A 69758-nucleotide genomic window follows, 5' to 3' on the forward strand; every position below is an offset into this window, starting at 1 on the left:
CCTACCATTTTCTGAAGGACATCCCTCGCTATGTAATAGATTATGTAGTGCACAATTTTTCCCTTTACATACATCAAGGCTCCACGAATGTCATACTGCACACAAACCATGGATTTACAATCGTTGCTACAGTAAGACTTGATGAACGTGGTGACTCCTATTTTGGCACTGGCTTTTGGAATGAAATTGCAAAGTTTTATGTACTAAAAGCTGGCACTAAAATTGCACTACACATAGAAGGGCCTGGTCATGAGATATATGCTAACTTCCCCGACAAAATCATCCGTCCAGACTTTGTTCGAAGTACTTTTCAACTATCTGCATATGTTAACTTACCCAACAATGTCAAATGAATTGTGTAGTATTTAAGCAACCAATTGCTATTCCCTTATCTTACTATATTCCTACCTAATAACTTCTAGTTGCCAATACACTTTTCTATTGCCCTGTTTTAACTAAATATATATTCCATGTACTCCCATTTCTATCGGAAAGAGCCGCTAACAAGAAGACTCTACAGGTGGAGAACGGGGCTGCCAACAAGCGGAGGTGGGGCGAGCTAGAAGTGCAAGCGACTCCAGCAGGCCTAGACTTAATCAGCAGCCTCCCCGATGATATGTTGAGAGTCATCATCTCCCTCCTCTCAATCAAATATGGGGTGCAGACAACCCTCCTTTCCCGACGGTGGCGCCCCCTATGGAACTCCAGCCCTCTCGACCTCATCGACACCCACGAGCTCTACCTTGGCCCAACCAAAGGCCTTAGAATGGGCAAGTTCCATTCCAACGGCAAGGACCGAGCCAAGCTTGATGACTGGTTCCGATCCCCCACCCTAGATCAGCTCGAGGAGCTCACTTTTGATGATGGGCATATGCGGTCGCTGCCAACGTCCGCACTCCGCCTCGCGCCCACGCTGCGCATCGCCAAGTTCAGGAACTGCCATTTCCCGCCCCTTAATGATGCGTCCGCTCTTATTCTACCACGACTGAAGCACCTCGAGCTCATCGCCGTCTGCCTATCAAAGGGTGACATGGAGCGCCTGCTCCCTGGCTGTACTACACTTGAGTACCTTCATCTTCAGGTGATCAATGGGTTGAGTACCTTCCACATCACCTCCATGACTCTCCGGACTATTTTTGTGTGTTGCTGGTGCGGCAGGAAGGCATCACAAAAGGTGGACCACGGTATGGTCATCTAGGACACACCTGCACTTGAGAGATTACTTGTACTTAATCAAGAAGGTCCAACAAGAATCAATGTCATTTCTGCGCCGAAATTGACAGTGGTGGGCTACTCGTCTGACGAATACTCTGAACTTGTTATTGGATCCACACCCGTTCAGGTACAACAGCCACCTTCTACCTCTCCTTCTACAAATTAACATTATTTCTAATTTTCAAGATGTTTGTTCGTCTGTCATTCAGAAAATGATTCCGACAAGCTTGACCCCGAAACTGCGCATAGTGAAGGTCTTGGCACTAGAATCTATGGGCCCGACCTGGAGCAAGTTGTCAGTTTCCTGAGATGCTTTCCGTGCCTGGAGAAGCTATATATCAAGGTGATGTTCCTTTCCTGTTAAATGTCAGCCATAAGGGAGTTCAATTTGTGACACTTGTTTCCAAGTTTACAATGACAATGCACTACGATTTCTGAAGGTTCTTTTGGAGGATTTCAGTACATACATGCCCCCCCCCATATTGGTTGCTTGATCCATATGGTTACAATCAATAAGCATTTTTCCTTTGGATTCATCTGTACTAGTTTTCTTAGGGAACTTTTCATCCACTCCAACCTCTTGTGAAGAAGGCTACATTTTCTAGAATGTAATCAAATGCCCATGTTAATCATGTCAGATCAAAGATGGCATGTTAGTGCATTTTACAAATCCTGCAAACCAAATAGCTAGTCCTGTAGTAATGTTCAAAAGTCAAAACTGCATGTAGGCACTAACACGTTTTATTCTTTTGCAGATAAGGTTAGGCCCAGTGGTGGATAATGTGATACAATATAACAATCACGTCGAATGCCTAGATCTGCATCTCTCAGAAATTACTTTGAACTCCTACCGAGGGACCTTACCGGAGATTATATTCGCTAGGTTCTTTGTTCTCAGAGCAAGGGTGATGAAGGAAATGAGGTTTGCCCTACATTTATTTCACAAAAATGAATGGTCTGTTGATCAGCGTCGGCGCCTGCGGCAGAATGGAGTAGGCTCCAGAAATGCTGAATTTCATTTTGGAACTACAGATGACAGAGTAATCAGAACTCATCAGGTCAACCCCATACATGACTTCTCAGTGGCTGACCCCTTTTTGCAAAATTTGTGAGGTTTCGAAGCCAGACTTAGAAGCAGTGATATTAGTTTGAACCTCTCTGATATCCATGTTCAGCGCATCAGCGCGAGCGTTTGCAGCTCATGAGATGAATTCCATTTCTAATATCAGTTTGAACCTTGTAATCTTCGAATTTGAGCCATATAACTCTGGAATTTGAACCTTGTAACATTTCGAGCTTTTGTGGTACAATCGTTGAAATGGCATCGTATGAGACTCGTATATTGCTAGCACTATTTTGACCTTAATATGCAATGGTCTTAGATTTTATTAACCATTCTTAGATCAGTTTACCTTGTCGATCTCACAGCACATGATCTGTATAGCTAACTCGGCTGCAATATTCAACATTATTGCACACAGTTGGTTTCTTCCACCATGTGCATTGTAGAGCGCAGAATTAATTATCACACTTGAGTTTCCATCATCACCCTTCTGTGTAACTTTGACCTCATCACCCAAGGGTAAACTTATGACCGAAGTCATTCCACACACTTCATTTTTACAAAGCTTATTGCCAATAAACGCCCATGATTTGTCCCTCTTCTAGCCGATGCGTGGCCAAACTAGCCGGGCGGGAAGCTTGCATGGTAAACAGCACGGTAGCGCGGGAACAGGCTCTTCGAGCCCACGCCTAGGGTGCGGTATTGTCAAGCGTGCATTAGATTCTGGAATCCTCCGCTATGAACACCGTGACAAGACATGACGATTACAGGCCGGCCGGCCCCCATTTATTACAGCGGCCATTTAACCTACCCATGTGTCTCTTCAACCTTTCGATCGCGCCCCACCATTGCAAGAAGCACACCCACCACAAGAAATTCTTAGAGGGTATCCTGCATGGCTCCAATGGCGCTTCGAGCAGCTACCGACGACGAGTAGCAGTTCACTATGCGTGCTGTGGTGGACACCCACAGAAGGTTCATGGACCTCTTGGTGGTGTACACCAACCACCCGGTCTGAGCGGAGCACTCCATCCACATCATCGAGTTGTTGCTTGCCGAGGAGAAGTACAAGGTGGTCAGGTTCGACCTTGAGTAGACCCGCGCTCATGCCGGGTCTCGTCCCAAGGTTGCCATTGCCCAGATGTGTGTGCGCCACCACGTCCTCATCTACCACTACTGCCTGGCCACAAAGCCTTGCGAGCGTTTCGCCAGGTTTGTCAACAACCCCCACTACATGTTCGCTCGGTGGACATCACCAACGATGTAAAGGCACTCGAGAATTCGGGCATCGCCTGCCAGAATCTTGTCGACGTCCAGGGCCAATACAATATCAGGGGCAGCAAGGAGCATGAGAAGGACTCACTGGTTCACCTCGCCGAGGCCATCATCGACCCCTACTACAGAGACATGAAGGATTCGTGCAACAAGGACAAGCGTGCCTGGCACTTGGCCTGGATGGACAAACTCAATAAAGCTCACGTCATGTACGCGGCCAAGGAGGTGTACACGAGCTATGAAATGTATCGGCGGATCGTTGACGTGAGTGAGTCCCTCCTTCCCCAAAACGGCCAGGGATCCAGCCGTAAGCAGAGCAATGGCAAGCGTCATCGCAACAATAAGTAAATGATTAGATCCTCGTTTCTCCTACTTTAGTATGCATGTAATTGCTTACTTTGGTGTGTGCAAATGTTATGTGTGTAGTCACTTGTGTAATTGTATGCTTAATTTGGTTATGAAATGTTGTCTTTTTAAGTATATATGTTGATGCTCTGTAGACAGAGCGTAGATGGTGTGCGGACAAAGAAAATCACATCACACATGGACTAAACAATGGAACCCGTCGGTGATATTTTCATCAATCACTCACAATTCTATACCAGCAATCGTTTGCTCACAATACACACGCCTTATTAGCAGCAACCGTCTGTGTTCTTATCGGTCTTTAGACACGTTTCTGATTACAGACATGTTTGCCGCGTATCACACACATCTTGTTAAGTTGAGTCATTTCTGTTCTCATGTCTCAACACAAACAGTTCATCCGAGTGAACCGCATGCCGTATATCGCACACACCATTGATCTGGCTGACCGTTTCTTTTGTGTTGCCTATTCACAAACAGTTCATCCGAGTGAACCGTATGCTATGTATCACACACGCCTCCATCTGGCTGCCTGTTTCTTTTGTTCCTCCTCATCGCAAACAGTTCATTGAACGGAACCGTATGCCCTTCATCGCACATGCAACTAAAACCTGAACCGTGTTTGATGCATCCGTCATCGCAAATGTTTTACACGTTTTGGACGGTTTTCATATAGCACCGGTTGCGATTATGGCATCGCACACAATTTCTCGAAGGGTCTCTGATCGTAGTGTCGCGTTAGCAGCATCCTGCAGTAGTGTTTTACCATAGAAAAGTTTGAATACAGTAGATATAATGTAAAAATAAAATATGAATGGGTTTGCAATAGTACTTATTGTCGGGGAATCAGGAACGACACATATGGGATCCCTCGGAGTCCCTTCTACGGTTGGCGGGGCATGGAGCTGCGCAAAGAGCGGGTCTAGAAGATCAACGCGGGGGAATTTTTTCCCAAGTTCAGGCCGCAAATGATGCATAAAACCCTAGTCTTGCTCAGTGTATATTTAGTGTTCTTGAGCTCTTGAACTAGGTGCGGTGCATGCCTAGTCCAAAAAGTCTGAATCCTTCCTTAGTACACCTCGGGCCTCCTTTTATATGTCAAAGGGGTTGCCATAGTGGCACACGGGTGGAAAGTATGTACAGTGTACAAGTCTATCGCCTGACACCGTAGGACAAACGCATTTAATGTGCTGCCGACGTGCCCTCTTGCTTTATCGGGGACGACAAAGAAGCTCGTCCCGTCCATCGCCGCCTCGCCTTGCTCTGACACGCGTCCAAGCTAACGAGGCATGCAGCACCATGCTGGCTAGCTGGCTGCTGAGTTGGTGCAGTGGTAGGGTCTTCATGAAGATTGGCATGCCACCACGCAGGTGCTTGGCTAGTTGGCCCAGAAGCTGCATGCTGCCACGCAGACACTCGCCTAGTTGACGGGCTGGCCGCCACATCGAGACGGGCGTGGGGCAGCGAAACTCTGGCAAGTGTGGGCCTGGCTTCGGCCCCGCAGATGCCCCCAGCAAGGGCTTTGCCGGGATCTCATGGGCGTCCCTGGCAAGGGTCTTGCAGGGGTCTTTGGTCGTTCCCGACAAGATCTTGCCAGGGGTCTTCGTCTTCTGGTTCTCATCTAGGCTTGCAGGCCTTGGGTTTTCACAAAGATCTGCATGCCACTATGCAAAGCACCCCTGAGTTTTGGTCTTGACACTGTCAGTGGTGTCGGAGTTCGCAGGCTCAAGGGTGGTGGCTTTGCTAGTGCTGAGCAAGTTGCCCCGGCATGGCTCTTGCTGGGGCCACGTAGGCCGCCCCAGCAAGGGTCTTGCCGGGAAAGCTCACCTTGTCCCTTTGCTCTTCATGCTTCTGGTTCGAGTGCTGCCTTGGCAGCCTTGTACCTTTTCTTCCTCTGTTCCGCCAAGCATGGCTGCAGGTGCGGCTACGACTGCCCGTGCACACATAAAGGGGTACAGAAAGGCCCCTACTTTTGTACACCGACAAGAACCCCCGGGCCTGGGCCACAATAAGCGCAGGGCGTTGTTGGGCCAGGCCCAGAATGGTGCACGGGCACGCGTGGTAGAGTTTTACCTGTGGTAACTCCCTCGCCAGTTGCGCTTCCCCATGACCCGCATTGAGTGCGTGACGTGGGGGTTGTGTGTGGGACGGTTGCAACGCGCTTGCGTCACCTCATGGTGAACAGTAAAGAGGTGCCCCGCGTCTTCCCCATAAAAAAGAGGAAACCGCAGGGGCGCTGCTCATTTACCCTACGCGCCTTTTCCAATCTCGGGACCGCCGTTCCTTTCTTCCTCAAGCGCAAATCGAAGCTCTCGCCTCTGCTCGCCGCCGCCGTGCCCCCATTGCCCTTGATCCCTCACCCCCTCTCAGCCGCCATGGCGCCCAAGATGAGCAAGGGCAAGGGAGCAGCCAAGGACGCCAGGGGGAAGGAGGCGCCAGAGAGTGAGTTGGTGGAGGTGCGGACGCAGTGCACCCTCTTCACCTCGATAGTCGATGCGCTTACCCTCAAGGAGAAATTCAGGCCCCTGTGGGGGACAGAGACGTCGGGGCACCCCGCCACGCATATCATCCCCGCCTCCTTCACCGAGGCCGGTCCAAATCGGCACCCCTTCTTTGTTGACTATTCTCTTGCAGGCTTTGTCCCCCTTTCTTTGATTTCTTTAATGACATCATGCACACCTACGGCTTCCACCTTCTGGACCTCACGTCGAATGTCATGGCGTGCATGGCCTTCTTCGCCCATCTCTGTAAGGGCTTCGCCAGAGTGCACCCCAGCACAACGCTCTTCCGGCATTACTTCACCCCTCGCATCCAACCAAGGGGCGCCATCTCTGGCTGCATCACCTAGATCCTGAGGAACCAGAGCAGGGGCACATACCCGGAGGGTGCCCAGAAGGAGAGGTGGGAAGAGTGGCGGGGCCGATGGTGCTCGATTGTGGAGGAAGATCCGCAGGAATTCTGCCGGGTCCGTCAAAAGCCGTCGGTCCGCAGGAAGGACTAGGGCGATGTCGATGCCAACGACAAGAAGCTCACGGTCGCCACCATCAGGATCCATTGCCTCACCTCGGCTGGGCTCACTCTCGAGATGATCGGGGCCGATTTCATCCGTCACCGGATTGCCCCACTGCACAATAAGGGGAGGCCGGCCTGGGACTTCAGGAACACGGCTGACATCATGAGGCTCTGCCCCGGTCTGAATCACAACTTCACGGTGCTGCAGCACGCCCACCTCTGCCAGAGGCTTTTTCAACTCAAGGTTGACGAGGTCGGCTGGGCCGAGAGGACTGGCAAGGCCGAGAAGACCAGCAAGGCTGGCAAGGCCGGCAAGTCTCTGTCCGGGTTGTCGGTGGAGGTGGTCCCGCTGAACAACAACTCTTGCCAGACCACCATCATCGCCATGATGTCGGTCTTCAACGTGCACGGCCTCGACCCAACTTGCGCTAAGCCAGGAGCAGTGCTGGTGCAGGAATTCTTCGACAACTTGTCGGAGAGGTACGTTCATGACGAGCCACAGCTCATTCGTGACACCACCGAGGAGGAGCTAGAGTACATCACAGCCCGGGCGGAGGAGGCAGCGCTTGCCGAGGAGGCCGGCAGCCTCAACACTGTGGAGGACGAGGCCGACATGGCCGCAGAGGAGAGAAAGTTCGCCGAGTGAACGGAAGCTGCCGAGGGGTCCAGCAGCGCCGGCGATGGGGTCCCCTTGTTGAAGACGTGGTCGAGGAGTCAGCCGAACAGGAGACCGAGGCGGATGACCCCTCGGCCCCGGGGAGAAAACGTGTCCTGCGATGGGCTAGCTCCGGCGAGCCGGTCTGGCCCGGTAGGACCACGCAGCGGCAACAGGCCCAGGCGCAGCCCATGCACGAGACGAGGGTTGCAGCAGCGAAGAAGGTCGCGGCCGCCGCTTCTTCCTCATCCAAGCGGCGCAGGACGCCTTCGCCTTCCCCTCCCCCCGTGGACGCCTCCCCGGAGGCCGACTTCGACCTTGGGTCCTTCAGCCCAAAGAGGAAGAGGAGGCCAACAGAGGAGGACGAGTAAGCATCTCGCCCTTCATCATTTCTGACCCTCAACCTATGCCATCTTCCCTGACTTGATCTTATCCTTGTAGTGACACGGAGACGCTGACCTAGAGGGTGGCGAAGAGAGCCAAGGCTTCGACAGGTGTCCAGCCCCCGGCGAGTGCTCCGCGCATGCCGGCGTTGGTGGTGATCAGCCCGGACAACAGCCCTCGACGCAGCCCCCGCTTCAGCCCCTAGCGTGAGTTCATCATTCACTCCCCACTAATGGGCATTGGGGCGTGAATCCTTGGTGCTGACCTTGCCGGGTTTGTAGGAGGAGGGTGGCAACAGGAGGAGCCACTGAGGGCCACCCCCGACACGCCGCCCCCGTCAACCATGCCACCCAGAGGGGCATCATCGGCTAGGGCACCTTCCGCCGATCCCACGCGCATGGAGGAGGAGGAGGAGGAGGCAAGCATGGGCACCAGCGGCTCCGTCTCGACAACGAACATTGGCGGGGAGGGAACCGCTTCTGCTCAGCTCGGCACAGGTAAGCATCCTGCCTCCCGTCCCTTGCTATCTCTGCCATGCAATATCCTCTCTTGTTTCTTTGTTCTGAACTTTGATTATGGCCCTACTTCGTCCTCCTTTCTGGTTTCCAGACCCTCCTTCGATGTACTAGGTGGACATCGACACCGTCATCGAGGAGGTCACCAGGGATGCCGAAGCTGAGGCCACCAGGATCGCGGCTGATGAAGCCACCAAGTCTGCTGCCGAGGAGGCCGGCAAGGGGCCTACCGGGGAGGCCGGTAAGGCTGCTGCCGAGGAGGCCGCCAAGGAGCCTGCCGGGGAGGGGATGGCCGACGACCAACCTTCCTCCCCTGTAGCCCCCGCCTCGGGCAAGTACTTGAAGGTGGGTGATGATCTGTTTGTCAGCCTCAAGGGGACGGCAAGCACCAGAGTGCTAGCCGAAGGGGAGGTTTTCGACGATGAGGCCCTCGCCGCCACCGGGCTCCAGGTCGTTGATGAACCGAGCGCTAGCAGCGGTGGTTTCCAAGAGGAGTAGCTCCTCCGGGCCATGAGTGCCAACTTTCAGAAGCTCCAGGTGCTCCATCGTGCCCGCCAGGATAAGGTGAACTCCAGGATGGCGGCTATGGACACGGTGGAAGCATATTTCCAGGAGCGTGTTGCTCAGACGCAAGTCTGGTTCGGTGAGGCCCGAGAGGAACTGAGGACCGCCCAGGGTGAGTTGGATGAGCGCAAGCGAGAGCTCATCCTGAAGCAGGCCGACGTCGAGAAGGCCCAAGAGGCGGCGAAGGAATAGGCCACCAAGGAAGCAGCTGCCCGGCAATAGCAGCAAGCTCTGCTGGACACCTAGGAGGAAGACCTCGTTGGCCGCGAGCAGGCGCTTGCTGCCACGCTCCCTGGCAAGGACGAGGAAATCGGGAAGATCATCGCACAGCGGACCAAGGAGCTGGAGCAGAGGCACAAGGACGCACTCGATGCTCTGGCCCTGGACCATGCTTGCAAGGTGGAGAAGCTGGAGCTGGAGCGGGAGGAGCTGAAGAAGAAGGTCTTAGAGCTGAAGGAGGAGAGGGACACGGCCAACCTCACTCTGGTGGATTCGCAAGTCACCGTCTCCGACCATATCAAGCTGCTCTCCGAGGCCAAGAGCTCCATTGATAATCTAAAGCTGCAACTGGGCACCTTGGAGGGGACACTTTCATAGGTCACGGCCCAGGAGGAGACCCTGAACAAGGCCCTCGAGACCAAAAAGCGGCTGCGGAGTGATGACGCTCACCACACAGCTAGCCGTCATGGGCATGCCAGACGTCAGGTTCTCCCAGGAGGCGAACACAAGCCCCAATGCCAGGCTGACCTTGTTCTTCAAGCGCGTCCTCGACGCCCTGGAGTAGCTTTGCTCCAATCGAGCGACCTATCTGGCCAATGAGTCCCGAAGGCTTTGTCGGGGTGCCCTGACCAAGTGCTCACCAAGGTGTCGTTCTGGAACCCTAGCGTCGACTTCGCCAACGCACTTGAGAGCTTGCCGGAGGATGCGAACCTCGCGGCACTTAAAGAGCGCATCGAGCCCATCATCAGCTGCGTCGATGGAGTCAAGACGGTGGAGGGCCAACGCCGGGACTAGCCACCCCGTTTCTCTTTGTCGCTGCGAGTTCATGCACAAGAAAATTTATCTTAAGTTAGAACCGCGGCAATCACTGATGTAATATAACTCTTTAGTATTTTGAAATAGTGTGTGATATCTTCCTGTTTGATCTTTCTTTGTATGTACACACCCTACGCAAGTTGGATAGGTTTGCCGGCGCGTAAACCCGTGTTGTGACGCTTTGAGGAACGGATCCTTAGCAGCCTGTCGGGGGGCGCGTGCTGCCGGGCAAGCCACCTTGCCATTCTCGGCGCAGCCGCTTGAACTGTTGAGCGGACTCGAAATAGAACAAGGGCGTTGCCAATAGCCGAAGGGTTTCCTTGCATGCAGGTTTTCCATACAAGGAGCAGGATCTTTTGAGGAAGATAACCTTATGTAAAAAAAGAAATTGCTCAAGGTTTTGTGTGACTTAGCTTTTCGTCGCCACGTGGATGGTTGCTGCGGCTGCAGACGACACCACTCGCCTGGCTGATGGCACCAGAGCAATGGAGATGACTTTGACCTCCTCCGTTGTCAGCATCTGCCCTGTCGCCTGCCCGCACTAGCGCAGACAGACCAGCTTCAGACGAGCCGACCGCTGGGGCCACCTTCTTCTTCCAAGCCATGGCGATGAAGAAGAAGATGCGCTAGCTTCTAGGCCAAATTTCCACAGCTTGCGCCCCCTACCTGGCGCGCCAAAGATGTCGCGGAATCAGGAACAACACCTATGGGATCCCTCAGGGAGTCCCTTCTACAGTTGGCGGGGCGTGGGGCTGTGCAAAGAGCGGGTCTAGAAGATCAACGCGGGGGAATTTTTACCCAAGTTCAGGCCACTAACGATGCGTAAAACCCTAGTCCTGCTTTGTGTGTATTTAGTGTTCTTGAGCTCTTAAACTAGCTGCGGTGCATGCCTAGTCCAAAAAGTCTGAATCCTTCGTCAGTACGCCTCAGGCCTCCTTTTATGTCAAAGGGGTTGCCACAGTGGCACACAGGAGGTGGAAAGTATGTACAGTGTACAAGTCTATCGCCTGGCACCGTAGGACAAACGCATTTAATGCACTACCGACGTGCCCTCTTGCTTTATCGGGGACGGCAAAGAAGCTCATCCCGTTCGTCGCCGCCTCGCCTTGCTCTGACGCGCGTCCAAGCTGACGAGGCATGCAGCGCCACGCTGGTTGGCTAGCTGCTGAGCTGGTGCAGTGGCAGGGTCTTCACGAAGATCGGCATGCCACCACGCAGGTGCTTGGCTAGTTGGCCTAGAAGCTGCATGTTGCCACACAGGCGCTCGCCTAGTTGGTGGGTTGTTTGCCACGTCGGAATGGGCACGGCGCAGCGAAACTCTAGCAAGTGCGGGCCTGGCCTCGGCCCCGCAGATGCCCCGGCAAGGGCCTTGTCGGGATCTCGTGGGCGTCCCTGGCAAGGGTCTTGCTGGGGTCTTGCGCGCGTCCACGGCAAGGGTCTTGCCAGGGGTCTTCGGTCGTCCCCGGCAATATCTTTCCGGGGGTCTTCGTCTTCTGGTTCTCATCTAGGCTTGCAGGCCTTCAGTTTTCACAAAGATCTGCATGCCACTACGCAAGGCACCCCTGAGTTTTGGTCTTGACGCTGTTGATGGTGTCGGAGTTCTCAGGCTCAAGGATGGTGGCTTTCCTGGTGCTTAGCAAGTTGCCCCGGCATGGCTCTTGCCGGGGCCACGTAGGCCGCCCCGGCAAGGGTCTTGCCGGGGAAAGCTCACCTTGTCCCTTCGCTCTTCATGCTTCTGGTTCGAGCGCTGCCTTGGCAGCCTTGTACCTTTGCTTCCTCTACTCCGCCAAGCATGGCTGGAGGTGCCGCTATGACTGCCCGTGCACAAGTAAAGGGGTACAGAAAGGCCCCTACTTTTGTACACTGACACTTATAGTAGTGATTTTCTTTCTTATAGTAACGGATCTCACAAAGGTTTTGTTGAGTTTTGTGTGATTAAAGTTTTCAAGATTTGGGTGACTTTACGATGGATGAAGGAATAAGGATTAGCAAAAGGCTAAGCTTGGGGATGCCCGAGGCACCCCAAGATAATATTCAAGAAGTATCAAGCAACTAAGCTTGGGGATGCCCCAAGCGGCATCCCCTCTTTCTTCTAACAACCATCGGTATTTTACTTGAAACTATATTTTTGTTCGTCACGTATTATGAGTTTTACTTGGAGTGTCTTGTATGATATGAGTCTTTTCTTGTTTTGCTTTATGTTTTTAGTCATAAATCCTTGTTGGACACACCTATTTGAGAGAACCAAAATTATGCCATGACTTGTTTGAATTGCTCTCTATGCTTCACTTAAATCTTTATGAGCTATGGAATTGCTCTAGTGCTTCACTTATATCTTTTCGAGCATGGTGTGCTTTAGTATTTTTGAAGAAATACTCTCATGATTCACTTAGATTTATTTGAGAGTTAGTAAAAAAATTAGAAATTCTCTCTTGCTGCACTTAAATTATTTTGAGAGAAGAAAATTTTTATGCTCATGTTCTTCACTTAAATTTGTTTGAGCTATCAAAAGCAACATATGAAACCTATCCCAATGTAAGGACCAAACCTCAAAGGATTTGAGTCTCTATGCTTACCGTGTTAGTCCCTGGATCGAACTCGCTAGCACACACAATATAGATGAATACCAGAATAGCAAGTGCATCATTTATTACAACGTATGATCAAGAATGTATAAAATAAAACAATCTGCATAGCACTTGGCTAGCTTTATTCAATCAAACAGTGGAAAGTAGCAGAAAATAATGATGAGTCCCATCATAGCCCACTAGCGATGCTGAGTGTAGACTCGCGACCCTAACGGTACCTTACTCTTCGTCTGAATACCCTGCAATATGAGACGTTGCAGCCATTTAGGTCAATACTTTGAATGTATTGGCAAGTTACACAGGAGTAATAATAAAGCAGACCTACATGAATATGCATAGTATATCAAAAGGAAGGCTTGAGGGTTTATTTTTGCAGAAAGCTGATTTTGTCCTCATAACTACCTAATAGTCAAATTTTATTTAGTTCTTTTATTACTGCAATTATATACACAAGGTTGAGTGGGCAGCTCCAATTCCATCCTACCCATTATAAAGTTGCCCAACAAATTTATTAAGTGTCACATCTGTCAAGATCATCCAACAACTGTAATGGCATAGTGGCTCAAATTTGCCCATAACCGGGGGCACGGCTAATCATGATTAGTTTTAATACTCTGTAGAGTTTAGTATGTTTTACCCACTAGACCCAATCCGAACATTGAGACGAAGTCTTTTAGAAGAGGTTCCCTTAACCACTTGAGGACCACATCCCACCTACATATGCTACATCTGTTGACACTATCTGGGCCAGGGTTCCAACAACTGATCAACTAAGCCAGAGCCCATATAGCCAGTGGCCGCACATGGAAGCTACTAGTCACTAAGTCTGTCTGATCTTTTTGAACCTGGGCGGCATTCCACTTAGGGTGCGCTCTCATGAGCGCATGGCCTTAGAAAAGGTGCAAGACCCCATGAAGCCTTCCCTCAACACCAAGCAATGCCACTTTCGCCCAGAGGTGAGTTAAATCCTGAGTTACTACTCGATTTGTTAAATATATAATCCTCACATAACCTCAATGAATACTCGAACCAATCCCCGTTTACATAGCATAGCAACTACAACTGCCTCGATCTGCAATGACGGGAAGATAGCTCAACAGCATAGCAAAACAATATAGTAATCCTATACATGCATATATTCATAGTGTGATATAACTACATGCATAGAAAACAATAGGTAAAGGATGATCAACATGTAACTTGCCTTGGTTCTGGTTCAGAAAGTCACACTCCTGACAATAGTTCGTGTCGCACTCCGGACAATCTACATGTTTCACACAATTCAACAAATCAATCATCGGAACACAAATAGAGCCAAAATAAAACCAACAGCAAGAAAACCATTTTAAAATGCAAATAACAGTAGCATAAAAGCATGCACAAATCACCTAAATTGCACTACGATCACAAGCAAAAAAGAATCACTCGATTTCGATAAACGATTTGAAAGTTACGGCCTCCGGAAGGTTTATTTCAAATTTGAATGAATTCAAATTTAAACAATGCAAACATGTGAGATTTTGGTACTGTGATGAAGTGTTGATTTTTGTGAATGCATAGGAAAAAGAATTTCCTAAATCGGATATATAGACTAAAAGATATAGCTAGTGAAAGTTTAGGCTGAAATCTGAAAAAGAAAACAGAAAACAACATAAACCCCCTGGTCATGTAGTGACTCCTGTGTGTGCCCTGTAGCGACTTGCCACATGGCAGCGCATGATTGGCTCAGGTCGTGTTGTGCGTGCGTGTTCTCACCCGAACAGGGGACGGCGGCGGCGGTTCGGGCGTCGACGGCGGCGGCTCTCCGGTGGCTCCCCGGTGAAAGTGAGGGGACGGACAGGTGCGGTGACGAGTGGTGGACGTAGTGGTGGTGTTCAACGGCGACGGGGCTCCCTTGAGCGGCGGTGGCGAGCTCCTGAACTCCGGCGTGCTCCGGCAAAGTCGGGCGTCGGTGGCGGCGTCGTCCTGGTGCGCTGCAGGTTAACCCGAGGTGTCAAACGAGTGCGACGTCGAGAGGGAGATCGAGTGGAGCAGGCGGCGTGGCTCTACGGGCTCTTACGGCGGCGCAAACGAGTGGTGAAAGACGACGGCTGCGAGCTCCTCCGGTGAGATCCAAAACACCGGACAGAGGCGTGTGGACGATAGGTGATGGGGAAAAGGTTGCGGTAGGGTTCTTCAAGGGGTTTTGCCCGCATAGCGGGTCTCGGGCGTGCGCAGGGTCGACCACGGGCGCGGGGCGATCCGGCTCGGCCTCGGCTTGCGTGCGGTGTGTGGTGTCCGGCTCGGTGTGGAAGAAACAGGGGCGCGTGGGGGCCGTGGGTGAATGGCAGAGGTGGGTGCGTGCCGGTTCGGGCACCGGTTCAGGAAAAGTGGGCTGCGGCGTTGGGCCACGCTTAGCTGGGCCGTTGCGCTGCTGCGCTGGCTGGCCTGGGCCGCTGCCTTCTCTTTTTTTTTAAGGACGGCAGCAGAAAAAAATACACAGTATAAAATCTAAATAAAAATACCTAGACACACAGTAAAAATAGCCCTATCAATATAAACTACAGGAACACTAGTTCCAAAACTAATGCAATTTTGTAAAATCATTTTGATGCAATAGACCACTTAAATAGCAAAATAACACACAATTAAAATATTTTGGAGATTGAAAAAATTACCAGAACATATCAGATGAACTGGAAATAATATTCTGGACATTATGAACATTTTTAAAATAGGGGAGAAGTCATGTTATCTCCACTCCAATAAATTGCCTTTGTTCCATAATGAAAAGAATATTTCAGAAAAGCAAATAATGCATGGAAAATATGAGATGCATATGAATGATTTGTTAACATCAAATTTAGGAAAAATTGGGATGTTACACCCAAAGTGATAGATATCCAAGGAGGATATAATAAAAACTTTGATGAAGATCATTGGACAAAATAAACTTGATTCCTTGTAATAGTTTTGAGATATGATGATATAATATGTGAGTCATGTTGATGAGTGATTATGCTTTAGTAAGAATATTGGTGTTAAGGTTTGTGATTCTCTATGCAAGCACAAAAGTCAATAGTTATGCAATGAAATTACATCCTACTTGTGGTGCATTATTTGGTGTTAGTTATGCTTAATGCTCGGTTATGAGATTTTTTGTTTCTTGGTTGTTTGCTTCTCAATCTTTTGCTAGCTTTTATTTTGCACTAAGTGTGATCACTACTTGTGCATCCAAAATCCTTTAGACCAGTTTTGCCACATGAGGCCACTATACCTATCTATATGCGGTTTTCTTTTGCCGTTCTAAGCAAATTTGTATGTGCCATCTCTAAATTTCAAAATAAACTTCTCTTTTGTGTGCTCGTACTGCTCATGAAACGGTAGGGGTGGCTAATATATTTCCATGCTAGATGTGTTATTCTCAAGAAGAGTGTTTGTTCACTTGTCATTGCACGAGAGTATGGCAAAAGTATTAGGGATGCCCAGTCCCGAAATGAAAAATGAATTTACCATATAAAAGTCCAATTGTCCATGCTATAAAAGAAAGAATATGTGATGAACATGTTAGGCAGCATTCCACATCAAAAAAATTGTTTTCATCATTTACCTACTCGAGGACGAGCAGGAATTAAACTTGGGGATGCTGATACGTCTTCAACGTATGTATAATTTTTGATTGGTCCATGTTGTTATATTATCATTCTTTGATGTTTTATAATCATTTTATAACCATTTTATATCATTTTTTGGTACCAACATATTGACATAGTGCCCAGTGTCAGTTGCTGTTTTTTTGCTTGTTTTTACATCGCAGAAAATCAATATCAAATAGAGTCCAAATGCAGCGAAATTTTCTCTGGATTTTTTACGGACCAGAAGACACACAATGTTCTCTCTCTCTCTCTCTCTCTTGATTCTCAATACAATGGTCTCTTGGAGATCTATTTGATGTAACTCTTTTTCCAGTGTGTTTGTTGGGATCCGATAAACTTTGAGTTTATGATCAGATCTTTGTTTTTATCCATGGAAGTTATTTGAGTCTTTTGATCTCTTATATGCATGATTACTTATAGCCTTGTATTTCTTCTTTGAATCTTTGGTTTAGTTAGGCCAACTAAATCGGTTTTTCTTGCCATGGGAAGAGGTGCTTTGTGATAGTTTCGATCTTACGGTGCTTGATCCCAGTGACAGAAGGAGAACCGACATGTATGTATCGTTGCTATTAAGGATAACAAGATGGGGTCTATTTCTACATAAATAGATCTTGTCTACATCTTGTCATCATTCGTATTGCATTACTCCGTTTCTCCATGAACTTAATACACTAGATGCATGCTGGATAGCGGCCGATGTGTGGAGTAATAGTAGTAGATGCAGGCAGGAGTCGGTCTACTAATCTTGGACGTGATGCATATATAATGATCATTGTCTGGATATCGTCATGATTATTTGAACTTCTATCAATTGCCCAACAGTAATTTGTTTACACACCGTTGCTATTTTTCTCGAGAGAAGCCACTAGTGAAATCTACGGTCCCCGGGTCTCTTCTTTATTATATTTACCTTCAATATCTATTTTTATTTGCTTTTATTTTCATATCTATTAATCCAAAAACCCAAAAATACCTTGCTGCAATTTTTATTTATTTAATTTATCTCGCGTTCCCACGAGATCTATTTATCCAATCTACTACAATTTTACCTATCTTTTTACCCATGAGGGATTGACAACCCCTCTCTTATGTTGGGTTGCAAGTATTTGTTCTTTGTGTGCAGGAGCCGTTTACGTGGTGTTGCGTGGTTCTCTTAATGGTTCGATAACCTTGGTCTCATCATTGAGGGAAATACCTACCGTAGTTGTGCTGCATCATCCCTTTCTCTTTGGGGTAATACCGACGTAGTTCTAGCCGCATCAGTACCTTCTCTACCGAGCCAAAACGTCGGACGCCCGGTCCCTGTCAGACATCCCGTGTCTGCCGAGGCCTCAGACGTCCGACAGCTATTGCCCCCAAGTGGCTCCAACGGCCACTTATTGAGGGATACTATAAATACCTCTTACCTATCCCGTGAAAGTTTTGACCATTCACTTAGAACATCATCAAGAACACTTTTCACTCTCTCTCTCTCTCACACGCACACACACACTCCACCAAATCTTAGATCCCCAAGGAATTTGAGAACATTTGAGAGAAGTTGTCCACTCAAGTGATAGATCCACTCCTTCCCCCTCTTGGCACCAAAGCAATCCGTGATTTGAGCAAGTCTTGAGCTTTTCCCCCTTTGTTCTTGTTACTCTTGGAGGTTGGAGACTCCTAGGCCATAGGAGTCTTTTGGAGAGGAATCGACCATTGTGATTTCCCCTGGAAAGTTTGTGAGGGTTTGGAGACCACCCCAAGGTCTACCACTAGTGGTTGAGAAACGCCTTCGTGGTGTTGTCTCAAAGTGAGAATAGGGTGAGCCTTCGTGGTGTTGGTGTGCCTTCGTGGTAACATCCACCTCTCTAACGGTGATGTAGCTTCCCTCCAAGGAAGTGAAAATCGGCATACATCCTCGTCTCTCGGAGTTGCGGTTATCCCTAACCCTAACTTCCTACTTGTGGTTACTTGTCTCTTAGTCTTTACTTATATCATATTGTGTTTGCTTACTTACAATCTTGTGTTACTTGTTTACCTTGCTTAGCTCTTAGCATCATACTTGCAATTGTTAGGCTCACCTTCATATTCTGCATTATTGCCTAAAATTGCTAAGTAACAATTAAAATTTGTAATTGTACCTATTCACCCCCCCCCCCTCCCTCTAGGTCCATCTCGATCCTTTCAGGTGGTGGCAAATATAGGCACTTTGGACTAGATGGGTGGGACGAATGAGTGGTGAACATCCTTTGAACTTCGTGTTGTTCATAATGCAGATCGAGACAGAGAACTTGAAGGGCAAGGAGGTGGTGGCGCTCGGAGACAAGGGCAAGGAGGTGGTGGCGCTCGGAGACAAGGGCAAGGAGGTGGTGCCGGCCTTAGACAAGGGGCAAGGAGTTGGTGTCTCCCTTAGACGATGACGTGGTGGTGGAGGAGCCCCCCAGCGGCAAGCGGAGGAACTATGGTCATTACCATGAGGAGGTAGGACCAACCCACTTCTGCAAGGTGATCCTTGCACCGAAGCTCGAGTGGCTGCTGATGCCTCTGGGCTTCACGAAGCACTTCCCCATCCTCCCTTGGGGGTTCAAGCTCAAAACGAGCACCGGCTGCACCTGTAGGGTGATGGTCCGGGTGATCAACGACAGGGTCACCTTGATCAGGGTTGGGCCCCTTCGCCACTGTTCACCAGATCAAGATCGGCTACATGGTCATGTTCAAGCTGCTGACTCCCGACACCCTGAAGGTGATCGTCTTCAACAAAGACGGTGTTGACGTGATGACCACAATGCAACAAGCACGACCACGCCTTCGTTGTGAGTGTCTAGAAAGCTCTTTGTTGCCTGCATTGTTGTGTTTATCATTGAACAGTTTTACTTATGTTCTGCTTGTTAAAGACTGGTTGTTTAAGATTCGTACTAAGTTAAACTGGTTAGCATGCTATCTATTTTGGTTATGTCCTGCCTACCGTGCTAATAACCTCGCCACCTCCACGAGGAGATTACTAGAGAACATGTGTTGTATGTAACCAAACAACTTGACTTGCGTTTCCGCCTAAACAAGCCCGCAACCAAACAACTTGCCTTACGTTTCGTCGCACTCAGGCTAGAGGGTATGCAGGCAACAAAACAATGTGTAGATGTTGTTTTTTAGCCTGTTTTTTATCAACCAAGCCCAACTGGAACAGGCAAAAAAAATGTGAGCAACGAAACACACCCTAAGAGACTCAACTACAGCACCATAGTGTTGATCCAAGCACCCCAACCCCTCCTGCCGCCAGAGTGGCATGCGGAGGAGAAGGGGGCCCGTGGCCTCGTCGGCAGGAGCGGTGGCGGCTGCCTAGGGTTTGAGAGGGAGGCCGCTGGGTCTAGTTACTATTCTCTGCATCTCTCATAGCAGTAATCTCAGGTTTTCTTTAATCTCGAGCTCTGTTGGACCAAAACTTTTCTGGAACATAAGCCATCTCAGGTGAGTTCTTCAGCCATACATGACGAGATTAAAGTATAAGAGATGTGATATATGTATATATGAGGCATAAAGCCCATTTGAGCGAAGAAAACCCATCAAAAATGAAACTGAGGATTAGCAAAAGGTGCAAAGGTACGTGGAGGAAAAGCAAGAAAAAAGAGAGGCTATCCAAACTTGTAATTTGGCGCTTCATAATGCAATCAGTTATGTTGTGTCGTCATCAAAACAGAAATGAGCCAAATAACAGTAGCTATACATTTAATACACAGACCGAGGAACTATAAGGTAACTCGAGGAAAAAATAGCACCAAACATATGACCACAAGCTAGTTCGAAAAGGGCGTAACAACATATGTTTACAACGTAGACAGAACAACAAGGGCAGAGACAGGTAGACAGCAGCAGACTTCATAAAGTAATCAACAATTTATACAGCTTGAAATTTCTTCCACAATAATGCACCCTTATGGTGGAAGCTTGATAGCCTCTTCACCGCCTCCATTCTGTTTTGACTCCTCTATCTGCAGATAGTAGGACGAAAAAAGTGGAATTTAAGTAACGAAAAGCGAAACAGAATGTTTAGGTTTCAGAAATCAACAATTTATACAGTTTGAAATTTCTTCCAAACATGTAGTTCCAACTAATAAGCTGCAAAATCTAAAGTAATCAGATGCATACAGATAGCCATTCCAACATCAGCAACCATACATATGAAGATAGCTAATGCGTTGAGTAGCCATTGCCACCCCTTTATGATGACATATAGTATCACTTTTTAGCGCATCATTGGTGTTGGCTACCAAGGGATTTATGTCGTAGTTTGGGTGGCGGTTTTATAACTGGTTATGTAATGTTTGATTTTGCTCTTGATTAACTAATTGTCGCTATTGTTGTCACATATGGCGCAAAATACTGTAATGACTAATAATTTGTGTATGTGAATTGTAGGATGCAGAGGGTGGGGAGTATTCGCTGACATTATCTAGAAAAGGTATCTATCACTTCTAAGAGCATCCCTATTTTGAACTGATTTTTGTGTATGCGTAAATTATGTTTTTCAGGGGAATTCAAATGGGGAATAAAACGTACTGTTTGCAGCAGAAGGAAGAGACTGACGGCGAGTGAAGGCATTCTTGTCCACTGGTAGATCAGAGTCTAATCTGGGTGGTCCTCGCAATTTCGCCTTTAACGATTCTGTTGGAGCCATATAGCTTGGCTTCCTTGATGGAACTGGAGTATTCTTGGTTCCACTCTCAGGGTATTCTGAATTAGAGAACGAAGACCTTCTCTTGGTTTTAAGGCTTCCATTAGGCAAAGGTTCTTCCTTGGACCTAGTCTCTTCTTTTCTTTCTATAATATCATATCCGTTATCAAGGTTCTGCAGTGGCATGACTTCATCTGCTTGAGCGACAGTAGTGGGTTCATTAACTTTGTCACCTAAGAATGATGCTTCTAGATCATATTTTATGTCAGGTGCCAACTTATCTATATTTGAATTTTCCAAAAGATTGCCACTGTGACAATCTTGAGTTTCAAGAGGAAACAGAGCCTCGCTTGTACTCTCTAGAGCTTTCTCGCATTCACTGTCTTGATGGTCAGAGATACCATTCAGTATGCTGGATTTTTTTGAGGGTTCAGCCATGGAACCAAGAATCTTCAGCTCATCAGCTATGGAATTAGGTACCTTTGACACATCAGCCTTGGTAGATATCTTAGAGGCTTCAGCCATGGAGTTAGCTGCCTTCTTAAGGTTCCTTTTAACCTTCTCAAGTTCAGATAACTGGCTATCTGGTACTGAATCAGCAGGTGAGCCATTGAATTTCCGTGTGTTTCTTTTCCATTTTTCAGGTTCAACGGTATTTGTCTGAGTCTCAACAGTGGCAGCAGAAGACTTCCGAACATTGCGCTTTAACTTTGCTGAGTGAGTTTCCATGGCATAACTGGCCCTCCTTACTTGCGGTTTCCCGTCAGCAACTATTTTTGGTTTGAAAACAGGCTTCCAGATGCAGCTTATTGTCCATCTCTCCAGCCAGTTGTGGGCTGAATTGGGGTTCGCCTCGTCATACTGAACGTGAAGAGCTTGTACCAAAACTGGTGAAGACAGAAGCTATAAATATGCAAAAATGAGTTAGAACAACCCTGAAATATAAATAGAAACTAAGCTTGCTGTGATGACATGCATTTCTTAGATAAGAATGAGCAGTGTCAACCTTTCGAACATATGGATGTGAAGATAGCTTCTCCTTCCATGCATCAGACGACTTGTCACCCTAATAACAACAAATGTTTAGATTCTTCTGCCATAGTAGCTACCAAACAGTAAAAAATACACAAGGGGAATACAGAGTTTACGTTTTAGACTTTGAGGAATCACCTTCCGAGGAAAAGAGAGAGGAAGCATAAAAAAATACAATTACATGTTCAACACATACAATTTGTGCTGTAGTTCTGCAGAATAGTTCCATGACTTATTTTCAGTGATGGGCAACTTTTTAATTTTAAATTCCCGAAGAAAGAAAATGCATGTCTAGTGAGCAATTTCTATGTTTTGTATTGTTGGTACTTCTGTGTATTACCAAATCGTGTTGAATATCACAAATGTGGGGATGTTATTTAGTGGTCAGCATATCAACAGTGACAGTGAAGGCTCTGCTGAAACCAATAAGGAATTTTCTGGTAAATAAAACACCCAGGAAGAAGCGTTATAGGATAGATACACAGCTATTTTTCTATCATGTAAGGAATAACCTAAGAAAATATGTGTCAATCATGAAGTAATGATATGGAACAGAGTCTGTTGAGTTGCACTAGGACCAAGTGAACAAAGCCTGTTGGGTCCAAAGCTGCCAGGGAGAAAATTCTACAACGACTTCAGAAAACAAGTCCATTAACCTAAGAAGAAAAATCTAGAGGTAAAAGGGCAAGTTGTCATTACTATCCACGCCAATATAATAATACAGTGAACTTGCTCATAACTATGACAAAATAATGCAGAAAGGTAACACTATTTTCTTGCTATTTGTAGTAATCCAAGTACAGAATGTGTACTAAACACTAAGTTTTGTATGCTAGGGACTGGTTGAAGGCCACTTTGCTGCTTGATATTCAGGCATGCACTATTTTGTGCAATACATGATTTATGAAATATGCAGTGTGCCAGACTTCACAGCTACTTTCATGGTAGCAAGCATTTACTGTCCACAACAGAGGTTAACTGGGTAAAAAAAATTGAACAGAAACTGGGTAAAAAGAGAACAGGTCTCACCCCATACTTATGTTGGCCAAACTTCACAGCTAATTGCATGGCAGCACTAGAAAGTCTAACATTTCTTCCACGAACTAGAGCTTGAAACTTCACAATCAACCATGTTGCACGAAGGGTTGAAACAGCCTGCCTCCTTACAAGGTGTCCACGAATCAGTGCCTGAAGTCTGATGATACCTTTTAATGCGCGGAAGGCCCTGCGTGCCTGCACCATAAGTTCACAACCGTTCCAACATTAACACTGTGCTACTGCAAGTAAATGAAAATGAATATGTTTGTTGCAGCAGAGAATGGATGATCCCCAGTACCCAGATAAATAGATAAACCAAACCATGTATGCCTTTCCAGATGCCCAAGATTCAAAATGCATTTTTTTTTTGTAACAATAATTAATGTAGGGAGTCGGGACACACTATTGCAGAGGGTGCTTTCTATAGTGTCCTGAAGAAAATTGTGAAGGTGTTAAAGTAGCAGAAGCTACTAATTGTTTGATAGAGATCAGCCAATTAGCCCATCAAACCTTTTTATCACGTTTGAATTTCTTTTCGTGAGGCTGACTATTCTTGTTTCCTTTTCTATTTATTTTTATTTTTATGAGCCACTACGCACTACATAAAAGGTTTGGAAGCTAGGAGCAGCACTTGCAGAGTTTTGCAGTCAGCAGACGCATCACCAAGATGGCATGAACTGTACAAATACTGTATGAATCAGTTGATAAGAAAGGTGCTTAGCACTTACCAGGTAACCTCGAAAAGCAGCTTGCGCCTTCACTGCTGCTAGTTCTTCTCTCAGTTTCTCTGGACTAATTTGCGTGTCGGACCCAACTCTAACCATGTTTTCGATTGCCCTCCCGTTGGGCAAGTTAGAAATTTCCGACACATTGTGGGAGCTAACAAGTACCGGTTCCGAGATGAGGGGAGAATTATCAGAGGATTCAGGCTCCTTCCCAGCAGTGTATCCGTTGCTGTTTGCAGCCTTCTATATTTCAGGGAAGAGATATGATTAACTCAGCTAGTCATCAAAAGTAGAAGAAAAACACAATATGCACTTGAAAGCAACCCGAGAACATGAATAAAGCAGATGAAAGCAAGAGGAACATGAAAGGCAATGCACGTAATGTTACTTTGGTGTGCAATCCAGTCAAGGAGCCGTGCAGACTAATGACAATTTGATGTCTTAATACGTGTATTGCCTTCAAATGGCTGTGTGCATCATATGATGCAGAGGCCGGGGTCTTTCCCCTTTTCGAAAAAAAATGTATTGCCTCCAAGACCAGTATTGTGGAAGAGCTGGCTAGGACTTTCTTTCAAGCTAAAATAGAAGGATGCATCGATAAACCCAAAATTGGACCAGAAAAATATATAACTGCTAACATATGTAAAAGCTAACTCCAATGAATATGTAAAAAAAAAAGTTTCTGCGAATTGCGTAAATCAACTGTCAAGCCCTTAGGAAAACTAGCTCTTTTTTTTGGAAAAGGAGAGGAAAACTAGCTCTTAATTAACAAGAGATGTGCATTATGAAAGTTCTTACTGCTGGAAGATCCTTTGCCTTGGTAGAACTGGATTTTGTTGATTTCTTCCCGAGGAGCACGGACTTTATCCACTTGGCCGGGGACTTCCCCATAGTAGCCTACAAAAACTGCTCAAACACGGGAGATTCTGGACCTGCAGTAGAGCAACTCGTCAGTACACAGATCCACACACCACACGGCTCTCTTTAATCTTGGAAAAAAAACTCATAGGCGGCAGGCCGAAGTAGCCGTAACCAGTAAACGCAGGCTGGAAATCTTGTCAAAAAAGCAGGGACACACAGTGAAGGAAGACAGACGACGATGACTGGAATGCCACGGCAGGGAAAAGCGCAAAAGGCGAGCAAGCAAGGTCCAAACCGGCAGAAGAAACCACCAAAAGCCAATCCGAGCGGAGCGCACGGATCTGAAGAAGCAACAAGCACAAGCCCAGCGACTCCACGAAAAGCGGCGGCCACGACCGCGAACCCCACGACCAACACAACACAGGCAGTTGGCGCAGAACGCCGGCAGTCTCGCGCGCGAGCACTCAGCGGAAACACGGGCGTAATGCGGCACGAGGATTCTAGAGAAACAAAAGGAAAATGCGGCACGGGAATGGCGCGACGCGACGCACGAACCTGGGCTGGGCTGGGCTCGGCGTCGGCGCTCTCCCGGCAGATTGCTCACCCGCTACCCCCTCTATCCGCGCCCACCACCGCTCGCGAGTCACGCCTCCATTGCGGGACGGACGCAGACGCGCGCGGCCGAAGGAGAGCGCTCCTCCTACTGTTTGTTCTGTTCTGTAGCGTGGAGCAGAGGAGAGAGAGAGGTTGTGGCGAGAGAGACGAAGGAGCCGGAGAGAAGAGGAAATGAGCGACTGACAGACAGACTGAGACGGTGCGCGGGGCCCGCGCCGCAACGGAATGCACCGTCGCCTCACCTCACCTGCCGGTACGTACGCATCCGCAAGCTGACGTGTGGGGCCAGCCGGAGGAACCAGCCCGTCGCAGTTGGGTGCCGGGCTGGTGGGGCCAGCATGCCCCCAGGACGAGATGTCAGTGAGGCGTCGAATTTAGTGTTTGGAGTTTAGAGCGGTTGGTTGAATAAAAAGTGGAGTTGCCGAAGGCTGCTGCAAACTGGCACGGCCTCCGCTTTTCCAGCTTTCGTGGCGTGATGAGCTGGCTGGCTGTCCCTCTGCGGTACGTGCGTGCGTCCGTGCGAGCGGATGGTGGCGCGGGACCGGGAACGCACGTACGGGACCTCTCGTCAGTGCAGGTGTGCGTCCGGGAGCCGGTGTTAAAAGTGTGGAGGCGGGAAGCCAGTGGAGTGACTGACATCCATCGATCGGCGAGAAACTCCCGTGTCGCTTCCCGCAGCGGCCCGGGAGAACCCTAAATCGCCGCCGCCGGTCAACTTCCCGCCTCGCCCTACCCTCCTCGCCGCCGCCGGAGTACGCCGGCGGGCAAAGCCCGAGCGGCGGCGGCGGCGGGGTCTTCTCCATCTCGCAAGGAGCACGAGCTGCGGGGGTGGCTCGGCCACGGGGATGTGGATCTCGACGAGGCGCCGTCGGGTTCCTGGCGGCTGACTGGCGACGCGGTAGTCGGCGCGCCAGGTGGCGGGGGGAGCGCTGCAGGGTGGCGCGGATCTGGCGCGGCCGTCGGCGTGCGAGGTGGAGGGGAGAGCGCAGCGGGGTGGCGCAGATCTGATGCGGCCGCCGTCGCGCGTGGTGGAAGAGGAGCGCTGCAGGGTGGCGCGGATCTGACGCGGGCGCGGGATGAACGCTGCCGGCGCCCCCAGCGAGGATCTGCTTGGTGGCGGCGTCGGTGCATGAGGAAGGTTGGCGACACGGCGGTGAGGGGCTCCAAGCCCGATCTGAGTTTGGGCGGTCCTGCGCCCAAATCTTGATGGCCGGTGGTGCCTGGATAGGGGAGGCGGGAGCGGTGGCCCGGTGGATGCTGGTGGGTTCCCCCTTGCAAGCGTGTGCACGTCCAGCTCCTGGAGCAGGGGCGCCTTCCAGCCTGTTGGTGCTAGAGGAAGCTCGGGCAGACCAGATCCAGCACGGAGGTCCGGTCCTTGCGCGCGGCGGCGCGAGCACGTTAAGTCTTGGCTTGGTTTTGCTCTGTTCGGCGTGCTGCGGTGCGGGCCGGTCAACTATGGTTCTACTTTGGTCTTTCCTGTGCGCTGCGGTGCGAATTCTCGCCCAGATCTGCGCACGGAGCCGGAGGATGGCCGGAGTCGATTTGGTTCGCCCAGGTCCTGCGAGCGGCGGTGCGGACCGGTCAGGTTGGCGTGTGCTCGCCTAGGTTCTGCGTGCGGCAGCGACTATACCGTGGCTGGTGGTGTGCTTGGCCTTGTTCTGCCCGGTGGTGTTGGGCTGGTCTCGGATTCTGGATGGTTGGCAGAAGGCTTGACTCTGGATGAAAATCTTGCATCGACCTCGTCGGTGCCGACGGTAACGGCATTTTTGGATGTCGTCTTCTTCCTTGGAGGTGCCGCCGTGGAGCTTATTGCTCTTCTTGCCTCATGGCGGAGGTCTCCGGGTGAAAACCTAAGATCTGGCGGAGCCAGATTGGATGACGGTAGTGTTCTAGATACCACTTCCTTCTTGGAGGCGTCATCTTGGAGGCCTTGACGATGGATTCCGATGATGTGCACGGTTGCTGGCGGATCTTGGGTTTGTGTTGGTGTCGGCGGGTGTCCATTTTCTTTCTTTTCTTTCTGCACCAGCCCTTTTGCTGTGCTTTCCTCCGTTGGAGGTGTTCTGTTACTCCCCTTCTGATCAATGAATTTGGCAAGCTTTGCCAACATTCAAAAAAAAGTGTGGAGGCGGGTCCAGCGGGGTTTAGCATCTTCATTTGCGCTTATGATGACCCTACTGACCTGACGGATAATACTGCGCCGTGATTCAGAATTCCCATCAAAAATGTGCACTGAAACATAGCAATTTCAATAGTACGACGCCGGTCAACCAAACACTAGCCTTGCCCTTGCATGACCAAAGTTTTTGGGCCGGCAACAAAACAATATCACACGAGCCAGCCTTTAAAATGAACGAGTTTTGGGGCCGGCAACAAAGTCAGCGGCCAATACAGCAGCCAGTCTTCAAAATGAACGGGCATAGTCCTCGGCCGTAGTCTCACCTAGTTCAGGCCATCGCGGGCGAACATCTCCTTCTATTGGTTCACGAACCAAGCCTTCCTCTCCGATGACGTGTTGTTCTTGGCGACGCTCATGATCGCGAGTGCCACCTCTTTTACTTTGGTGTCGGCATTGGTGGCCTCGATCTCGAGCTTCTTGAGTTCTGTGGCCTTCTCAATGTCAAGCTTCCTCCTCTTCACAACCTCCTTCATGACAAGCTTCTTCGTTTGGAGCTCTAGGTATATCTTCATTTGTTCCTCCTCTTCTCCCTCACTTTATTTTGACCCATCATGTTCTCCAAGTTCCTTGCAAAGCTATGAAAGATGCATCACCCTTCTCGTCGGCCTTGGAGCTTGCCTTGCCCCTCGACCTCTTGACCAAGTCAGCCTCATCAGCCATGGCCGCCTTCCCTCCTTTCTTCTTACGAGCGGCATATTGGTCTTTGAACTTGGGGCAATATTTGATGAGCGAGCAACGATTCGTGAGAGTAACCAGCTTGTTCTTGTGCCGAGCCTTGAAGGCTTTCAAAGATTGGAAGGCATGCAGCAATTGTAACATGGAAGGACACAAGATGCATGAAACATATAAATGGAATGCTAAGAAGAAAGGACACAAGACGAAAAAACAAAAGGTTCATACCAAGTCACCAAGGCCTAGACCGCTCAAGGGACGGGTGAAAGAACGTGCGATGTCTCCATATTTAGTTTTGGTAATTGATGACAAGCTCTATGGGCTAATGGTTGCCTTGAGTTATATTTGAAGGGTTTGTCCATAGATTTTTCTTGACGTCCATTTGTTGGTTTTAAGGATAGTATGTGATGACCAAGGTGTAATTCAAGGAATTATCTAAAGATTGGTCATGTGAGAGGTTGATCAATACAAAGTCAAAGAGTGAATCAAGTTGATCAACACACAAAGTGTAGAAGAGGTACCAAGAGGGATCAAGTGATCCCATGGCATGGTAAGCATTGTCCATTATGCTTTGTGCGCTAACCCATGTTCTACGTGAGAGTTCTTTGTGGGGTTAGGTTGCGGTGTGCAAGTTCAAGTGGGTCATCACGAAGAGATCATATGCTTGAAGCTTGCCGTCCATTGTGGTGACAATGGACTTATGAAGATGCGCCGAAGAGTAGCTCACCCATAGTGGAGTATGGGGGGGGGGCAATCTACTAGTTTTCACCGAGCCAACGCAATCAAGAAAGGTAGTCCATCTTGAGGAGGACAAGATCGTCAACATCTAGCTCAAGTGGATTATGCGCAAAGCAAAGGTTTGCCATTGATAGGTTTTCTATTTTACCGGTCTCATGGTGTTAGTTGGGAGACTGAGTTATAGGATCGATTGTCGTACTATCAAGGGGGGCTCTCAAGTGAGTAGCTTGATCATATCGTTCATAGAGAGCTCAAACCATTGCATCCTTGGCATCATATTTCTTGGTTCTTGTTTGGTTTTTCTCATTGTGAGGTTTGGAGCTTTTGGTCATCTTCACGACAAGCTCGAGTTTGTCGGAAACGGAGTTCATATGCATCTTCTATGATGTTTTCGATGTTGAAGTTGTTGCCTATTCTTCATTCATAGAGGTTTCACATCTCTATATCATTGGCATTTTCTGCTGCCTCTTCTCACTATAACCAACAAGCTTGAGTTTGCTCAATTCGGAGCTCATATGCAGAAGTTATGGCAGTTTCGATTTTCTTGATGCATCTGTTTTGCTTGGGGCTTGCTTGATGCACCCCTACAGTAGTACCACTCTGGGCAGCGGTAGTACCGCTTGCAAGCAGCAGTACCGTCCCAATCGGGCGGTAGTACCGCTTGTAAGCAATACTTTTGTTGTTCTAGTACCGCGCACACTTCCGCTTATTCTGGGGGTTCCATTTTTCATGTAGGGTTCAACAATAGTAGGGCGGTAGTGAGGTGTAGCAATACCATCTTTAAGCAGTAGTCGTCCCAGTCTGGCGGTAGTACCGCTGACGGGGTACTACCATCGTGCTCTGCTCTGCCCTACCTACTCTACTCATGTGTTCTGCATCTCCCGCGGCAGTATCGCTGGGATGAGCGGCAATACCGCTCCGACGGCTCTACCTCCCCAAGGTTCCTCGCTTTCGCTCTATTTTCCTGAATCTACTTCCCGAGCGATAGTAGCGCTTGTGTGGGGGCTGAGCACATAATGTTGGAAATATGCCCTAGAGGCAATAATAAATTAGTTATTATTATATTTCCTTGTTCATGATAATCGTTTATTATCCATGCTATAATTGTATTGATAGGAAACTCAGATACATGTGTGGATACATAGACAACACCATGTCCCTAGTAAGCCTCTAGTTGACTAGCTCGTTGATCAATAGATGGTTACGGTTTCCTGACCATGGACATTGGATGTCATTGATAACGGGATCACATCATTAGGAGAATGATGTGATGGACAAGACCCAATCCTAAGCGTAGCACAAAGATCGTGTAGTTCGTATGCTAAAGCTTTTCTAATGTCAAGTATCATTTCCTTGGACCATGAGATTGTGCAACTCCCGGATACCGTAGGAATGCTTTGGGTGTGCCAAACGTCACAACGTAACTGGGTGGCTATAAAGGTACACTACAGGTATCTCCGAAAGTGTCTGTTGGGTTGGCACGAATCGAGACTGGGATTTGCCACTCCGTGTGACGGAGAGGTATCTCTGGGCCCACTCGGTAGGACATCATCATAATGTGCACAATGTGATCAAGGAGTTGATCACGGGATGATGTGTTATGAAACGAGTAAAGAGACTTGCCGGTAACGAGATTGAACAAGGTATCAGGATACCGACGATCGAATCTCGGGCAAGTATCGTACCGCTAGACAAAGGGAATTGTATACGGGATTGATTAAGTCCTTGACATCGTGGTTCATCCGATGAGATCATCATGGAACATGTGGGAGCCAACATGGGTATCCAGATCCCGCTGTTGGTTATTGACCGGAGAGTCATCTCGATCATGTCTGCATGTCTCCCTAACCCGTAGGGTCTACACACTTAAGGTTCGGTGACGCTAGGGTTATAGAGATATTAGTATGCGGTAACCCGAAAGTTGTTTGGAGTCCCGGATGAGATCCCGGACGTCACAAGGAGTTCCGGAATGGTCCGGAGGTAAAGAATTATATATAGGAAGTGCTATTTCGGGCATCGGGACAAGTTTCGGGGTCATCGGTATTGTACCGGGACCACCGGAAGGGTCCCGGGGGTCCACCGGGTGGGGCCACCTGCCCCGGGGGCCACATGGGCTGTAGGGGGTGCGCCTTGGCCTACATGGGCCAAGGGCACCAGCCCTTAGAGGCCCATGCGCCAAAGGGACAAGAGGAGGGGAGAGTCCTAAAGGGGGAAGGCACCTCCGAGGTGCCTTGGGGAGGATGGACTCCTCCCCCCCTTGGCCGCACCCTTCCTTGGAGGAAGGGGCAAGGCTGCACCCTTCCCCTCTCCCTTGGCCCTATATATAGTGGGGGGGAGGGAGGGCAACCATACCTAAGCCCTGGCGCCTCCCTCTCCCTCCCATGACACATCTCCCTCCTCCCGCAGCGCTTGGCGAAGCCCTATTGGAATCCTGCTACTTCTACCACCACGCCGTCGTGCTGCTGGATCTCCATCAACCTCTCCTCCCCCCTTGCTGGATCAAGAAGGAGGAGACGTCGCTGCTCCGTACGTGTGTTGAACACGGAGGTGCCGTCCGTTCGGCGCTAGGATCATCGGTGATTTGGATCACGACGAGTACGACTCCATCAACCCCGTTCTCTTGAACGCTTCCGCGCGCGATCTACAAGGGTATGTAGATCCACTCCTCCCTCGTTACTAGATGACTCCATAGATAGATCTTGGTGACACATAGGAAAATTTTGAATTTATGCTACGTTCCCCAACAGTGGCATCATGAGCTAGGTCTATGCGTAGTTACTATGCACGAGTAGAACACAAAGTAGTTGTGGGCGTTGATTTTGTTCAATATGCTTGCCGTTACTAGTATTATCTTGATTCGGCGGCATCGTGGGATGAAGCGGCCCGGACCGACCTTACACGTACTCTTACGTGAGACTGGTTCCACCGACTGACATGCACTAGTTGCATAAGGTGGCTAGCGGGTGTCTGTCTCTCCCACTTTAGTCGGATCGGATTCGATGAAAAGGGTCCTTATGAAGGGTAAATATCAATTGGCATATCATGTTGTGGTCTTTGCGTAGGTAAGAAACGTTCTTGCTAGAAACCCATAGCAGCCACGTAAAACATGCAAACAACAATTAGAGGACGTCTAACTTGTTTTTGCAGGGTATGCTATGTGATGTGATATGGCCAAAAGGATGTGATGAATGATATATGTGATGTATGAGATTGATCATGTTCTTGTAATAGGAATCACGACTTGCATGTCGATGAGTATGACAACCGGCAGGAGCCATAGGAGTTGTCTTAATTTATTTATGACCTGCGTGTCAACATAAACGTCATGTAATTACTTTACTTTGTTGCTAACCGTTAGCTGTAGAAGTAGAAGTAATAGTTGGCGAGACAACTTCATGAAGACACGATGATGGAGATCATGATGATGGAGATCATGGTGTCATGCCGGTGACAAGATGATCATGGAGCCCCAAGATGGAGATCAAAGGAGCTATATGATATTGGCCATATCATGTCACTATTATTTGATTACATGTGATGTTTATCATGTTTATACATCTTATTTGCTTAGAACAACGGTAGTAAATAAGATGATCCCTCATTACAATTTCAAGAATGTGTTCTCCCCTAACTGTGCACCGTTGCTAAAGTTCGTCGTTTCGAAGCACCACGTGATGATCGGGTGTGATAGATCCTTACGTTCACATACAACGGGTGTAAGACAGTTTTACACATGCAAAACACTTAGGGTTAACTTGATGAGCCTAGCATGTACAGACATGGCCTCGGAACACAAGAGACCGAAAGGTCGAGCATGAGTCGTATGGTAGATACGATCAACATGAAGATGTTCACCGATGATGACTAGTCCGTCTCACGTGATGATCGGACACGGCCTAGTTGACTCGGATCATGTAATCATTTAGATGACTAGAGGGATGTCTATCTGAGTGGGAGTTCATAAGATGAACTTAATTATCCTGAACATAGTCAAAAGGTCTTCGCAAATTATGTCGTAGCTCGCGCTTCTGTTCTACTGTTTAGATATGTTCCTAGAGAAAATTTAGTTGAAAGTTGATAGTAGCAATTATGCGGACTAGGTCCGTAAACTGAGGATTGTCCTCATTGCTTCATAGAAGGCTTATGTCCTTAATGCACCGCTCAGTGTGCTGAACCTCGAACGTCGTCTGTGGATGTTGCGAACATCTGACATACACATTTTGATAACTACGTGATAGTTCAGTTAAACAGTTTAGAATTGAGGCACCGAAGACGTTTTTGAAACGTCGCAAAACATATGAGATGTTTCGAGCGCTGAAATTGGGATTTCAGGCTCGTGCCCACGTCAAGAGGTATAAGACCTCCGACGATTTTCTTAGCCTGCAAACTAAGGGAGAAAAGCTCAATTGTTGAACTTGTGCTCATATTGTCTGAGTACAACAATCGCTTGAATCGAGTGGGAGTTGATCTTCCAGATGAAATAGTGATGGTTCTCCGAAGTCATTACCACCAAGCTGCTTGAGCTTCGTGATGAACTATAATATATCAGGGACATATATGATGATCCTTGAGATATTCGCGATGTTTGACACCACAAAAGTAGAGATCAAGAAGGAGCATCAATTGTTGATGGTTGGTGAAACCACTAGTTTCAAGAAGGGCAAGGGCAAAAAGGGATGCTTCATGAAACGACAAATCAGCTGCTGCTCTAGTGAAGAAACCCAAGGTTGAACCCAAACCCGAGACTAAGTGCTTCTGTAATAAGGGGAACAACCACTGGAGCAGAAGTACCCTAGATACTTGGTAGATGAGAAGGCTGGCAAGGTCGATAGAAGTATATTGGATATACATTGTGTTGATGTGTACTTTACTAGTACTCCTAGTAGCACCAGGGTATTAGATACCGGTTCGGTTGCTAAGTGTTAGTAACTCGAAATAAAAGCTACGGAATAAATGGAGACTAGCTAAAGGTGAGCTGACGATATGTGTTGGAAGTGTTTCCAATGTTGATATGATCAAGCATCGCACGCTCCCTCTACCATCGAGATTGGTGTTTGCGTTGAGCATAGACATGATTGGATTATGTCCATCGCAATACGGTTATTCATTTAAAGAGAATAATGGTTACTCTATTTATTTGAATAATACCTTCAATGGTCTTGCACCTAAAATGAATGGTTCATTGAAATCTCGATCGTAGTGATACACATGTTCATGCCAAAAGATAGTAATGATAGTACCACCTACTTGTGGCACTACCACGTAAGTCATATCGGTATAAAACGCATGAAGAAGCTCCATGTTGATGGATCTTTGGGCTCACTCGTTTTTGAAAAGTTTGAGGCATGCGAACCATGTCTATTGGTGTATATGCATGAAGAAACTCCATGCAAATGGACCGTTTGGACTCACTTGATTTTGAATCACTTGAGACATGCAAATCATACCACATGGGCAAGATGACTGAAAGCCTCGTTTTCAGTAAAATGGAACTAGAAAGCAACTTGTTGGAAGTAATACATTTTGATGTGTGCAGTCCAATGAGTGCTGAGGCATGTAGTGGATATCGTTATGTTCTTACTTCACAGATGATTTGAGTAGATGTTGAGTATATTTACTTGATGAATCACGACTCTGAATTATTGAAAGGTTCAAGTAATTTCAGGGTGAAGTTGAAAGATCGTCGTGACAAGAGGATAAAAGATCTATGATATGATCATAGAGATGAATATCTGAATTACGAGTTTGGCACAGAATTAAGACATTGTGGAAATTGTTTCACAACTAATACAACCTGGAACACCATAGTGTGATGGTGTGTCCGAACATCATAACTGCACCCTATTGGATATGATGCATACCATGATGTCTCTTATTGAATTACCACGATAATTTATGGGTTAGGCATTAGAGACAACCGCATTCACTTTAAATAGGGCACCACGTAATTCTGATGAGATGACACCATATGAACTATGGTTTAGAGAAACCTAAGCTGTCATTTCTTAAAAGTTTGGGGATGCGACGCTTATGTGAAAAAGTTTCAGGCTGATAAGCTCGAACCCAAAGCGGATAAATGCATCTTCATAGGACACCTAAAACAATTGGGTATACCTCCTGTCTCAGATCCGAAAGCAATAAGGGATTGTTTCTAGGATCGGGTCCTTTCTCGAGGAAAAGTTTCTCTCGAAAGAATTGAGTGGGAGGATGGTGGAGACTTGATGAGGTTATTGAACCGTCTCTTCAACTAGTGTGTGGCAGGGCACATGAAGTTGTTCCTGTGGCACCTACACTAATTGAAGTGGAAGCTTATGATAGTGATCATGAAACTTCAGATCAAGTCACTACCAAACCTCGTGGGATGACAAGGATGCGTACTACTTCAGAGTGGTACGTGATCCTGTCTTGGAAGTCATGTTGCTAGACAACAATGAACCTACGAGCTATGGAGAAGCGATGGTGGGCCCAGATTCCGATAAATGGCTCGAGGCCATAAAATCCGAGAGAGGATCCATGTATGAAAACAAAGTGTAGACTTTGGCAGAACGGCTCGATGGTCGTAAGGCTATTGAGTGCAGATGGATTTTAAAAGGAAGACGGACAATGATGGTAAATGTCACCATTAAGAAAGCTCGACTTGTCGTTAAGATGTTTTCCGACAAGTTCAAGGAGTTGACTACGATGAGACTTTCTCACTCGTAGCGATGCTAAGAGTCTGTTGGAATTATATTAGCGATTACTGCATCATTTATGAAATCTTGCAGATAGGATGTCAAACATTGTTTCCTCGACGATTTTCTTGAGGAAAGGTTGTATGTGATACAACCGGAAGGTTTTGTCAATCCTGAAAGATGCTAATAAGTATGCAAAGCTCCAGCAATCCTTCTGAGGACTGGAGTAAGCATCTCGGAGTTGGAATGTATGCTTTGATGATGATCAAAGATTTTGGGTTTATACAAAGTTTATGAGAAACTTGTATTTCCAAAGAAGTGAGTGGGAGCACTATAGAATTTCTGATAAGTATATGTTGTTGACATATTATGGATCAGAAATGATGTAGAATTTCTGGAAAGCATATAGGGTTATTTGAAAAGTGTTTTTCAATGGAAAACCTGGATTAGGCTACGTGAGTGTTGAGCATTAAGATCTACAAGGATAGATCAAAACGCTTAATAGTACTTTCAAATGAGCACATACCTTGACATGATCTTGAAGGTGTTCAAGATGGATCAGTCAAAGAAGGAGTTCTTGCCTGAGTTGTAAGGTATGAAGTTAAGACTTAAAGCTCGACCACGGCAGAATAGAGAGAAAGGACGAAGGTCGTCCCCTATGCTTAAGACATAGGCTCTACAGTATGCTATGCTGTGCACCGCACCTGAAATGTGCCTTGCCATGAGTCAGTCAAGGGGTACAAGAGTGATCTAAGAATGGATCACAGGACAACGGTCAAAGTTATCCTTAGTAACTAGTGGACTAAGGAATTTTCTCGATTATGGAGGTGGTAAAAGAGTTCATCGTAAAGGGTTACGCCGATGCAAACTTTGACACTAATCCAGATTATTCTGAATAGTAAACTGGATTCGTATAGTAGAACAGTTATTTGGAATAGCTCCAAATAGAACGTGGTAGCTGCATCTAGGAGATGCCATAGAGATTTGCGAAGTACATACGGATCTGAATGTAGCAGACCCGTTGACTAAAACCTCTCTCACAAGCAACATGATCAAACCCAGAACTCATTGAGTGTTAATCACATAGTGATGTGAACTAGATTATTGACTCTAGTAAACTCTTTGGATGTTGGTTACATGGCGATGTGACCTGTGAGTGTTGATCACATGGCGATGTGAACTAGATTATTGACTCTAGTGCAAGTGGGGGACTGTTGGAAATATGCCCTAGAGGCAATAATAAATTAGTTATTATTATATTTCCTTGTTCATGATAATCGTTTATTATCCATGCTATAATTGTATTGATAGGAAACTCAGATACATGTGTGGATACATAGACAACACCATGTCCCTAGTAAGCCTCTAGTTGACTAGCTCGTTGATTAATAGATGGTTACGGTTTCCTGACCATGGACATTGGATGTCATTGATAACGGGATCACATCATTAGGAGAATGATGTGATGGACAAGACCCAATCCTAAGCCTAGCACAAAGATCGTGTAGTTCATATGCTAAAGCTTTTCTAATGTCAAGTATCATTTCCTTGGACCATGAGATTGTGCAACTCCCGGATACCGTAGGAATGCTTTGGGTGTGCCAAACGTCACAACGTAACTGGGTGGCTATAAAGGTACACTACATGTATCTCCGAAAGTGTTTGTTGGGTTGGCACGAATCGAGACTGGGATTTGTCACTCCGTGTGACGGAGAGGTATCTCTGGGCCCACTCGGTAGGACATCATCATAATGTGCACAATGTGATCAAGGAGTTGATCACGGGATGATGTGTTATGAAACGAGTAAAGAGACTTGCCGGTAACGAGATTGAACAAGGTATCGGGATACCGACGATCGAATCTCGGGCAAGTATCGTACCGCTAGACAAAGGGAATTGTATACGGGATTGATTAAGTCCTTGACATCGTGGTTCATCCGATGAGATCATCGTGGAACATGTGGGAGCCAACATGGGTATCCAGATCCCGCTGTTGGTTATTGACCGGAGAGTCATCTCGGTCATGTCTGCATGTCTCCCAAACCCGTAGGGTCTACACACTTAAGGTTCGGTGACGCTAGGGTTATAGAGATATTAGTATGCGGTAACCCGAAAGTTGTTCGGAGTCCCGGATGAGATTCCGGACGTCACGAGGAGTTCCGGAATGGTCCGGAGGTAAAGAATTATATATAGGAAGTGCTATTTCGGGCATCGGGACAAGTTTCGGGGTCATCGATATTGTACCGGGACCACCGGAAGGGTCCTGGGGGTCCACCGGGTGGGGCCACCTGCCCCGGGGGCCACATGGGCTGTAGGGGGTGCGCCTTGGCCTACATGGGCCAAGGGCACCAGCCCTTAGAGGCCCATGCGCCAAAGGGACAAGAGGAGGGGAGAGTCCTAAAGGGGGAAGGCACCTCCGAGGTGCCTTGGGGAGGATGGACTCCTCCCCCCCTTGGCCGCACCCTTCCTTGGAGGAAGGGGCAAGGCTGCGCCCTTCCCCTCTCCCTTGGCCCTATATATAGTGGGGGGGAGGGAGGGCAACCATACCTAAGCCCTGGCGCCTCCCTCTCCCTCCCATGACACATCTCCCTCCTCCCGCAGCGCTTGGCGAAGCCCTGTTGGAATCCTGCTACTTCTACCACCACGCCGTCGTGCTGCTGGATCTCCATCAACCTCTCCTCCCCCCTTGCTGGATCAAGAAGGAGGAGACGTCGCTGCTCCGTACGTGTGTTGAACGCGGAGGTGCCGTCCGTTCGGCGCTAGGATCATCGATGATTTGGATCACGACGAGTAAGACTCCATCAACCCCGTTCTCTTGAACGCTTCCGCGTGCGATCTACAAGGGTATGTAGATCCACTCCTCCCTCGTTGCTAGATGACTCCATAGATAGATCTTGGTGACACGTAGGAATTTTGAATTTATGCTACGTTCCCCTACACATAACGGTTGGATTCGAGAGGTCCTATAAAATGGGGTCTTCTTCCTCAATGGATATCATCCTTTTAGCTCGTGTTCTTTCCCCATTGTTGACCTTCTTCGAGATTGCTATCTCTCAATCCCTCCAATGATTCTTGCTAATTCTTGAGGAAAAAGAGAGAGGAGATCTAGATCTACGTTTCCACCAACCACTTTCTCCTTTATGTGAGGGGAAACCTCTTGGATGATCTTGGAGTTCTTTGTGTTCTCTTCTTCGTTCTTCCTCTCATTTTCCTCCACAACATTAGTTGTTGTGATGGGATCCGGGAGAGAAGTACTTGGGCTATCTATGTGCCCTTGCCATTGCGTTTGGTGCATAGGTTTGAGTTCTTCACGGTGATACTGGGATGTGAAGTTTGAGCAGTTTTTTACTCTTGGGTGTTTGGTATCGTAGAGCTTGTTCCTCTTGGGTGCTTGGGCGTTCTTGACGGTTGGTGGTGCTACGGAGCTCAATCATTGTAGTGTAAAGCTTCGTGCAAACGTCAGGGTCTCCAATTAGGTTGTGGAGATTGCCCCAAACAATCTGTACGGGTTCCGGTGACTGCCCCAAGGGTTGCCAAAGTGTAGGGGTACCGGTGACCGCCCCCACGGGTTGCCTTTTGTACGGGTTTGGTGACAACCCTCAAGGGTCCCTTAGTGGAGTCACAACATCTTGCATTGTGAGGGTGTGAGGAGATTACGGTGACCCTATTGGCTTTTTGGGGAGCATTGTGCCTCCACACCGCTCCAAACGAAGATTAGCATCCTCAAGGGTGTGAACTTGGGGATACATCATCGTCTCCACGTGCCTCGGTTATCTCTTACCCGAGCCCTTTACTTATGCACTTTACTTTATGATAGCCATAGTGTTTCATGATATATCTTGCTATCACTTAGTTGTTTATCTTGCTTAGCATAAGTTGTTGGTGCACATAGGTGAGCCTATTGTTTTAGGTTTTATGCTTAACAACTAAACGCTAGTTTTATTCCGCTTTTGTTCAAGCCTAAACCATAATTATTTTAAAGCGTCTATTCACCCCCTCTAGGCAACATCCACGATCTTTCAACGGGCTTTGACGCTCTCAAGCGAGTCACAATACTTGTTGCACTCTTGTTGAATGAACCCCCATCTCTTTTGAATTGAGTTGATGTCGCGGGTGCTCGCAAATTGGTAGGGGGCAAACTTCCTTCGCTCATGATAGGTCTCCATGAACTCTTGACCAAAAGACGAATCCTTTTTGCTTGGCACCTTTCATTGGATCTTGGTCAATCTCCATCCAACTCTCGCAAATCAAAGTGTCCTCCTCTTGGGTGTATGATTCCGTGTGAATGCTCTCCCTCTTCTTTTGTGTTTTGGCCCTTTGGGTGAGCTCATCGATGAAGAAGGGCTCCTCCGCAATGTCGACCTCTTCCTCCTCATCTTCACAATACAAGTCATCACCTTCATGCCATGAGTTTCCATGGTCGTCCTCATCTTCATCATGGACGGCGAATTAGGTGTCACCATAGTGGTTGCGGTCGTCCTGGCTTTGGGTTTCTTCGGGATCGAAAGCTTGGCCTTGGCCGTCGACGTGGAAGGCCTCACCACGACCCTCGAAGTCAGGGTCGTCGACTGTCGGTGTCGGCAGTGGCATTTCGTCAAACAGCCTGCGGGGGCCGGCCATGTTGGCCGAAGGGATCGACCGGGGCTGCTTCCTCTGCACCCTGCTAGACAGCTGGCTGGCCAGCGCCACTATCCCTCGGCGTCACGTTGAGGTCGATGACGCCCGCGGATGTGGCCGGAGCAACCACGCTGTAGTCCGACGATGTGGAAAACCTTGTCTGCTCATGGCCATGCAGCGGCGGTGCACGATACCCTGGCGTCTCAGGTGTGACAGACGAGCTCTGGGACCGGTGCTGCAAAGGATGAACGGCCGACGATCCTGTGCTGGTCGCGGCCATGGCAGCGACCAAGAGAATGGCCAGTAGGGGGCGGCACTACCCTAACATGAGGAAGGCGTGCACCTTGGCGACGATGGACTCCTTGTTGTCGACGTCGTCCTGGTGCTGCATGGCACGCAGCGCGGCCGTCTCGGCGGCGTAGTCGGCAACGGCCTTCTTCTCCGCCACCTTTGTCCGCTGATTCCTCCTCTTGGCCGATTCGGCATCGAGCTTGGTGACCGGCGTGAGCTCCGACTGCGGCTTCTTAGTAGTCTTCTTCTTCACAACAGGGGATGCGGGCATGGCTGGGTCAACAGGGTTCGTCACGCCGCCAGCCATGGTGGAGGGAAGGGAGGGGTGCGGGAGGGTTTTGGGCGAAATGGAGGTGAAATGGGCGGGCGTGTCCCCGACGGATGGTCCAGAGGAGGACAAGGGCGCGCGTCCCACCCGTCTGCGCGTTGTCCATTTCGACGCAAGCGCGGCCAAAATTTAGGCCAGAAATGGGTCAAAAACGGATATTGGTCCAATTGCCCCGTGTGTTGGGCCGCCTATTCTGTCCGTTTATCCCCAAATGGACGTGGCCGGATCATTTGGGATCGCGCGTTGGAGTTGCCCTAACTGCACCACTCCATCTTCCCTACTATGCTTTTATTAGTGTCTCGTCTAAGCGTGCTACTTAAAAGAGAGAAAGAAATGAACTAGTTTAAGCTTTGCATCGATCGGGTGATGATACAGAGGGCAGGCGCATTGCTCCGCTCCGCTGCAACGGACACATCTCCGGTTTGGCACCACGATCAGCCAGCCATTAAACATAAGCACGCACGGCCGGAAGCAGCTAAGGAGCAGTTGGCCATCTACAGCAATTGCTATCCGGCACGACAGTGCGTGCGGTCGGTGGCGCGTGCACCTCCTGCCCTCCGGACGTGTTAACGATAAAAATGGCCCGCTTCAATCAGGACGAGTGGCGCTGTGCAATGTGCCATGTCCAGTCACCATCACTTCCTTCCACGCCAAAAGACACGACGTCCCAAAGGCCAAAGCCAAGCATCTCTATCCCCTTCTTCTTTGCAGCGTCCCGTTCCCAAGTACGGCAGAGTGGAGGAAGCACGGAACGGGCAAACAGGCCGGACGTAGAAAGAGAGGTTAACCAATCCAACCATTGCCCCGGCGAATCGATAATGCCGATGGATCGACCAGGACCAGCCAACAACCACCAACCGCCGGCTCTCTGCTGCCGCTGGGAACCAGGTTGGGCCACCGCCCGCGCTGGCCGCCGGTACAGGGTGAACAGCGAATCATGCCCAGATGGGGGTTGGATTTGACCTGTCTCGCGTCGCATGTAATTGCACAATAATGATCTACTGTGAGGGTTAGCATGGGATCGGGCCGTATAAGAGACAGACACTCCAACCCCACAATTCACGGTGCGTTATTTTTCCATTTCTACGACGACGATTTTGCCGCAATCGATGCAACACGTGACTGTATAGTCCCACTCATTTTCATCACGTACTAATGAAACCAATATTTTTGTGACATACTCGCACTTGCCAATTGCCATCTCGCTGCCGTCAGAAAAGCAAGCACGCCGTGTCACCGCGGCAGGTAGCTGTCTCGCGCCTGTACGGTAATGCGTAACGGCTTCTATTATCCAGAGGCCGTTTTCTCTCCACCGGAATGAATTTCTTAAGTACTTGACCTAACCAGAGTTGAAAATAATCACAACTACTTTTCCTTGAATAAAAGAGAAGCGGGAAAGGAAAAGATGGAGAAAAGCGAAGGGAGGGAATAAAGGGCGAGAACATGATCATCATAGACTCAATTATGCTCAGCAAAAGCTTTCGGCTCAACTCACGCAAGATATCTCGCCGTGAAATTAGCTGCCACCCGCAAGAATGTGACGCCGATCAAAATGTAGTATCAAAGACTTCACATCCGGAAGCGACCAGAAGAGGGTGCAGTACTCAGCTGCCAGATTAAATGCCCAGCTAGTTCTATAAAAATGGCGTCGCAGCAGATTTTTGGTTGAGGTGGGGGAGAGGGAAAGAAACGGCAAGCCTACGACGCGGGCCAAAATGTATTGCGTTTGTAGATGAGTTTGCATCTACATCAGGCAATTTGATGCGGAGATGTTGGTGGTGTGCATTAACGACTAGCAATTCTTGAAAAGGATGGTACTCCTACACCTTCAATCAATAAAAAAACAACAGATAGGCAGCTGTATATAAAACTAAAACAAACGCATGAGGAAACGTCAACGGGCAAAAACATAGAAGCCCCTCTCAGGGTCTTAACGTCATGATCGAAAGCCGAGACGATGCCGTGCTGCTTGCCGTAACTGGGTATCATGCGGTGCCTAGCTGTTCCTGCTCGGTACCACTAGAGGAATATGTGCCAAGACGCGCGGAGCTGTCGGCCTTTGCTCGCTTTAAGGTGCACTACAAAGCACGACACCTCACAGGCACGGCTCCGGGCTTACCAGTGAACTACCTCCAGCACTATACTCGTGCAAATTCAGGATGGATCAATAGCAGCAGCAACATCTATCAGTGAAACTGACAACGTGATGCTTGAACGAGAGAGAAAGAGAAAACAATGAAACTGAACGGCATCCCTCACTACAACACAACAACGGAACGGTCTGAACTTGATCACGGTTTTGTGATTCATAAAATGCGAGGTTGGGAAATTTCAATGGGACATTCTTAGTGATTTGCCTTTCGCTTGCTAGCCAGACAGATTAGGTTATTAATATTGACTGTATAACCCAGATATGAAGGTACTGGGACAAAAATATGAACGAGTTAATCAATTGCTTGTCCTTCAACAGTGCTATGACAATGTGGCTAACTAATGGCTCTGTCCCTCCAACAGAAAAGAGGCAATCATTTGCCTGGACTTTTGTGCATGGCTGAGAGAAGCATGGTATCGCCAAATTAAATTAGACTATGCATTTCAACTTTCAAGAGATTATAAATGATACTAATATGCAAAAGAAAGCTCATGATTAAAGGGTAAAGGCATTCCCTTTTCCATTTTAGTGAAGCGATTGGGCGTAGCTGTATGGTTTGTATTTCTATAGCGCGTCCAACAGTCCTACGACGACCATATGATGGTTTGCCTCATTCTTATAATATTATAAAAGTTAGAAAGGTACCCAGATTTGGGAGAAATAAACTTAGCAAGTTATAAAAAAAAAAACTGGAGTTGACTTGTTTGGTGCTCAGTCAACTAGAGAGTAGAGACTAGCAGTTTAGAACATGTTTCCATTGGTTTTAGCACCATCATGTTATATATGTTCAAATATTAATAACTGAAGAAGGCTAAAGATATTGATGCATTATGGGCTCGTGCAGTAGTGCCTAACTGTCTATACATGAAACAAAACATTCCGAGTTATAATTCCTATTCCTACATCCAACACTTATCTGAAGACAAGAATATCTTAGTAACATAGATGTATCTGAAACTCCAAGGATGAAGGTGGGTGCGTAGTAAGAGGCTGAGCAGATACACTGTTAAATTGCGTAGAAAAGTTAGTATGTACCCTAATTTACTTTCAGTACTCTTTTCTTCCAACTCAAAGCATTCACAAAAGTCCATAGTGCTATCAAACAGAATAACATTTTGCCAACAGCACATTTAATCTTATCTTACAACTTGCTATTTTAAATATATAGGATATAGGAGTAGCAATCCCAGACCAGAACAATCACATGAAATCAGGGTGTACCTCATCATCCACCACTACCTCAGTAGTGGGAGCACTTTCATCAAGGTCAGTCCAATGGAGCCCAGAACCCTCCTGATTTCTATCTTCAAAGAAGCTACTGTCCAAATACTTGCTGAACTTTGATCTTTGTGCTGCACAAAACAATAACGATTATTTCAACTCTCCTATTTTGCTCACGACAGGTGTAAGAAAGTGTGACCAGGATTTTTCATATGTTGCCTTCAGCAGTAGAAGTTGCAGAGCAGACAGTTGAGGAAGTTGGACCTTGTTCCATTTGCTGCATCTTGGATAGAGAGGGGTTGATTGGTGGCTTGGGCCTCTTTCCAGCTACACCCAATTGGGCTTTTGGGGGCCTCTTCAAGGAAGGAGCTTTAGGTCTTTCCTGGGGTAACTCAGTTGTCACTTCAACCCCTATATATGTTTGTAAATTGCAGCATGAGAACAATTAGGCCATTACCATTCAAATTTCAAAATAATTGGGCTATGCATTGGAAATGAGGCCATTCGATGCCTAGAAATGTGATGCTAACAAATTTTGAGAATAAATAGAGAGTATATTGCGAGTTTCGCCATCTAATTTGACAAAATCTGCGTAAAAGACCAGGGTTTGGTTTTCTTTGAATATAACACGTCATGTATTGCAATATGCAACATTTCGTTTTGAAACAGAGCATGATCAAACCCTTGCCACCACAGACAGGGCCAGCCGTACGCTGTCCATCACCCCACATCATCCACTTATGTTGCATCAGCAGCCAGGCACGACGGTCACAGGTATGAATGTATGATTAGGTCGGATTGGAAAAGCAGGTGCAAAGTGCAACACATAGTCGACTTGCATTGTGTTATGTGCAAAGAGAAGCAACAAAAATGTCTTGTGCAAGCAATGTTACAGTAGGTAATGGAAAATGCAATTTGCTAATGAATAAACATGTATGCAACTTTTAGAAGCATACCACGTACGGCCATATCCTGAATGCAAAATGCAGCAACTTAACCATCTGGTTCCAGTTCCCGGAGAAATAATAACAGGCAATAAGCATTTAAATGCAGGTACACAGTACTAGGAACTTGTGAGATGTTTATTCTAGTGCTGGCATAGGTAATGCTGTATGAATTGCTCCAAATAACATATAAATGCATGTCAATTTCAGATCACAGCCCAGCAGGCCCTACAGGTTTACATGATTCCAGTCCAGGAAGTCCTCTGTAAATTAAACCTTGAATGATAAAGTGTAAGTTAGCAGATTCGAAGCATCCAAGCTTGAGAAGGATTAGTACGATTCCGGTGCATACCATCATCACGGGAATCAGCAGAGCCGCGGCCGCCATGACGCTCCCCGGTGGTGTCGTCCAGGTACTCGGACCAATCCATCCGCTTCCTCTCCCTCGGGGTCTCGTCTTGCTGATCCCCGGCCGCCGGCGGGTCCCAGTCCGCCTCGCGCACCGGCGCGCCGCGGCCGCGCGCGAGGTTGGCGTCCTGGACGAAGCGGCGCAGGTCGGCGGCGCGGTAGCCGCGGGCGTGCACGCGGATCACGGACTGGCGCCGGTTGCACACCGCGCACGCCCACTTGTTGCTGCTCTTCTTCTGCTGCTTCACCTGGGTCGTCGAAGGGCAACACAGAAACGAGATCGGATCAATGGTGGAACAAACAGAAGCGGAAATCGGTGGACTGCTTGGTCGAGGCGCCCACCTGCATGGTGGAGCATTCCACGCACTGTAGGGCGAGGAAGAGAGTCGCCATGGCGGACCCAGGTTCTCTTCTCGAGCGGGCCGGAGAACGAATCGAAGAAGGCGGAGGAGGATTGGGGGGAAATTTTGCGTTTCTCCCGCTCTAATGGAGGTTCTGGCGCGGCAGCTGATGTTTCGTTCTATTTCATTTCATTCGGTATAAAATTTTGCGTCATCCCCTCTGTTTTATTATTAATACTGACTGTTGATTTTGGATCGGACGGCTGAGAAAGGGCTCTGGGCTTCGCGAGGAAAAGGTCCTCGAAGGCTCTACCGCGACGTGCAGCCGCTTCCTCCACTCGGTCCCCTCCCATGGCGACCGCTCTCCCAACCTCCGCTGCCGCCGCCACCGCCACCGCCGCCGTTCGGATCTTCCAACCGACCCGGTTCCGCCTCCCTAGAACCTCTTCCGTGCTTGCCCGCAAGCGTTCCGCTAGTCGCCGCCTCTCCGGCATCACCTGCTCTCCCGGGATTGCCAGCGTCGCCGGCCAAGCCACGTCCCCGGAGGACGCCGTCCGCATCGTGGTCGTCGTCGGCGACGGAAGCATCAGCCCGCTCAAGGATACGCCATGGGACGAGGTTATGCGCCATACGGTAGGGCCTCGCTCTTAACCCATAACTTCGTGGCCTTGTGAGTGTTACTTCAGAATGTGAAGTGATTCTACTGATTTCCTACTGCGCATACTTCACGATTTTGCATACAGTAAACAATCAGTACCATCTGTATGACCGCAACTGTCTGAACAGGAACCCCAGCTTCATTTTGGACACCTGCTAATGTTTGAACTAGTTGTTTTAGCCTCAATTGCTAATCTTGAATTCTTAAGCGTATGAGTAGTATCATTATCTCGGTTCAAAATGCTTCAACTGTTTATTATTGAATAATATGGAGTGCCAGGGGTCAGATACATTTCTGTAGGTGAGCATGAAATGTGCAATTTTTGCTTGCTGGCTTTGCTAAAACCTGCATGTTAATTTATATAATGAATCTCATAATATCAGTTTACTGCCTATAATCTTGTATCTTGTTTTTTACTAGGCTGATAGGTTGAAGTGGGTTGATGAAGGATTTGAAATGCTTGTATTCACTGACAAGTGGATTGACCATGATGATCTTAAGAAAGAGTTGTCTCGCTGTGATATGCTAGTCAATGTTGCAATAACAGGCCAGGAGTCTGTTCAGTGGCTTATGGATAACAGCAAGAACATACCGAATGTACTTTGCTTTCAGTCATCTCCGTCCTTAGTAAACAAGCTAGGTGGCACGTATGTTCAATACACGGGAGAACAGGACTTCTTTGGCAAGCTAATCAATGTTGGAAAACCAAGTGGAACAGAGGAATCAACTGAAGTCCTCAAGACGATATCCAATGCCTGGGAAAGGCACAACTCAGATGACATTAGGTTTTGCTTACTTGTTGTGGTTAATGCATACATAAGACCGGTGGCTATGCTGAAAAACCTTAGGGCAAAAGGTCTGTCTACCCTAGGTTGTATGATAACAAACTGCGGTCCTCAAATACTGAATTGTTTGTTTGATCCCGACTGTAGGAAAGCCATTCAATGTCTGAATTCTTGCTCTCCAACCGACCAGGTCTGTAACTATCGCTGCATTGCATCGTACGAGAGTCCACATCTAGAGGCTTTTTCCCTCTGTGTTTTGCAAAAGCACAACTGCCTTGAGCTCAATGCTGAGATCCCTAGTAAGCCCTCTGTGACCCCACTATCAATGTTCAGAGAACTAAAGCTTAGCCATGAAGTTGCAGAAGACCTGTTTGTCGGTTGGCTGGACGGCTTGGAGTGGAGCTGGAGAGTTGTAGCTGGACAAAATCCAGCATATGACCAATTCCCATGCCAGTACCAATTATTCTACAGAGGGAAAGCTAAAGGTTCATTTTGGTACGAGCCAATTTTTCAAGTCAGAACCCTGGAAGGAAAGCTGGTTTGGAGGCGTAGAAAGTACAGAGTGAGAAGAGCTAGCACCCCTGGTACATTTTATTTCAGTGTGCTGGATAATGGTGTGGTTTCGAAAGAGTTTTGGACAGTTGTTGATGTTTCGGATGATTTCGGCTGGGGTCTGTTCCATTACCATGGAGCTGCTCAGGCTGCTGGACAATCATACACTGGAGCAGTGCTTGTTACCCCTGATGGGTCTTATCCTGACGGGGACAACCCAAGATTGGACTCTGCTTTGGAGAAATGTGGTATCAAGAAATGGGAGCTTTATATGGTTGACAACTGCTCCTGCACGGGCGCGCCTTTGGGAACCCCCGAAGGTTCACGGCTGCATTACCAGATCGCTCCAGGAAAAGAAGCTGGCATTATGCAGAGAATATGATGTTCACACAGCATGAAAGGGGCAATTCCTTCCCCAACTGATGTACATGTGCACCTCTACTTACAAAGATGTAAAGAATGACCGCCGGTATTACCAAATGGATCTTATTTGTAATTGGGAGGTATATTTTCTTGTTCTTGTATGTACTTGTTGTCATATAATACCTCACCTTTTCTGCTGCCATCATCATGCCCAATGCTTAACAACTACAGATACAGAACTAGTAGTTCAATACAAAGATTGTTCAGTAATAATACTCTTGTGTGTCTAATTTGAATTTCCAGCTTTTCTCATCATGACAGGTCGACGTTGGATGCAATGTTCAAGGGGCGTCTTCATCACTTGTATAAATCCTGGATCCTCACACATAGCAGGAGTGCAGGACAGAAGGGTTCATCCTGTGTCTGCTATGCCAGTCCCACTGTCCCCAGTTCTCTGCTGGTGTTCCGTTCTGGTTGCTGTACAGTTATCTTTTGCCGCTTACTGTAAACTTGTAGTGAACATAAACGAGCCATTATCGTGTAGACAACTAAGTCGTTAATACATGTGTTGTTGCGATATTTAAGCATCTTGAAGTGTTCCCACTTATGGCTGCTGGAGCATCTTATGGATGTTCAGATAGTTCAGTTCGGTGTATACTTTTATGTTGGCGAAGCAAAAATGGTGTTCTTCACACAAGCTAGAGTAAGCAAAGTCTCCTACGTCTGGTTGACCTGCTTTATACCCCCAATCCACAGGTTTCATTCAGATCTGATGCACTCCCTGTATTTACCCCTGTGGCTTTCCTTGGATGCCTACTGATTCCATGTTGAAAACCATCTCACTGCTGCGTTAACTTCTGGTGTCTGCTGCATTATTTTTCAGCACGTGGTAGTGTAAAGTCTGAGAGAGAAATTGCTGCAGTTTAAGATTCTGAATCCTAGTGGATAATTCATGGCTACCTTTTTATATGGATCATATGACCACATTGACTTTGACTTTGACTTTGACTCCAAGGTGATAGTAGTCTATAAATTCCAGGCATTTGACAGACGGCAGTTGATAACAGCGGCAGCGCACAAGAATGGCGGGGCTGTATGAGAAACCGTCGGAGACGTACGCCAAGAAGCGGCCGCGGTACCCCAAGGAGTGGTTCTCCATGCTCGCCTCCCTCACCGCCGGCCACCACCGCGCCTGGGACGCCGGCTGCGGCACCGGCCAGGCCTCCGTCAGCGTAAGCCTCCAACCCTTTAAGCCACGTCGTCTGTTTGTTTGATCTGCACTCTCTGAGTCGAGCGAGCACCTGAACTGAAAAGCGAAAATCCTCTGCTCAGATCGCGGAGCACTACGACGGCGTGGTCGCGACGGACGTGAGCGAGGGCCAGCTCCGCCACGCCATCGCGCACCCCAAGGTGCGGTACCTGCACACGCCGGAGGACCTCCCGGAGGACGACCTCGTCGCCCTGGTCGGCGGCGAGGGCTCCGTGGACCTGGTCATCGTGGCGACCGCGATCCACTGGTTCGACGTCCCGCTCTTCTACGCCGTGGTGAACCGCGTCCTCAGGAGGCCAGGCGGCGTCCTCGCCGTGTGGGGGTACAACTACGACATCCACCCGTTCGGGGACAAGCTGCAGGGGACGCTGTACCCGGCCATGCGGCCGTACATGGACCCGAGGACGAGGCTGGCCATGGAGCGGTACCGCCAGCTGCCGTTCCCGTTCGAGCCCGTCGGGGTGGGCCGCGAGGGCGAGCCGGCCGACGTCGACATGGAGGCGGAGATGACGCTGGAGGACCTGGCCGGGTTCGTGATGACCGGCTCCGTCGCGACCACGGCTAGGGAGAAAGGGGTGGACCTGGAGGCGCTGGTGAAGGGTGTGATGAAGGAGGTGGAAGAGGGGTGGGGGGATCGGCCGACGGTGCCCAGGAAGCTTGTGTTCAAGGCCTTCATGCTGGCTGGGAGGCCCAGGTGATAGATGAACTGCTGGCTGGTGAATTGGGATCAGTACCGTAGAGTAAAATACTAAAATGTGAAGTTTGCGACTTATTACTGCCTTCTTTTCAAAATACTTTAAAGTTCTAGATTTATACTAAGTCAAATATCTTCAAGTTTCACCAAGTTGTCATTCGTAGTCTAAAAATCTTGATGCAATCTCTACTATCTAAAAGAAACGGAGCGTTTCGTTTCCCCTCTTAGGTTCGTCCAACCTGCGTTTCGCTCGTCGCTCCTCTAATCGCTCGCACATGGGCCAAAGGCCAAAGCCCAGCCCCGGCGAGCCATTCCTTCCTCCTGATCTAAAAAAAGGCACTCCTTCCTCCTCACGCCCTCGAACTGGCGGCGCTAGGGTTTTAGCGTTGTCACCCATCCCCAACCCGTCCTTGGCTCCTGGGCTGCCGCTCGACCTCCACGGTCGCTCCTCGCCAACGCTTGCTTCCCCGTATCTCGCCTTTCGTCGATATGGACTTGTGCTCCCCGCCCCCATGGTGATGTGCTGGAAGCGTGCTCCGCGGCTCCTCCCCCACGGTCTCGCACGGGAAGGGCGAGGGCGAGTCCTGGTGGCTGATGCATGTGGGTGCCAATGTGGTGCCTGTTAAGATTTCCACTGATTTCTTCTCCGTTCAAAATTGTCTAGCCAGCAACCTTTCCGCCTGGTTTCCAGTGATAGTTGACATCAGGAAGGAACTCACAAAGTTCAGTAATGCCCAGGTTAAGTATGCCCAGGTTAAGTACACCAGCAGAAACAAAAACACGCTAGCTCACCTCTGAGTCACGGAAATATGCAAATGATTGCTGGGCGTACTAGATGACCTGGCTGCAGGTTTAGCTGCCGACGCTATGTTGGCTGAAGAGTAGTTTTTTGTACTCTGTTTTCACGTTTCATGTTTTCTTCTTATTGTTTTCTCTGAATTTTTTCCAACCAGGCTGACAACCCCTTTCCATTGAATAACAAAATATTCAGTTCAGTACAAGGATCGACCAACTCTACAGTACATCATGACAACCAAAAAAATAATTAGTTAGATGCAGATGTGTGAATGATGAATGGGTGCCGCCTTAAATCATCAGCACATGAGTGGTTGCCTGATCAAATGCTCACCCTGGACGGCCTGCTCGCCAAAGTGGTTACGCCGAGTTATAGCTACTGGGCCACCGTCTCGCCGCTCTGGGTGTGGTGTCACTCCTGTTCCCGACATCAGGTACTTCTCCACCAGAGAAATTAACTTAGATTGGGCTGGTGCAACAGTTCTTATTGTTGAATTCGAATGTTCTTTTAAGGAGAAAGGTCAATAAATGATGTTGTTTTCTACTATGGAAATTCAGTCGTCGGCTTCGCTATTAAGTGCCAAGGTGATGTGCATATAAGATCTAGATTAGGAACTGCGGGGTTCAACATAAAGGGCTTCACTACAATATTTTTCCCATGCAATTGATGGATGTGAACTGTCCTGATAACAAGGCCCATGAGCGCATGCTTCGTCGAATATTTTCAATCTATGCAGCACTGGATCAATTACATATCCATCCATCCAACTTCAATTTTGATATATCTAATGCATCATGCACAATGACTCTTCATTATGTTGAAAAACTTAGATATATAAGAGTGTCTGCAAGAAAACCATTGACCACACATTTTCAAAGGTTTCTTTTTCTTCATTTATATACATTTGTACTAGCTAAGTATTTCTACATTTTTTATTTGATGCCAAATTTTAAGGAACGTCAATCTGATGTATTTTTACAGTAATCAATATGTTGACTTGGCACTTCCATTTGCGACATACCTGGTAATTGTCGAAGAGTTGGATGATTGTAAGCCGGATGTACCATTAACAACAATGGTGAGGATGGATTGGGGAGACGAAGATTACAGGAGGACAAAGAAGGAGGAGGAGGATTTCAAGGTAAAAAGATCGACAATGCTATTTGATGTGCATGAGGATCCTAAACAAAACATAATTGATGTGAAACCAATAGGATATTTATGCCCCGTTGCAACGCACGGGCAATTACCTAATTTTTATTGAAAAATGTTATTTGGCTTACGTTCCTGGAAACATTATCCCAGCAAACTACCTAGGAACTGTTGACATTTGGGGGCACGAATCTTAGCGCACATGGCCTGTCACCGGTAGTTCGCTCTTGGACGAAAACCGCATGAGGCGCGGCGTGAACGTCATGGTCTATCCTCAATTCCTCAACTACTCCGCTCACTCCTTCCCCATTCATTTTCTCATTTAGTTCACACCGAGTGAGAGCAGAGAGCGAGAGAGAGGGTTCCGGTGATGTGGTCGCTCGCCCGTCGATGACCGTGTTGGGACCACGGTCGACGACCACGTTGTCGTCACCTCTTGGTTCCCATGCCCGGCTAGGCGCGCCTCCACGCAAAATCTCGACGAGGTCAGCGAGAGGTTCATGCTCAACCTACGTGAGATCGTGGTGGCAGCCGTGGACGACAACGAGCCCCCCCCCTCCCCCGAAGCGGCATCTTAGTGGTCGTGGTGGGCGCTCAACCGACAATGTCGCCTCCTCGCGAGTGTGTTACTCCAGGCGCCGAAGGTTGGTCCGTGCCGACCCTCACTCTCCTGGCTCGCCTTCGTAGCGGGTCTCCTATCTTCCTCTGGCGGCAGCAGGGGGACGGACGCACACCGCGAGGTACAACCCTAATCGCACACCCTTTTCGTCTCTCACAATGCATGTGCCTACGCGGCTCCGTTGGCCACTACATCTCGTGGTTCGACAATGCGACCGACTTACTCTCTTTGTTGGGCCGCTCCAGGGGGACGACAATGAGGTCTGGCGGTTCCAGGGTAGACGACAAGCTAGTGGTGCTGAAGGGGCATCCACATCAAGGAATAATGGAGCACAGAAATGCCCACATAAGTTAGCTAATCAAGGACGAGATCGAGCAACTGGACCTGGTTGATGAATGTAGTCGAGGATCATGTCAACGTCCACTCTGTTTGCAATTCGACGCATAGGAGGATTAGCATTTCCCACGGGATATTCTTCCTCATTAGCATTAGTCTTAAGCAGAGTATTATTCTCCGGATCAACATTGTTCTCAACCTCGGCAGCAGCTTGGCGAGTTCTTGGCCGCGGTTGAGGAGAATCATTGTCATCAGAGAAATCTGAAGCATTTGATTTGACAGGTTTAAATTCTCCAATATAGAGGATCACACAACTTCATCTAGAGGAGATTCATCTAGCACATATGGCAGGTGCTCCTTCTAAGAGCCATTATATAACTTCCCAAAGTAAGAGTTATAGACCCGTTAATTATGCAAGTTTGAGTCATGGCCGAGAAGAAATCGCTCATGTACCTTAGGTACAAATTTTGAATTGTGATACACATCACGAATATAGCATGGTCACCAAAGACTCTAAGATATGAAACATTTGGACTAAACCAGTAATAATTTCATATGAAGTTTTTTAGAGGAATTTTTGAAGATAAACTTGGTTGATGACATGACACAAGGTGCTGATGACGTCCGTACTAAATCAAATTGGGGTTGTGTACTCGTTGAGCAATGTTCTCGCCGTGCCAATGAGGGTCCGATTTTTCCTATCCACTATTCCATGTCGTTATGGTTATTGTAATGCTTTCTTCATGGTCATCTCTTTTTTGGTAGCGGTTTGCAAGAGCTCCTATGTGGCGACCGTGTTTGCCAAGTAACCACGTCTTCATTGAAGCTAGAGCAAAATGGGTCGGCCACTCAGACGACGACTGGATTTTTTATACAAAAAATCACATTAGTTTTTCAGCCGATTTACACTAAGGAAATGATTGATGTTTTTCAAAAGATGGATATTTTAAAACATATAAAAAAAATAAAAATAGAAACAAATTCAACATGCATTTTATAAAAAACTTAAGTGTATATAAAAAATTCCACCATATATTCAAAAAATGTCCAGTGTGTATTAAAAAATTATTTATAGCATATTTACAAAAACTGTCTGTATATTTCAATGAATATAAAAAATGTTGAATGTATAAAAATGACTAGTGTGTATCTGAAAAATGTTGGACCATGTACTAAAAAAAGTTCAGTATGTATTTGAAAACAAATGTTCAATGTATATTGGAAAAAACCTTCTGCATATTGCAGAAACTATAAAAAAGAAAATGTTAAGAAAACAAAAAAAGCAGAAGAAAACCACATTTGAAAGGAAAAATGAAGAAAAAACCGAAACAAAAACTTGCACATGAAAAAATTGAAACAGAGACGACAGCAACTATATAACAGACCCTCCACAGCGGTCACACTCCTGGCGCGGAAGCTCTCAAGCGCGTGGCGTGGCGTGCACCAGCACTATAAGGTGTCACACGTTATATGCACCCCGCGGGATTACGCTTTTTCCCTATTTTTGCACGCGTTTTATTGGTTTGTAGTCTCTTCGATTTTTTTGGTTTTCACTAGGTTTTGGCGAAAAAAAGGTTTTCTCGGGAAGCAGCGTTATCCCGTGAGAAGCATAACATGTGCTTGCGTGAGAAGCACAACTATGCTTCCCCAAGAAAAGGAAAATCATAACATGTATTTCTACGAGAGGAACAATTGTGCATCCGTGAGAAGCACAACCTTTACTTCCCACGAGAAAGCATGTCACGTGCTTCCCGAAAACGGGAGAAGTGCGGCATATGTGCTTCCACAAGAAGCACAGTTGTGCTTCCTCAAAAAAGGAAAAGGGCAACCCGTGTTTCGAAAAGAAAGTGAAAAGTACAATTATGCTTCAAGATTTTTAGCCTTTTTCCTATTGTTTTTTGTTTCTTTTGTTCAGTTTTTCTTGGTTTTTTGGAGAAAAAAAGAGTTCGTCAAAATCTATTAACATCGGATCTAGTTTCAAAAATATTTCATCAAAACCTATTAACATTGAAACTAGTTTCATAGATATCGGCGCAAGCAATCTAATGGTAAAAACGGTTCAAAATTTGAACACACAGTTTAAGAGACGAAGCACCTTTGTAAGGGCTACCACTTGACAGTCAGTCGTTTCAAAAAGAGTAATCTAAAAAAAAGGCTCTCAGTTTACGACAAGTGACAGACATGTGATACACCGCTTGTCAGCACCAGCGAAGGTGAAACGTGACTTTTGCATGGGGGACCTCTTAATTAGTGACTTTGAAGAAAAACCGCTTCTAAATTATGAAGAAAAAAATGGATCAGAAAACAACGCGCTCATTGCCGAATGGACCGGCCCATCCCGCCTCTGCTTCAACGAAGCCGCGCCTAGACGCGCACATGGGCGTCATATAGGATTAGCTGTGATTTGAATGTCCCTGGTTTTCTTCTACAAAGAAAAGAAAGAAAGACATGAAGCAGGCCTAGGATACTGATGCCTGACCATTGAAAGCCGAGGAACAAGTTTGGCCCAACAAGTCATTATGTAGGTGATCACATCTTCTGAAGTTTGTCATTGTGAATGATACATTTTTTATAAGTTTGGTCAAAGTAAATATACTTTGACTTTGAACAAAAGTTATATGCAGACTAAAAAGGGCCGGTGCGAGTACTAATATACATAGTACACTAAGAAAATGAGATGCGTTCTCGCCAGCATCGTATCAACCCGACTCTGCGTTTGGATCTTGCTGCTGGTTTACTGTGCTAGGGCTTAGTTTTGGTAGCCCGGGATCCCGCTCCCAGCCTTATCCACAGGCAGTGCACTCCTGCCATCTCAGCGCTGAAAACGAACTGACAGTCTAATCTGGAGCTCTGGCATCTCTGTCGAGCAAAACAGACACAGGAAGAATCGTGTTTCTTTCGTTCGTCCGAAGCGCCATGGCAGCCACTCATATCAAACCCCACCTCGTTTCTTGGATCACGAAACCGGCTCCATACGCGCGATGCATCCTTCATCTCCATGATCCAAGATGCCCTAACCTGCCGCGTGAGCTCAGTGCTTCCGTCACCACCTCTTGTGTACGTGTATATTCTCTTCTGTACCTGTACGTGTATATGTACATCCCGGCTGAGTAACACGTGTCGGAAACCATGCATGCATGCATGCAATTTCTTCTCTATGTACTTCCTCCGTTCTTAAATATAAATCTTTGTAGAGATTCCGCTATGAACCACATACAGATGTATGTAGATGCATTTTAGAGTATATATTCATTCATTTTACTCCGCATGTGGTCTATAGTAAAATCTCTCCAAAGACTTGCATTTAGGAACGAAGGGAGTATATCAAAACCAATCCAACTACAGCACTTCACACTAATCACTGGAGACCGGTCGGGCTAGCTGGAGATTCTCTTGGGTTTTCGACCGTTCAAGCCTCATCGTAATCCTACGACATCACATGTGATGCGATTCCGTCCAGAATGCACCTCCGTCGGAAAGAAAATAATAACTTTCCGTCAAGGGAAACAGCAAGATGCATGCCTCGGAACCGTACAAGCAGAAGCGAACGCATTGGCAAGGAAAAAAGGGACGCACAGCTCTAGTGCTAGTGGGAGTCGTGCTCCACCGCTTTGTGCTCCACCACTTCACGGTCAGCGAGAGATGGTTCGTGTACTGCTGCGCCATGCATCCCAGGAGCGCATGGGCATGTCTTCCGAGAGTTTCATGGGGGTACAGTTCATATTTCGGGATGATATCAAGACGGGGAGCCCTCCACGATCGACCCTACTACGCATGATCTCACATGACTGGCGCCCGGCCAGTGCCTGCCAGCAGTCCCATTCAGGTCGATGTCAGCCTTTTGCAACGTAGCATCTGAAGATAACTTAGCCTAACCCGCGTACATGTCACCGGAGAGAGTAGAGGCCTGAGAGGGATCAATCAGGCCGAGCGCTTCAGGACAGGAGAATGGATTGCATGCTTTCGAGAAAAAAAACTGAATTGCACGGAGTCGCGTTGACTTGGCTGTACGTACGTCGCCTCGTGTGGACGTCTCGATGACAAGAACCGCACAAATTGGTCTCGTGGGAGCAGCAAATGTCAACATACGGACCGTGCGCTGCCACTGTGCACAGGCAGGGACGCGACAGCGACGCGTACAGCCTCTGTCGTCCGTAGAGCCGTAGAGGCTTCGAATGCCTACAGTGCCACCGTACCGAACGGGAAAAGACAGAGTATGTTATTTATTACGAGAAGTAAAATTACAAGGCATCCCAAACATAAAAAAAATTACATAAAAAATTGGACCATCGAACGATCACTATCGCCGTCGGAACGATCCGTTGACGAGTGATGTCGCCGCTCCTATACAGGAGCCGCCTTGACCTTCTCGACGACAGCCGGTAAGTTTTCGTGCACACACCTTGAAGGACCAGTGTCCCGAAGCCGCAGTCGTCACCATTGAGCCCTTGAATTAATCTGAAGAATCCGATATAAAATCTCGCAGTCGCGAACGTAGGGCGAGAAAACCAACCTTGCCGTCACGAGGAGCCGGCAAGAATCTATGACGAAACTCTGTCTAATCCATCTCGATAGACGAACTCGAGAAGAATCAAAGTCCAGAAGACCGACTCAAAGATGAAGCGCCACCATCCACCTCAGCGTCGCTTCTACGCGGTCTGAAATCCTAACCTATCTACTAGCTAGAACTAAGGCATCGGGATTCTCCTACCCGCCACCAGCCGTCAGAGCGGCAGGTAGAGAAAACCCTTCATGTATCCAAGTGGACAGCCCGGAGAGTGTCCGAACATAAAATGTTCCATCAAAGAACACCCCCATATGTAGCCAAAATGTTCGGATTGTTCACCGAGCTTCAAACCCAACACATATGTGTGGGACCGTTTGAACGTGTTTGAACATGTCCGCCATGTCAAACCCGACACTCTAGACACGCCCTAAATCCTTCAAAATCAACCCTTCCCCGAGCAACCTCTCATCCCTTATCCTCCCTTCATCATGTTCGAGCCCGCCTCAATCCTAACTCCGCGTCCGTGCTGCCACCCACCCCACTCGTAACCGTCGTGGTCTGTCCATCCTACCCCCGTCAGCATGGGTTTTGGGTCGACAGAGACCGTGGGGCCCCTGTCCGCATCGGAACTGAATGTGGAAAGCATTGCCCGCAAGGACTGGTGTGCCTGCCAGTGCGCCTGTGAGAATGCTGAGAAGGCAACTGCGACGAAGGAGATCGCCGATGTGTACATGACCACATCCGCGATGGTTCCGTCTGTCACACCCGCACCCTCGTCCATGCCTGTGCCTCGGGCGGGACCCCAGCCTGGCCTCCTAATGTGTGTGTGTGGGGGGGGGGGGGGGATCTTGGAGGCTTCATCCAAGACACAAACACCTCCATGGACACGACCCAACTCTAACGGCCGCGGAAGTCAACAAGAAGCTCCTTTCCAACAAAGGCTGGGAATTGAAGAGAAAAGAAGAAGAGGAGAAATGCAAGCTCTTTTTAAATGTGCAAAAGTGATGAGGAAATTTAATAGGAAAGGATAATAATTGAGAGCGAGAGGATAGAGACGAATAAGATGGAGGCATGAGACCATATGCATCTTGAGAGGAAGAAGGTGGGGGTTGCCCACCCAAGAGTTGAGAATCATGTTGGCCAAAAGAATCCTCTTGGAAACAATGCGAAGGACCGGATCACTTCTATGCCCAAAGACATTCCGAGCGCAAGAAAAAATGCTTGATTAATTTGTTTATCGAGACATGATTCACTTTGCCTTGTTTTAATTGTTGCAAAACTTGCGTGTTGTTTTCGTCATTAATTGATTTTTACTGAGTGGAGATAAGCTCCCGCTCACATAGGAAAGATAAGTACACAAGTCCAGACCTGATGGGTGAAGGTGCTGGCGACGGGTCGACGGCCCTGCCGCCACCACCGGAACCGCCCCCAACGGATCATGGAGGACGGCCGCCGCCCGCGCTGACGGCGCCGGCGATCTTGCCGGAGCCGCCGCTAGAGTCTTGCGAGGCGATCGATCTGGTGGACAAGGAGCCGATCGGAGGGTTCCTGCATCCGGCGAGATGGAAGATCCATTTTGAAGATATGCATGCGGCTGGAATCTGATCTGATGGTTTTCTATATGCGCTTTACCCATCGAGATGGATGGTGCTGCGAGATCGGTGTCGGTGTCAAAACCGACGGATCTTGGATAGGGGGTCCCGAACTATGCGTCTAAGGTCGATGGTAACAGGAGACAACAGAGACGTTGTTTACCCAGGTTCGGGCCCTCTCTATGGAGTACCCTACTTCCTGCTCGATTGATCTTGATGAATATGAGTATTACAAGAGTTGATCTACCACGAGATTGTAATGGCTAAACCCTAAAAGTCTAGCCTGTCTGACTATGATCATGAGGAGATATGTCTACGGACCTAGCCCTCCGGTTTATATAGACACCGGAGGGATCTAGGGTTACATAAGGTCGGTTAGAGAGAAAGGAATCTTCATATTTGGACGCCAAGATTGCCTTTCACGCCAAGGAGAGTCCCATCCAAACACGGGTAGAGTCTTCGGTCTTCGTATCTTCACAACCCATCAGTCCGACCCATGTCTAATAGGTCGGACGGACGAGGACCCCTTAGTCCAGGACTCCCTCAGTAGCCCCTGAACCAGGCTTCAATGACGAGGTGTCCGGCGCATAGATTGTCTTCGGCATTGCAAGGCGGGTTCCCCTTTTCGAATACTCCAAGATAGTCTTCGGACACAATGAACGTCTCCGAATCTGCAACACAAGTACCACACACAACCGTAGAGAATATAATATTACACGAGTCCAATCCGCTTACAACTTTTTATAATGTGTCATCACGTCTGTTTGGTCATCATTTCGAACCATTTCCCGTCCGTCGTTCCACGTTTCGAGACGCGGTTTTCGTAGGCACGTCTTGTCAAAGCAGAGATCGTGTCCCCTTATTGCGGGATTCTCATCAATACGGGCGTGGGTAATCTAATCGTGCCGTTTACACAGCCCTTGGGAACAGGCGAGTTTTAAGGCGAGTGGGGAGGCGCTTGATATTCACCGCCTTTATAAGGAGATAAGGATTCCTTTTTCTTCACCCATGCCTTCTCTCTTTCTCTGCCCTTCCATTCTCAAGCTCCAGGGCCAAATTCCTCATTCTTTCCGCCTCAAGGAAGCACTCAACCATGTACGAATGTGGAGGGCAAGGTAAGTGGATGGCCTCCTCCATTAGGGAGACGGACATCACCAGGCTTCGGGAGGCCAGGTATCTGGCGAAAGAAATCGCCCACCGGCTTCCAGCCAAGGGGCAAATCGTCCCCACCTCGAAGCCCAACGAGAGGGTGGTGTTCATCCCTCATTTCATCTGCGGGTTAGGGTTTCCTATCCACCCTTTCGTTTGCGGGCTTATATTTTATTACGGGCTAGACTTCCATGACCTAGCCCCGAATTCTTTCCTCAACATCTCAGCATTCATTGTCGTGTGTGAGGCCTTCCTCCGCATCCAGCCCCACTTCGGACTATGGCCCAGGATTTTCAATGTGAAGCCGAAGGTGGTGGATGGCCAGCACGCGGAGTGCAGAGGCACCATGGTGAGCAAGCTGCCCAATGTCACATGGCCCAAGGGTACTTTTGTGGAGACCGTTAAGGAGTGGCAGAAATTATGGTTCTATATCACAGAGCCCCGCGACGCCACCTGGGCCGCGGCCTCCGAATTCAAGTCTGGAGCTCCAATACGGCTCACCTCCTGGATAGAGAAGGGCCCAAATTGGTCTTCGTCGGATGAGCTAATAGCGCTGCAAACGCGCATTCAAAGCATGGTGGATAAAAACATCAAGCTCGTCGATGTAATCCAGGTGATGCTGGTTCGCTGGATCCTCCCATGCCAAAGCCGAAGTTGTCCCTTATGGGAATTCAACCCGAAGAAGCACCAAACCTTGGAAAGGCTCTTCGGAACCACTCACGAAGATGCCTGGAAGTTGCTCTTTAAGGGCAATGAGACGCCGCCAGCCATAGACTTGGACCGCGGGCACGATATTACCCATTCTGCCAATGCGGTAAGCCTTTCACGTCTCCAGACGCATCCTCTACTTGGTTGTTTCAAGGAGAATATCCAAACTTTATTTTTTTCAGGTATGGACGGAGAGGGTGGAGCGGATTCAATGTCCGGCTCCGCTGCCCGAGGAACCAGTTATCCCTCTCCTCGCGAAGATGCTAGTGCCGGCACTATATAAGGCGCCAGAGAAAAAGGCCAAGAAGAAGGACAAGGGGGTCCGGAGTGGCCTCCGCCGCAAGGGAGCTTCGGACGTGTCGTCCGAAGACAAGACTCTCTCCTCCGCCACCGAAGACGATGACAAGGAGGAGGAAGAAACCACCTCTCCCCCTAATGGGGGGAGGAAGAAGAGGGAGGCCTCCATAAATCTGGAGGCGGAGGCGCCCAAGAGGGGGAAGGGTCCCCCTGCGGATAACTCTGTGTGGGACGTCGACAGCAGCCCGGACCGACGCCCCCGAAGCAAGCCTCTGGCCGCGTCGTAAGTATTTAAAACCTGCATACACTACAAAAAAATACACTTCCGTGATGATACGTGTTTGTCATAGTAGGTCACGTTTTCTGTCATGCACGTACATCCATGACAAATTTATGACAGAATGAAGATAGTCATACCTGTGCTGTCGTAGAAGTGTTCCATGACATTACCAAAATTATCATCACGGAAGTGTCCACTTCCATGACGATAAATCGCGTGTCATAGAAGTGCTTTCATCAAGGGTGACCGACACGTGGCATCCACCGTAACGGGACACCGTTAAGCTATCAGGTCCGATTTTGGATCCGCTAACCCGCTAACAGCGACGACCAATGCCGATCTTCCATGTGTAAAATTCCCATTGGCCAACGGAACCACGCGTCAGCTCCGCGTTGGCACAGGTGTCACTCATCCAACGGTCGAGATGGGCCTATGATATGTTGACACGTGGACGGGCTCATAAAGTTTAAATGGGCCGGCCCAACTAAAGGCCCACAAGATTTAGCGGACCATAATGGGCTAGCCTAGCTAAAGGCCCATAAGATTTTGCAGACCATAATGGGCCGACCCAGCTAAAGGCCCAACATTCTCACTTAAGGCCCGTACGGCTAGTGTCAAATTAGCCCGTTAACGGCCTGTCCTAAACTTGTCATCATCGGGGCCCATGGTCACTTCTGGCCCGTTAACAGTCCACTAAGTATATGGGCCGAATTACGGCCTGGTGTATTTCCGGCTTGTTAAAGGTCCTGCTTCATTTGGGCCCATTCACAAGCCATTGAAAATTTCGGCCCATAAACGACCGTGAAGGATTTGGGTCATATTCGGCCATGTATGACATTCGGCCTGTTAGAGGCCCACTATAGAATTAGGCCACTTTCGGCCTATTGTGATTTTCGGCCTGTTAACGTCGGACGAAATCCATGGGCCATATGTGGCCCAACGTCACATCGGGCCCATTAACGGCCCATATAAAAATGATGATAATCTAGCCCGACCGAACTTCCGGCCTGTTAAAGGCCCGTGTATTAGGTTGGCGCATTTATGGCCCGTCCGAATTTCCGCCTGTGAAAGATCCGCACCGTAAATGGGCTATTTGGCACAATCAGGGCCCAATCTCACTTTCGGTCTATTAAAGGCTCATGTTTTTTATGGGCTCGAGATATTTACACCTGTAAACGGCCTATTGTTAGTGAGGGCCCAAATTATGTTTAGGCCTGTTAAAGGCCCACTATGGGCACATGCCTACCAGAAAAATATGAAAGCTTATGCTGATTTAGGCCCAGATATTTTTAGTGGGCTACATGCAAATTTTAGCCCATAATCATTTTTAGCCCAATTGGAATGGGCCCGACGAATGTTGGCATGTTGGGCTCCTACGAAGTTTTCGGCCGAATACATTACCAAGATAAACCTACACTATACAAAATAGCGTCGTAATTACTGCAGCCTTTGGCAGCATCATAAATGTTGTATCACAACAAAATAAATTCCAACCATACAACAAAAGGCCTATTGGCATAAAGTTTACAGTCCTTGCAGATAAAAGCACCATCAGATGTATAGAAGCACATATCATTTGACCTGAGTGCTAATGTTTCAGGCTATAGAATCTGATGGAGCAGCACGATCTTCACCTTTTTCCGCCATTGCTCTTGAACAACGAAGCGAATGTCTGATAGTCTGGTTTCAAAACCATTCATATCTTGACGACATTTGTCAACCACTATTCTTGTTTCCAAAACGACGTCCATTAGGGATTGTACTTGTGTCTGGAGCACAGATATATCACTCTGTCTAGCAGGAAGATTTTGTTCAGTAGGCGATTTGGACGAGGTTACCTTGACAACCAACCCAGAATTATGCAGGAAGGTGCTTTTTGCATTGTTAGTGGAGAGATACTTACGCACTACAGCAAGAGGTGACATTGTGCCTGTGGTAGCCTCGTCACCTTCAGGTGGTTGTGGTTGTTCAATCATTTGTTCCATAGCTTCCTGAAAGTTTAAACTTATAGATTAGTGTACCAGATAAGTTACTAATGAGACAAAAACAAACAAAGTAGGTTACACATTTATACATAACTTATTTTGGTGAACTATTGTAGTACATTAGCATGTATTGTAGTGTCAACTACATAATAAAATCACTTTCAGAACATATGTCCATGTAGCATGCCTACTGTATTGTCTATTTCCTCACATTCGTTGACATCTAAGGATAAAGAGAAATGGTTTAAAGTAGGATGAACATAGTATGACATCATTCGTATCATGGGCAAACAAATATAAAACAAACATGCTATTTTATCATTGTGTGCGCACGTGAACATAACAACTAGATTACAGATCAAGACCAAAAGAATATCCTTCATCTCTTTTAAACCATGTAAGGTGAAATGATATGTTAAGACAACTGTGTATAAAAGTGAACAGAGTAACTGACATTGGCTGCAAACCAAGTAGTTAAATGAACACATCACAATACCAATCAGTTCAAAGGCGGGAGGAGTAAGGACTTACAACAGCGGCTTGAACTGGTGTGCACATGCCCTTCATCTTGCTGGTGTGGCAATCCTTGGAGATTTGCACTTCATTCGGTTCATGTTCTTTTTGGTTCACACAGGCTTTCCTCTATATTTGGAACAAGTCAATATAGATACGATAATATGGCACAGAAAAAAGAAGGAAGTAGCAGCTATTTACAAGAGCCATGTAGTGTGCAATATAGCTACGAGATCCTGTTGTCTGTTGGAATTTCACTTTAGAATGGTTGGTCTTGTTATTCAAATAGTTAGCCTAGAAGAAGATACACTTGTAAGGCACATACATAAATACAAGTTCAATATGTGGTCTGATCAAATACATATAGCCTACCTGATACTTTGGATCAGACCAGTGTTTAACGAGGGCTGTCCAGTCTTCATTTGTAATATATTCCACTAGAGATGTTTGGGCAATTTCATTGTTAGCCCTGCCTTCAAAGTGAGATTTTCTAAGGTGGTACCGATACTGTCGCAGAGCAGACTGAAAAATATGAGTGCATGCTTGTTTAGTTGCATCATCTTTCGGATCCAACTTGAACCTCATCTGTTGAAAAAAGAATGTGGGTCTTATTAGGAGGAAGCTAGAAAGCATGGGACATCGCAAGATAATATTACTAATTGCGATGGATAACATTACTTACGGATAAATGGTCAAGGAAGGTGTTAAACTGGGTATTGTCTTTCTCATTCTTGTACTAGATCCACGTTGGGAGGATACGTGCATGACATCTAATGGCAACGGCTGCCTCTGATACTAACTTGGCTGACTCTGTAGCATCACATGGCCTTTTTAAACTTGCCTCAAAATGGATCTCCATTCTTCCTCCTTTAGATTTTGTTAATCTGTCAAGAATTATCCATGATGTCTGTTTTCGCTTGCGCCATGGTGCTAGTTCAACAACGAATATGGAAAGTGTTAGTGTACATCAAACTATGAGAGTACATATAAAGGAGCATGCAACTGCAACTTGACTCAGTCAGGTACCGTCTTGGTGTTGATGCTCATGAGGTTCATCTGATCTTGCCAAGTCCTGTTGTGTCAGCAGTGCTTCGGAAGTAGTGTTAGGTGTGAAGGTAGCTTGGGAGCCGGCCAGTTCCGAAGCAAACGAACGAGTAACTCGTTGAGATGTTGGTACAGTTGAAGCGGATGCTGCAGCTGGTGGAGGAGGTGATACTGTGTTTGTAGATTTAGCTGGTGGACTTGGTGTCGTGGTTCTAAGTCTGACAGTAGAATAGGGGTAGTATAACGGAGCATGATCTATCGAGATGCATATGGGTGACACAGTGGTTTTAGCGAGTTCGGGCCTCTCACGGTGGAGATAACAACCCTACGTCTCGTGCTCCGGAGAGGCTTTGTTTTATCTGAGTATATATCCGGAGATTACAATGTGTGTGTAAGCGAGGAACGGATCCCCATGCCTGAGCTAAGTCCTGAGACTAATGGTGAAAAGAGAGAGAGGTGGAAGAAAAGAGCCCCCTTGTCTAGTGGTGGGGGGTGGCTTATATAGAGTGCGCCACCTCCTCACCTCCTATGTTACAAAGTGGGGTATGAATGCTATAATGACAGCCCACTATTAAGCCTTCACTATTAGAAAGATGCCGACTGCTTTGCTGCCTGCTGGTCTTCGTATATCCAAGTGAGTCGTATGGTCGAGTGGTGAACTGTCATCCGAGTGGATGGTATGTTGCTTGGTCGAGTGGATAGTATGCTACTTGTCCGAGTGGACAGTGTGTCTGTATGAAATTGACCTGGACCCACATGTTGTGTGGACCCCACGCTTCATGATATTTCGACCCTTCGTGGGCCTACCTGTTATGTATATCCCCAACATTAGCCCCCGAATCGATTGCGATTTTGCAGAACGAGTTGGTGTAAGACACAGTTTGGTCCGAGTGATTACAGAAATACTCGGTACATGTCGTCGCGCTTTCAGACAACCAAGGTTTGAACAAAATCTCAATGGATTCCGGTACCATGCTTCCCGACTGATCGAGGTATGTGTCTGTGAGGAGCAACTTGGTGACATTCGTTCATCTCTCGGGAGAGGTTTAACTCGTGATCTGAGTATGGGTGTGTCATTAAATCTGTGCGACCAGATTGACACATGGATTGTTCTCTTAGAGAGATGCCATTCTTATCCCAGAGGAACGTCAATACGAGTCGGTTTTAGATCCACACTTGTGAGTTTCACACTTTGAGTCCTAGAAGAAGGCTCAAAACAGGTCCATGGAGGAGCGTTAAACTCGCCTTATAGAATATTTTTTGGAGTGATTTGGAGCTGGGCCTGCATCGAGTAACTGATTACTTGGAATTTCTTCACGCCTGGAACGTGTCTTTTTTGTTGTTTGGCCGTCACTCGGGTTGGGCGGACCGTTCCGAGTGGATACCATTCCAGTGGGGGCACGCTGAGTGCACCCACTGGGTGTAGTCCCCGGGACTGCTGTCGACTGCGGGCAGTCGGCGGGAGTCTTAGAGCCTGTCTTTTTGTTGTTGTTTGGCCGTCACTCGGGTTGGGCGGACCGTTCCGAGTGGATACCATTCCAGTGGGGGCACGCTGAGTGCACCCACTGGGTGTAGTCCCCGAGACTGCTGTCGACTGCGGGCAGTCGGCGGGAGTCTTAGAGCCTGTCTTTTTGTTGTTGTTTGGCCGTCACTCGGGTTGGGCGGACCGTTCCGAGTGGATACCATTCCAGTGGGGGCACGCTGAGTGCACCCACTGGGTGTAGTCCCCGAGACTGCTGTCGACTGCGGGCAGTCGGCGGGAGTATGAGAGAACTAAAACTCTTCTTAGCTGGTACTGATCGAACTTGTTCTTCTCTGACTCGGAGGTCGAGTAATACTGGAGATGGGTTTGCATCGAGCAAAATGTTTCTTTCTGAGTCCTCTTCCAGTGGGGGCACGCTGAGTGCACCCACTGGGTGTAGTCCCCGAGCCTCTGTCGGACTAGATGAGTCTGGCAGAGGGTTTAAGTCTCTCGGTAAACCTCCATGCAGTTGGCATGGCAAATATCTTTGTCTGGAATTGAATCAATCGGATGGATGCGTAACGAGGTGGTTGTACGAACGATGAGTAAGGTCGCCTGTACGATTCAGCGATGGCGCTCCATTTTTACCCTGTTGCATGAAAAGGGGTATTTATCCAAGTGGACGTGCTTCACTTATAGATCTTCGGCGAACCGAGCATGTATGGTCAGAAGAATATCTTGATGTGATCAACAGGTTGACCAAATGGGCGTAACCCCTGAGGGTGACATGGCCAACTGCCGCGCGTAGCCCCCGAGTGATGCTCGAAGGAGGTAAGCTTGCTACAGAGTGTGATATGAGGTTTGACCATATGAGTAACTTAGCCGTTCCCTAGCTGGGGGTGTAGAGGTAAAGACATGTCCAACTGATGGTGACGCGCGGGGCGGCCGAGGGGCGAGGACGTGCAAAACCGAGTGGCGCCGCGCGGGGCGGCCGAGTGGTGAAGACGCGCACAACCGAGTGGCGACGCGCGGGGCGGTCGAGTGAAGGACTAAGTGTCCAGCTGAGTGGCAAAAATGGTCCTTGAAGGAGTTAGCCAGATGCTTTTGAAGCTGATGTAGCGACAAGGTCGGTGTAGTGTGGCTGTGGCGCAACAAGACCGGTGCGACAACTGAATTTGAGTAGGAACGAAGATGGCACGCAGAGTGTCTGGGTGATTATGAAATTTGTCAAAGTGACGGATCGAATGTACTTGTTGAAGTGAAGGGTCTGATTGGTGATGAAGTACTCGACCACTTAGGAGAGTGTCATTCCAAATGAGATGCAGCCCCCGAGTGCGGCGTAGCCCCCGAGCATACTACAGGCTTCGACAACGGACATGTCGAAATATGAGAAATATAGTTTTGAATGGATGATTTGTAATTCATCGAGTCGGATTTGGGTAAAGATGAGGAGAAGCTTCCGAGTGATGCTCGGAAGAAGCAAATTCGCAAAAGAGTGAAGTGTGAAGTTTAATTATGAAAGGGACTTATCTGTCTCATGCCCGACGAGGTCTATATCATTGATACGATGAAGAGAATTCCATAGAGGGGTTGGCCGGACGTGTTTGAAATCAACAGGGCGACAAAGTCAGTGTTGTGGTGCGCTAGGACCAGTATGGAGACCGAGTCCGAGCAGCGATGAAGTTGGCGCGTAGGGCCGTCGAGTGATCGTGGTAACTTGTGTAAAAAATGGCACAAGTCAACACAATAATTTCTTGAGGAAATTTGATGTGTGCTGAAATGATTTGTGTGAATAACACCCATATACACCCGCTGGGAGTGCAAGGGGCTTGCTGGTTGACCAGCAAAAGTTTGAAAGAGCGAAGGATTCGTTCGCACTTGTCGAAGCGAGAAATCCTACTGAACTTGTTGGAATACTGGCTAAAATAAAACGAAAGTGTAGTGTTTTGACTGAGTTGCAGCCCCGGAGGACCGATGCAAACTCGAAATGAAGAACGACACATGGTGTTCGTGAATGATATATGCGAAAAAAAGGAAGTTGGACTTCGGAGTCACATAACCAGTACTAAGCAAGTATGTGAAAATAAGCAGTCGAGCGTAGAGGCACACTCGGTGGTGTGGCCTCCGAGTGAACCTGATGTGTGAATTATGGAATACTCGGGAAGACGAAAATAACAGAATGTAAAATGACTTAGCTGTCTGAAGGCGCGCAGGGCGGTTGAGTGGTGATGAGGTGACCAACCGATTGGCGACGCGGGGCGGCCGAGTGCTGATGAGGTGATCAACCGATGGCGACGCGCGGGGCGGCCGAGTGGTGATGAGGTGACCAACCGAGTGGCGACGCGCAGAGCGGCCCAGTGGTGATGAGGTGACCAACCGAGTGGCGACGCGCGGAGCGGCCGAGTGGTGATGAGGTGACCAACTGAGTGGCGACGCGCGGAGCGGCCGAGTGGTGATGAGGTGACCAACCGAGTGGCGACGCGCGGGGCGGCCGAGTGGTGATGAGGTGACCAACCGAGTGGCGACGCGCGGAGCGGCCAAGTGGTGATGAGGTGACCAACCGAGTGGCGACGCGCGGGGCGGCCGAGTGGTGATGAGGTGACCAACCGAGTGGCGACGCGCGGAGCGGCCGAGTGGTGATGAGGTGACCAACCGAGTGGCGACGCGCGGGGCGGCCGAGTGGTTATGAGGTGACCAACCTAGTGGCGACGCGCGGAGCGGCCGAGTGGTGATGAGGTGACCAACCGAGTGGCGACGCACGGGGCGGCCGAGTGGTTATGAGGTGACTAACCTGTGGCGACGCGCGGGGCGGCCGAGTCGTTATGAGGTGACCAACCTGTGGCGACGCGCGGGGCGGCTGAGTGGTGATGAGGTGACCAACCGAGTGGCGACGCCCGACGCGGCCGAGTGGTGATGAGGTGACCAACCGAGTGGCGACGCGCGGAGCGGCCGAGTGGTGATGAGGTGACCAACCGAGTGGCGACGCGCGGAGCGGCCGAGTGGTGATGAGGTGACCAACCGATGCGGGGCGTCCGAGTGATGTAGACGCGTCCCGTAAAGTGGCGACGCATGAAGCATCCGGATGATGTAGATGCGTGTCACGGAGTGACGATGCGCGGGGCGTCCTGGTGACGTAGACGCGTCCCGTAGAGTGGCGACGCGCGGAGCGTCCGAGTGAAGTAGACGCGTCCCGCGGAGTGGCGATGCG

General features: G+C 48.2%; 5 protein-coding genes across 10 annotated transcripts; 2 read left to right on the forward strand and 3 right to left on the reverse strand.

The window, feature by feature from the left end:
• Positions 1-13876: 13876 nt before the first annotated feature.
• LOC123058436 (uncharacterized) lies at positions 13877-14938 on the reverse strand. The gene is made up of 3 exons (XM_044481160.1): positions 14732-14938; positions 14428-14645; positions 13877-13936 (listed from the first exon to the last, which is right to left on the reverse strand). Exons 1-3 carry the CDS (start codon positions 14865-14867, stop codon positions 13889-13891), a joined length of 402 nt encoding a protein of 133 aa, XP_044337095.1. The 5' UTR covers positions 14868-14938; the 3' UTR covers positions 13877-13888.
• A 4984-nt stretch (positions 14939-19922) lies between these two features.
• Positions 19923-25423, reverse strand: LOC123061691 (protein IQ-DOMAIN 31). 2 transcript variants are annotated; one of them, XM_044484892.1, is made up of 7 exons: positions 25167-25423; positions 24549-24682; positions 23754-23990; positions 23017-23220; positions 21962-22021; positions 20841-21858; positions 19923-20272 (listed from the first exon to the last, which is right to left on the reverse strand). In XM_044484892.1, exons 2-7 carry the CDS (start codon positions 24639-24641, stop codon positions 20241-20243), a joined length of 1644 nt encoding a protein of 547 aa, XP_044340827.1. In that variant the 5' UTR covers positions 24642-24682; positions 25167-25423; the 3' UTR covers positions 19923-20240. The 2 variants fall into 2 exon arrangements, with proteins under 2 accessions (XP_044340827.1, XP_044340826.1); XM_044484891.1 differs by having other exon boundaries at positions 23754-23993.
• Positions 25424-43631: 18208 nt separating this feature from the next.
• On the reverse strand, positions 43632-45976 carry LOC123061693 (MRN complex-interacting protein). Of its 4 annotated transcripts, none has more exons than XM_044484896.1 (5): positions 45790-45976; positions 45392-45695; positions 44360-44506; positions 44096-44226; positions 43632-43877 (listed from the first exon to the last, which is right to left on the reverse strand). In XM_044484896.1, the coding sequence occupies exons 1-5, from the start codon at positions 45838-45840 to the stop codon at positions 43725-43727; spliced, it is 786 nt and encodes a 261-aa protein (XP_044340831.1). In that variant the 5' UTR covers positions 45841-45976; the 3' UTR covers positions 43632-43724. The 4 variants fall into 4 exon arrangements, with proteins under 4 accessions (XP_044340831.1, XP_044340830.1, XP_044340834.1 ...); XM_044484895.1 differs by having other exon boundaries at positions 44315-44506; positions 45790-45975; XM_044484899.1 differs by lacking the exon at positions 43632-43877 and having other exon boundaries at positions 43886-44226; positions 45790-45972.
• Positions 45977-46061: 85 nt separating this feature from the next.
• Positions 46062-48733, forward strand: LOC123061692 (violaxanthin de-epoxidase, chloroplastic). 2 transcript variants are annotated; one of them, XM_044484894.1, is made up of 3 exons: positions 46062-46421; positions 46867-48286; positions 48450-48733. In XM_044484894.1, the coding sequence occupies exons 1-2, from the start codon at positions 46140-46142 to the stop codon at positions 48163-48165; spliced, it is 1581 nt and encodes a 526-aa protein (XP_044340829.1). In that variant the 5' UTR covers positions 46062-46139; the 3' UTR covers positions 48166-48286; positions 48450-48733. The 2 variants fall into 2 exon arrangements, with proteins under 2 accessions (XP_044340829.1, XP_044340828.1); XM_044484893.1 differs by having other exon boundaries at positions 46064-46421; positions 48468-48733.
• A 223-nt stretch (positions 48734-48956) lies between these two features.
• LOC123061694 (uncharacterized) lies at positions 48957-52188 on the forward strand. The gene is made up of 3 exons (XM_044484900.1): positions 48957-49378; positions 49479-51339; positions 51888-52188. The coding sequence occupies exons 1-2, from the start codon at positions 49229-49231 to the stop codon at positions 50112-50114; spliced, it is 786 nt and encodes a 261-aa protein (XP_044340835.1). The 5' UTR covers positions 48957-49228; the 3' UTR covers positions 50115-51339; positions 51888-52188.
• The last annotated feature ends 17570 nt before the right edge of the window (positions 52189-69758 follow it).

This window comes from Triticum aestivum, chromosome 3A (assembly GCF_018294505.1).
Source record: "Triticum aestivum cultivar Chinese Spring chromosome 3A, IWGSC CS RefSeq v2.1, whole genome shotgun sequence".
NCBI lineage: Eukaryota > Viridiplantae > Streptophyta > Magnoliopsida > Poales > Poaceae > Triticum > Triticum aestivum.

Excerpts from the sequence above, each read along its gene's own strand:
- LOC123061694 (XM_044484900.1), top strand. The coding sequence starts at position 49,229 with ATGGCGGGGCTGTATGAGAAACCGTCGGAGACGTACGCCAAGAAGCGG. Across the intron at positions 49,379-49,478 it reads CCGGCCAGGCCTCCGTCAGC|ATCGCGGAGCACTACGACGG; the intron begins GTAAGCCTCCAA and ends TCCTCTGCTCAG.
- LOC123061693 (XM_044484895.1), bottom strand. The coding sequence starts at position 45,840 with ATGGCGACTCTCTTCCTCGCCCTACAGTGCGTGGAATGCTCCACCATG. Across the intron at positions 44,507-45,391 it reads TGCTGATTCCCGTGATGATG|GGGTTGAAGTGACAACTGAG; the intron begins GTATGCACCGGA and ends AAACATATATAG. Across the intron at positions 44,227-44,314 it reads TGCAACTTCTACTGCTGAAG|CACAAAGATCAAAGTTCAGC; the intron begins GCAACATATGAA and ends TGTTTTGTGCAG.
- LOC123061691 (XM_044484891.1), bottom strand. The coding sequence starts at position 24,641 with ATGGGGAAGTCCCCGGCCAAGTGGATAAAGTCCGTGCTCCTCGGGAAG. Across the intron at positions 23,994-24,548 it reads AGGCAAAGGATCTTCCAGCA|AAGGCTGCAAACAGCAACGG; the intron begins GTAAGAACTTTC and ends CCTGAAATATAG. Across the intron at positions 23,221-23,753 it reads CTGCTTTTCGAGGTTACCTG|GCACGCAGGGCCTTCCGCGC; the intron begins GTAAGTGCTAAG and ends CTTATGGTGCAG.
- LOC123058436 (XM_044481160.1), bottom strand. The coding sequence starts at position 14,867 with ATGCGGGCAAAACCCCTTGAAGAACCCTACCGCAACCTTTTCCCCATC. Across the intron at positions 14,646-14,731 it reads CACCACTCGTTTGCGCCGCC|CGCACCAGGACGACGCCGCC; the intron begins GTAAGAGCCCGT and ends GTTAACCTGCAG. Across the intron at positions 13,937-14,427 it reads CGCCGCCGTCCCCTGTTCGG|ATTGTCCGGAGTGCGACACG; the intron begins GTGAGAACACGC and ends TGAAACATGTAG.
- LOC123061692 (XM_044484894.1), top strand. The coding sequence starts at position 46,140 with ATGGCGACCGCTCTCCCAACCTCCGCTGCCGCCGCCACCGCCACCGCC. Across the intron at positions 46,422-46,866 it reads ACGAGGTTATGCGCCATACG|GCTGATAGGTTGAAGTGGGT; the intron begins GTAGGGCCTCGC and ends GTTTTTTACTAG.